At 37.9% G+C, this 72,089-nt stretch overlaps 1 protein-coding gene and 1 gene segment (V, D, J or C); both read right to left on the reverse strand.

The window, feature by feature from the left end:
- Positions 1 to 8,051: 8,051 nt before the first annotated feature.
- On the reverse strand, positions 8,052 to 30,905 carry LOC128509800 (class I histocompatibility antigen, F10 alpha chain-like). The gene is made up of 5 exons (XM_053481640.1): positions 30,649 to 30,905; positions 15,956 to 16,201; positions 13,431 to 13,694; positions 11,377 to 11,547; positions 8,052 to 9,801 (listed from the first exon to the last, which is right to left on the reverse strand). The coding sequence occupies exons 1-5, from the start codon at positions 30,716 to 30,718 to the stop codon at positions 9,752 to 9,754; spliced, it is 801 nt and encodes a 266-aa protein (XP_053337615.1). The 5' UTR covers positions 30,719 to 30,905; the 3' UTR covers positions 8,052 to 9,751.
- Positions 30,906 to 39,247: 8,342 nt separating this feature from the next.
- LOC128509839 (Ig kappa chain V region 120-like) lies at positions 39,248 to 40,446 on the reverse strand. The segment is given in 5 exon segments: positions 39,248 to 39,320; positions 39,582 to 39,693; positions 39,781 to 39,816; positions 39,922 to 40,263; positions 40,389 to 40,446. Coding segments are annotated over 5 exon segments (537 nt in total).
- Between the last annotated feature and the right edge of the window lie 31,643 nt (positions 40,447 to 72,089).

The following is a 72,089-nucleotide window of genomic DNA, read 5'->3' on the forward strand; positions in this document are numbered from 1 at the left end:
CTTCTTATTGGGTGTAAACAGCCTAAGTGGCTGGATACACCAGAAACATGTCACTTCTTTACTGAGAGTGAGAGAATAGTGATGTCTGTTCATGACAAGAACACGTCTCTCACCATCACTGCAGTAAATGTCTCTGATACAGGACTCTATTACTGCGGGTACGGTAGGGAAATGATCCTTAGCAACTTGACCTCTTTACAAGTGAGGAAAGGTAAATGTATAAAAATAAAGACTTTCAGTAAAAGTTGTTTAACATAAATGAGATTGTAAGGGCAATGTTTCATATTTTAGGTAAAAATCTGACCAATCCTGTGAACAGTGAAACAGGTAAATTGTTTTTGTACATTTTAAGTAAAATATGATGCAGGTTTAAAACTTTTTTTCTGAAAAAAATAATATAACTTTTTTTCTGAGGAGAATGCAACAGATCTCACACAGGCTTGTTTACATTAAAATATGACACAGATTTAATGATCTAAATTTTTTTTTTTAATGTTTCTCTCCAAGGTTTAGACTCTCCTGCTGTGTACTACACGCTGGCTGTGATTAGTAACCTATGTGTGATTTCTATCTTTGTCCTGATGATCTACCTCTGCTGCTACTACAACTAATCTGTGTCACATTTTTTTGCATTGTTCTAAGTATAAATTTTAAAACAGATTCACACTTACAGTATATATATTTTTTTGTTTAAAAAACATGAAGGGCAGCAGCTTTTTAATCCACAAATGCCTAATCAAACTCTGTTGGTGTGCATGTGTTAAAACAGCAAAAGGTTGCTCTTGTGTTTCATATAAAAAACACATTTAAAAAAAGAGGATTTTAATTCTAGTCATTTTTAAACAAACTATTCAATATTATACCAAAATATTTAATCATGAAACAATAAATCATGAAAACCACTAAGAAAAAAATGCAATTAGAAATTTAGATATAAAGTTTTCATGCAATTAATTTTTTAAACAGAATCAGTTATGTTAAGTTTCTCTAATATTTTTTTTATTTACCTATATTTGAAAAACAAGAGAACCAAGAGACATGATGAAAAGTTTGATCCACGTGATGTATATTCATCAATTTAAAAGAGTAATGTGTGTACATACTGTTATATATTATACATTGTTTACTGAATATGACTTAGTTGCCTTTGATTTTCTATGGCTGGAAGAGTTATATACTGTACCTTGTAACATTAAATCTTGTCTTCTGTCTGTGTGTAAAGTTTAAATATTTTCCATAAACAGACATCACTGTAGGTTAAAAGGCATTTTCAATACGATGTAATAAAATTTATTATAATGTAATACGACAGCTTTCGGATTCTCCACTTAAATTGTAGTTTGCTATTCATTATACTTAAATATTCATGTTTAAATAAACATGTGTCTTTTTGTTTGTTTCTAATAAAATAAATAATACAAACAGCTCTTTGTACTTAACAATATTGTTGTAATGTGTAAAAATGTAATATGCAACTTCCACAATCCTAAAAGATTTTGAAAAGACTGGAAGTTTACACTAACCATGTGACTTCCAGAAGTTTTGTTATGGATTTTAATAAACGGTGTATCATACACTTACTGCCTGGTCTCAATGAGCAATCATAGACTACATGACTTGTCATTCCTACTAAACCCAACTGAACTCTTAAGAACAAAAAGATGAACGGGGAACAGTACAGATTTTAATATGTGCCAGTTTTAATTTTAAGATTCCATTTATATATAATATTAATTATTAGTATACACTAATTCAAGTTTTAACATTTTATTCTATTTCCTGGTTCCTGCACATGTTCCTGCCTCCTCAGTGTTCGATGCCTATTGATGGTGCGCATTCCCCGGTCGAGTCAGTGAGCACCAAACACTACAGTATGTGACAAAGTTTAGAGAGTTGGCAGGAATACTCTGCAGCTCATGCCAGGAGTAGTCTGTTCTCAGTCTACACCCCTCCCACAAATTAGTTTGGGTTGTAATAAGCATAAAAATGTTTTTATGTAACATAGATGTGAATATAAATGTATTACTAAGAGTTTTCAAATCTTTATCACACCAAATTGATAGCAAATTTAAAAAAATGTCATGTATTTCTGATTTCTTTAATATACACATAATGAAAAGAGAAATACAAGGAAAACACCTCTTGCAATAAATGACAAAACAGCACTTTTAAAAATGGCACCATAAATGTCCTGGAGGAAGAAAACTTATGTCAAATCATACACAGTTTGTAATTTACATGGCTAGACTTTATTGTGTGTGTGTGTGTGTGTGTGTGTGTGTGTGTGTGTGTGTGTGTGTGTGTGTGTGTGCTCCAGGCCTGGTCATTACAATGCTTGGTGTCAATTTAATCTGTATTTGACTGTGGTTATATCAAAGGCTTTGGAGCAGTTTGTGAAATAATATTTACAGGAAATAGTGACTACCCAGCTGGGGGTCCATTCTGAATGCCCCTTCCATCTGATCCTCTGGTCATTATGTTTATTGTACAGTATATTTCTATTTTTATTTCTATTTTAATGTACAATATATTTCTATTTTTATTTCTATTTTTATCCTAGTTAAATTAAAATTTTCTATTATTTTTCTTTTATTCATATTTATTTCTTATTATAAGCTTTAATTCTCTTTTTGAGGTCGCTGGCGGCCATTTAAGCATTTTACTGCATATCGTACTGTGTATGACTGTGTATGTGACAAATAAAATTTGATTTTAATTTGAATTTATAGACCGTATAGCACAGAGCATGTAAAAATTAGTATAATACCTTAGTACTTGAATCACGCCCTGCCGTGCTAGAACCATGTCGTGCTATTCTAGAAGTGTTGTTATCCCTAAGCTAATTCATGTTAGCCATTTTAGCTGGGCTAAACCATGTCTGTCCAAAATCACACCCTCAAATCATACCGTGGTCTGCCTAGCATATACCATCTTCTGCCCAAAATATGCCCTGCCCTGTCTGAACCTTCCCCTGCTTCACACGCGCCTCGTCCTGCACTGTCTCGTCCAGGTACTTCACTGTCTCCACCAGCTGGGTGGTTTTGAGGCTTTTATGACAAGGACATCACTGGTCACGTAGGTCCTCGTACCGCACTATGATGTACTGTAGATGCATTTGGTGTTGGGTGCATGTTTCATATTCATTCTTTTGATCTCACAAACGCACTGTATACTAGAGATGAGCAAATCCGGACCCATTAGGATTAAATAACCCGATTCTTTATATGACTCATGATTCACGAATGCCTCTCTTCATTTACTTAGATTAGTCTTAAGTTAATTTGTCGCTAACAACAAGATATATAAATAAATACATATAAACTGAAAATTTTACAATTCATATGTTCTCAGACATTGTTAGCTAGTAACTGTAAGCTGACTGAGTTGTTTAAGAATCTGCCTGCAGGTCAGAAACATAAGAGACTTAAAATCTTGATTCATCTGATTGGTCTATACCGAGGGATTCAGAGGATCAGCCGGACTCGTAGCGTGGAGTGAAACAGTCGGATCCGAGGGACTCAGTGTGTGTTCATGATTCCAAGGATTCAGTGTATTCTGATGATTTGTTCAGCGCCCCTAGTCTAGGACCATAAAAAAAACAGGCAGAATCTGTATCACAATGTCACAACAAACTGCAGCTGTTTCACTTTTACAGGATTGTGTGATTAGATGTAGTGCTCTACTGTATAATATTTACACCAAACATATTTTTTACAAGTTGGTGTGATGTAGTGACAAACTGGGATAAAAAAAAAAAAACAGCTCTGGTATTTGTATGACATCAGCCCTAACCCTAGCCCAACAACACGACTCTACCAAAATGGGGCTGTTAAGCGTTTGAAGTTTTACAGTAGGTCAATGGTTATAACAGCTGTACTATATGCTTGAAAACTTAAGCTTAAAACCTGGCTTAGCCATCTGAGCTTTTTTTTTTATTTTTTATTTTTTTTATTACATGAAATTATACCCGATAGCCTGTTTTAATGCATAAAAATTAAAATTTCACATAGTTCTGATATATTTATTTTGTCATTTTATTTATTCTAAAAGGTTCGTTTAAAATGTTTAAAATCTTGAAACTGCTTGCTTTACCACTTTTTTATCTATATCTCATGAGTGAAAGAACATGTTTTGGTTGAAAATGCATGATTGCACAATTTCTGCAAATGCAATGTCACATGCTCGTCCTGTTACTGAACGTGACAAACACTGTAGTAACATGTACATACAACAAAGATCTCTATGGCATGCACCGTGATGATGTATACAGTATGCATACGCCGAATCTATATATCATACAGTAAAACCTCAGATTGCGAGTAACACGGTTTGCGAGTGTTCCGCAAAATGAGAAAGATTTTAAATAGATATTGACTTGAAAAACGAACAAGTCTTGGTTTATGAGTACCGAGTATTATGTATCACGCATGCGCTTTTTGTTTTGACGCCGATCGTCACATGATCACAACTGAGCCAATGGTTTTTCTCTCTCTCTTGTGGCGCGGAATTGTTGTTAATCGTCTCCCCTGCTGGGTCTTAGTGCTCGTCTCTTACTGGTATAATCAACATTCGTGCATGCGTGTACTGTTTACCATAACACTGTGACCACATGTGTGGGCGTAAAAAACATTTTATTTTGTGTCTGTATGTGTGTGTACAGCGTGCGTGTAAAGTAAAAGCAAGTCTTATTAGAGAGGTTAAAAATTCATTTTCTCTCTCTGCTCAAATAACCTGCTCTCTGTCTGTGTGCGCAAGCGTCATATTTTTTTCAATAAACAATGTTTCCATTACCGTGTGCGAGTGCATGTGTAAAAAGAATGAAGAAAGGGTAACTGTGTAAGACAAGGGGAGACAGAAGCTTACTTTAGATTCTCTCACACACACACACACACACACACACACACACACACACACACACACACACACACACACACACACACACAGAGGGATGAGGTCTAAAGATCTGTTTATTCTTATCAAAGTGCTTTATGACCCATGTGGTGTCCTGAACATCATTAACATGTCAGTCATAGAGAGAGAGAGACAGGTGAGAGGAAATACATTAGCATTCTCCTGGTTAAACAAAAGGGTTCTAGCGGACAAGAGCTGTTTGGACGTATATGTCTTTGAAGGATATAGAAGCACAGAGAGGGGGTTGTTCTCAGGGCACAGGAATATTTATATTAGATTATAATGCCTTATACTGTGTTTGCTTATTAATTATTATTTTGTAACACTTGTATCTATACAGGAGTGCAGGCCATGAAGTGAAGCAATGAATTCCTTTCAAAGGTAAAACCTACTCTCCCTGTTACCATCAGACTCCACAATCTCCATTGCTACCAGAAAAAAAATAACCAAATAATTACAGAATGATTGTTTTCACATTATTATTATTATTATTATTAAGTTTTTTTTTTACCCTTCAGTAAAGCATCAACTTATATTTATTTTTTATACAAATTTTCAATTTAAAGTTCAGAAAATATCTTGAACTGGATCAGCTGTCAAGTGGATGAAAGCAGCACATTTTCCCTTTGTGTGTCTCTTCAGTAGAGGAAAACAGTGGCAACAGCAAAAAGAAAATTCTAACCTATATTCAGTCTGAAAGTTTCTTTTTCTGGGGAAAACGGTATTGACACTGTCAGTGCTGTCAGTAAAGAATTTCTAACAGGTACAGCTATGTCACCGTAATTTTGAAAGCTGTCATTTTTGGTAGAGACATTTTTCAGTTTACTATATTTTTGTTATTGAGAAATGCTTGCTGAGACTGAAAAGAAACGTTTCCTGGGCAACACTGACAAGAAAGGGAAGAATCTACGGCTGTACTGCCTTAACAGCCTGGATCACAACTGCAGTACTACAAGTACATTATGTTGTCCACATCCGTTCCAAATCTAATTATATTGATTGCACTGTTATCTCAACAGAAATGCAACATTCTTTACTCTCCTGATATGCTGGACTGCAGGAGAAGTTATACAATAGCAGCGAATATTGCGCAAGTTGGACCTACCCAATTCCATGCCTTAATGACAGCATACATGTGTCGACCACCAATATCACAGATTTGGAATTGTCACTGCTTATTATAAAGGTAATTACTTTGCTGAAATCTGACTAAGCACTATACTGTTTACTTTAAAATGTACTTTCACATACATTAAACCTCCACAGGGATGATTGTTATTGCCTATTTATCTGTATAATATTGCATGAAACTATTGCAGGGAGAACAGGATCGCGCTAAATTGAATATCAGCCAACAACTGTGACTTTAACAGGAAACATGTTTAGCATGCTGGTAATGGATGGTGCAGTGTGATAGCAGCCAGCCTGTCCTTTAGGTTAACGGGTTGTGGCTCCACGGTTGTAATCACTACAGTACATTGTGTTTTCCACCAAAGGCAAAGTGGTATTGAAAGTGACCACTGATGACTGTATATCATGGCAGTTACTTTACTTAGTCACTGTACCTTCAGCTTACAGCTCTACCTTTTCCACCAATTGTTGTTAGAGATATCAGCTAAACATGGTGCTTATCAATGTCCACCATGCTCCGTGTTTCCACTTTACACACATCACGCCTTTCTCAATGTCATGGCTGGATTTACAGACACATTAAACCCGTCTCTGTTATTTCAGATCCCCACTGATGATGAGGTTTGTGAAGGATGTGTGTGAATGTTCAGAGAGGGTTTTTACTCAAAGCCCTAAACATTCTCACAAAAAGTTCTTAAAGCAAATAATCACTCACACTTTACTGCCCAGCATCTGCACCACTGTTACTCTATTGCCTTGAAAATGTACTCTACTCATGCTAAATGTGAAAGGAACAAAAAAAAAAAAACACCTCTTATTAGATGGCAAATTCTAGGAGATAAAAGGAGACTATAATATGTTAGGTAACAGGAATGTTAATCACATAATTAATAACGATTCATTTTTTGGTACATTATATATTCCCTGATGTTCCCTCCCGATGTTCTCTATAATACACCGTACTTTACTGTAGCTGTAACCACTACTATTTCAAGCTAAATTACTCAGGACGCTTTTCATAAATGGTTACAATTTTAAACTAATTGAACAGCCATGTAAATATAGTTTTGGTTGTAATAAGCATCAAAATGTTTTTATTTAACACAAGGTTGAATATAAATACATTATTAAGAGATTTCATATTTAAAAGTAAAAATGATGTATAGAGCACACACATTTACTGTACACACATATTTACAGACTCAGGCTTCTATTTTATATCTTTGGTGTCAAATTGTTCATTTTCCCTCTAAGGTTAGGTCTATTTTAAAGTGCTTCAGCAGGAACATGGCATTGTGGTATGGCATTGGTAAAATAGGTAGAACAATATTGTTAAAAATTTCATACATATTATATTGGCATTTCATGTAAACTTATATTTCAGATCAGGCCCTGGTCATTACAATCTTTGGTGTCGATTCAATCCGTATTTCACTTTGGTTACAGGCTTTTTACATTTAGGCATTTGGCAGACGCTCTTATCCAGAGCGACTTACATTTTTATCTCATTACACATCTGAGCAGTTGAGGGTTAAGGGCCTTGCTCAAGAGCCCAACAGTGGCAACTTGGTGGTTGTGGGGTTTGAACCTGGGATCCTTCGAACTGTAGTCCAATGCCCTAACCACTGAGCTACCCCTGGCATCAAAAGCACTGGAGCAGTTTGTGAAATGATATTTATAGGATATGGTGACTACTCAACTGGGGGTCCATCCTGGAATAAAATACATTTCCTGCCTCTTTCATCTGATCCTCTGGTCATTATAGACTTTAAGGAGATGCATAGAGTATAATTAAAGCATGCAGTACAGCACAAAGCATGTAAAAATGAGTATAATAAAAATCACGCCTCTGTGACTTTTTAGGTGATGTCACAATGATGTATTAATGTTGATGGCAAACACACTGTGTACACTATAGATATGTAGGACAGAGGGACAAACCACTTTTTATGCAAAAGAATCACAAAAGAAAACGGCAGACTTTATCAAAAACTATTTTTATTGCAAATGTTGTATTTATATAATATAGTGTATCAAAATTAAAATCCAATAAAAACTTTATTTTTCAGAATGTTGTAGTAATCAGGAAAGTCATCACCCCTGGTCCCAGCCCTTTGTAGTAGCCTGTGATAAACTGGGGTGTTATGAAGGTGTATCTGACCCACCCCACCCAGAAACTGCAGGTCCAAACCAGAGAAAGGTTTAAAACTCTTACTGAAGGTAAGTGAGAATATCAGCTACAGAAGGGACAAATGCAAGACAACTTTAAAAGGCAAATACAAACAGTGTCCTTATTTATAATCCACACAAATTCCCCAGCTCAGTAACAAAAGAAATAAAAAATCATGAGGACAGAACAAAAACAAGTGAATCAAATGAGTAAAAAGCAAATAAACCAAAAATCATAATTCATACAGAACTCACTACAGCGCTTACGGACTTATGGAATTACTACCTGATTTAATCCTTAAAATCCTGCCATAGGACAGTTCCAACAGAATATCTCAGTATTTTTACATGTTGTATTGACAGTTTTGGAGCATTTTCATGTCAAACATTAGTGTTATCCTTACATCCTAACAGTCAAGAATATATACGTAATAAATACCAAGTAACTAGATAAAGTGCAAAAAATGTACAAAAAAATTCTAAATAGAAAAGTGCCACAAACGTCAACCTTAAACTCATCGATATATACTGTATAAAGTTGCAGAAAAATACTTTAAAAAACATTTTCTTTGGTAAATCTGTGTTAATTAGTGTACAAGTCTATGTTAAGATATTCTTATAATAATGTTAATTAAAAGGCCTACACTAAGAGGAAAGCACAAATATACACAACACAAACACGGGTGATCTGGAGCAGATGAGCTGCTGGACAAATTATCACCCCGCTCAGCAGACAAAGTGTCTCAGGCCGTGTACTTTCTTTTTTAATACCGCTGTCTATGTGAAGATAGTTTTATTTTATCTATGCATGCAAAAGTAAAAGTGAGTTTGTGTGTGCATGTGGAAGGGGAGGGGGAAAGTGAGGAACAGAAAGAGAAGGAGTATTTTTTTATCAAAATTACTGCTACATTTCATCAGCCTAAAACGACCTCGGAAGATAGGAGAAAAAATTGTTTCTTTTTACAAATAACTTCATGCATGAAATATGCATGATGTGCATGAGAATGTATTACTTGTCATTATTTGAAGCAATAAACATTAGTCTGTTGCTGTGATCCAATTTATAATGTACTTTAAACAGTTATTCCCTGCTGCCTGTTATGGAAACTTCCTTTAAAACAAGGCCATATCCCATGCAAGCTCCACGTATGTTTTTATTATAGTCATCCCAGCCGGATTTATTTGCTATTCAGTCATCATTATTAGATAATGTTGGTAAAGCACAGCTTCTGAAAAGTCTTGTAATCACGTGGCTACAGGAGTTCATCTGGTTACCTTATAAAAAGGGTTAAATTTTGTCTCCTAAAAATTTTATTTGGCCCATAAATATTTGGGGTTTTAATAGTCACAGGCCACTAAAAATGTATTTTTGTCTGGAGCCCTGACAGTGAGTCCTGAACTCAGTCCATCATCTCACACCATCATCTGATCACAGTCCAGCTGCAGGATGAATCCACTGCTGAAGGAACGTTTTAGCTGTGAAGGTCTTACTTTATAAACTGGGGCAATAATGGCACAGTAATGGTGTACACTCTGCACCTCACTGCTTGGGATTCTGACGGGCTCCAATATATCCACTTCTTAAATGGGCTGTGCAAAAATAAGAAACAAACAAACAAACAAACAATGAAAAGTAACTGTAAAATGTAACTGAATCTAGATTTAAAAAAAAAAATGCTCATCCGTGCCGAGCCGTTTTTCATCCCAGTCATAATACACATCTACATCACACCAACATGTAACAAATATATTTGGTGTTACTAAAATCAGATTATAGAGCATTAAGTCCAATCACAATTTTATCGGTTTATGTCATTGTGATACGGATTCTGGCTGTTTGTGCCATGGGCCACCACTAGGGGCGCTCAACGAATTCTCGGAATCTACCAAGTCCTTGGACTCATGAACACACCCTCGGATCCGGCTGTTTCACTCCGTGTTGCGAGTCCGGCGGATCCGCCAAGTCCCACGGTTCAGATGAATCAGACGAATCAGTAGCCGCTATTCTGAGTCTCTTAAGTTTCTGACCGTGCAGGAAGTTTTCTAAACAACTCAGTCAGCCACTTGTTCCTACGGTAACTAGCTAAAAACCACTGAGAACAACTGAATTGTGTAATTACCAGTAATTACCAGTGTAATGTATGTTGTTGTTAGCAACAAGATAACTTAGGACTCAACTGATCCGAATAAATAAAGAGAAGGATTCGGATCCGTGAGTCATATAAAGGATCGGGTTATTTCCGGATGAATCCGGATTTGCTCATCTCAAAATGTGTTTACGGAAATTAAATTCCGTGTGTGTTTAAATTCCAAAATGTGTTTACGGATGCGGATTGTGATATCATGTGTGTAGTGATTTTTAAATTAATGTGCAATCGAAGCATAAATAACGAAGTGATAAGAAGCAGAATATTATTTAGTTTTTTAAGTCTTTAGTTTCTTTACATTTTGCCCTGAGGCTCTTCACTTTCCGCTGACACTGTATAAAAACCGCATGAAATGCGACATGGCCGTTCAGACTGAAGACGCATTGCAGAACATCGGATATGTATCTGATTTAGGACCACATATGAAAGTGGCCTGGGCCTGATTTAAAACAATCGGCTTTGGGCCATTTCAGCCTGCAGTGTGACTTAAGCCAATGAGACTTTTAGAGACAAAGTTTTTAGCCCATTTTAAAACATCTGTTCTTTTCTCAGATAGAAACTGTCCTGCATGAGCACACGACTGCTACTGATGTAATCAATGTTTTTTAATGATATAAAAAGCTTGTGCTTTTAGACACACTCAGTAACGAGTTTTAATACAGGGGTCAGGAGTAGCTCAGTGCTTAAGGCCTTGGACTACGGTTCAGAAGGTCCCAGGTTCAAACCCCACGACCGCCAAGTTGTCCCTGTTGAGCCCTTGAGTAAGCCCCAAAATCTATTCTATTCAAAACCTGTATTTTCAGCAGGGAACCACACACACACTGGGAGATTTATTGACTGTGTGAGTTGTCTGAGAGACAGATTCTGTTCTCTATAGAAGGTGTGTGAGTTGAGAGCACTGTCCATAACAGTGTCCTTAATTAAAGTATAAAAATATTACATGTAATATGATGAAAATTTCTACATTTAATACAACTTTTAGTGAAATTATTTTAGTTTTAAACTATTTGCTTCTTACCACAAAGCTTCTTCTTATAGATGACAAATCCAGCAGCAGCAGCAGCAACAAGAACAAGAACAACCACAACAGTGACGACCGTCTTCTCTGCATCTGATTGTCCATCTGATCCTCCTTCTGGTATATCTGATCTTCCCTCAGCTCCTCCCTCTGATCTTCCCTCAGCTCCTCCTGTTAAATTACAACAGAGTCTTTAACATCTGCTGCAGTAGGAAAATCAGCTTTCACTCTCTATGTTTATGGTTTATTAGAACCTTTTGCTACTTCTCACACTAAATACTCTTATAGTGTGTGTACTATGAGAGAGGGAGAGAGAGAGAGAGAGAGAGTGTCTGTGTGTCTGTAAAAAAGGAATGCATTGAAGAAAGTACAAACACACTAATAGTGTACAGTTATAAAGGAGTATGAACACTATATGTGTGTGTGTGTGTGTGTGTGTGTGTGTGTGTGTGTGTGTGTGTGTGTGTGTGTGTGTGTGTGCATGCTGTAATAAAGGACTGTGTAGACAATAGTAGATGCTGAGTGACACTGAGGGGAAAGGTGTCGAGAGGAAAGTGTGTGTGAAAGTACCGGGTAAAGCAGACGAAGAGTCTGACACAGAACACAGAAGAGGACAAGGAAGGCCAGGGAAGGAGGCGTGTGTGTGTGTGTGTGTGTGTGTGTGTGTGTGTGTGTGAGTGAGTGTGTGTGTACATGTGTGGGTTGTAATGAAGGAGTGTGTTGGAGTTTGTACACTATAAGTGTGTGTTGTAACAAACAAGTGTGTTGGAGTGTGTAGGGCCGTACAATTATCCAAAATTTTAATTCAGTTACATTTTTGGCTTCCAACTTTTATGTAAATAAGATAACTGAGATTAAAGGATTATTGTGTGACATTTCATTCTGCAGTCATTTTGCATTTTGTGTTATAAATCGTAAATGTTGCTCCCTCATTAAGAGCCAGTGATAACAGACTGTAGCTGATCTGTGATCAGTAGAGATCCCTCCCTGTGGTCAGAACTAACGGAACCACTGATTCATTTAGTTTAGTTATTACAGGGTGCCAAGTAGTGATGGAAAGTTTGGATTATTTTAGTGACTCGGTTTATCAAAATAAACGAATCTTTTTTTTTGGGTCATTTAGTTTATTTTGTTCTTTTGACCAGAAATAAAATAATTCAATAATCAGACCCCCAACACGTCTACATACATAATTTTGGCTATAGTTCCAGTAATGAAAATATTACAATGCAGCCAAGGGCAGATTATAATAAACAGAATGAGCAGCTCATCTCTCATATCTTCTGGTCCGAATTGTTCGTTCTTTTGTATTATGATTTTATGATTTTACAAATATCCTGGTTACATATTAACACTTTTGCAAAACTTGGTACAAAATGGGTTACATCTGAGGTCATGACCAGTGAAACTTAAAACCAGCCAATTCTGGTCTCTGGCCAATCCACCGGCTCGTCTCTATTATTAATGTAAAAAAAAAACTATTTGGATTCATGAGTTGCCAAACAAAAGAATTGCAATCCAAAACTAACAAAATTTTCCCCCATTACTACTAACCTCACTCTCAGTCTCCCTCTCTGATCTTTTAAGTTTAGTTTTTTATTACTTATATTTACATTGTAAGAAAATTCACTGTTTGAAACACAGTGAAATCAGACAAATGAGTAATAGTGTTAAAAATGATTGTGATCTTTATACTGTATTGACCAAAAAAAAAAACTTTTTTCCATAATCAAGCAGCCCTGGGAGTCTGTACACTATAAGTGTGTGTGTGTGTGTGTGTGTGTGCATGGAAGTATATTGGATTGTGTGTGTACACTATACAGTAGATGTATGTGTGCTGTAATAAAACAGTGTATATACTGTGTGTGTGTGTGTGTGTGTATACCGTGTGTGTGTGTGTGTGTGTGTGTGTATATACTGTGTGTGTATATACTGTGTGTGTGTGTGTGTGTATTGTGTGTGTGTGTGTGTGAGTGAGTGAGTGTGCAATAAAATGAGGCTTTGTGTAATAAATGTGTGTCATACAACTGTTTGTTACAGTTCACACACTTTACCTGAATCCTCCTTCTTTGTGCTATATTTCTTGTAGCTCTGTAAGCGATCAATACACATTATCTCCACAAAGTTCTTCCAGAAACCAGCCTTAGGATTCCACTCCTTTGCAAAATTCTGAGCTCGATCATCTACTGCAGTCCAGGTTCCAGTGTTCAGATCCAGACTGATGAAGTCTCTTCCATTGTATATGGACTTATCATATCCTCTAGTGACGTTCTTATCATCAATCTCACAGCCGTACACCCTCTGTAGTGTATTAACTTCTGTAGTAACACACACACACACACACACACACACACAAACACACACACCATTATAAAGACATCTGCAAGGTAATAAACACACTTGCAGCATTTCTGTGTCAGTTGAGATGACCAATGACCAATTTGAGCTAAAATAAATAAATAACCAGGAGAATAACAATGTTTAATTTCTATATAAATGTACTGTATATTCGTTAGAGTTTTATTACTGGATAATATCTGCAATATTCTCTCTTGGCCAGAAATTTAGTTTATGCTTATTTTATGATAATAATAATTAATGAAATAATGTAATAAACATAAAAATTTCAAAAATATTGTGGTGTAAAATATTGTTATTAACTTCATTTATACTGTGTTTTTGGAAGTATGTGAAATAAAGATGATGAATATTTTATGAGAATTATTTGGGAAGTGAAATCGTTTTTAAAATGTGATGGGTTTCAGGCACATGCAGGGAAATGATCTAAACCAGTGATTCACAGGCCTGCTTCTGGGCGACCGCCTCTCCTGCATATTTTGAAAAAATCTGTAACTAAAGATGCACTGACTGCAATTTTTTTGGTGGAGAAAGCCTCAGCCTCAGTTCTCTATGAGGGAAATTAAAACCTTGGATATGTTTATTTACTTAAGAGTAAAATACTTGCCCCCTTCCTGACTTTTCACACCTGGAACTATATGAAAAAGTAATTGCCCCTAAACCTAATAACTGGTCGTGCCACCCTTTGTGGCAACAACAGCAATCAGCCATTTGTGCTGGTTGACAATGTTTCTTTAATTTACAACACAGAATTTGGCAGACGCCCTTATCCCACACACCATTACACATCTTAGCAATTAAGAATTGAGGGCCTTGCTCAAGGGCCCAACAGTGGCAACTTGATGGTCGTGGGGTTTAAACCTGGAACCTTCCAACCCATAGTCACACCACTGTGAAGGAATTTTGTCCCACTCTCCTTTGCAGAATTGTATTAATTCAGTCACACTGGAGGGTTTACCCTGTTTAAGGTCATGTCACAGTATCTCTACTGGTTTCAAGTCCGGACTTTGACTACGCAAACCACAAATCTTAACGCCATTAAGAGGTGGCTCATTGTCCTGCTACATACAAGTGCACTTAAGCTTCAGCCCCATATCATCAAACTACCACCACCATGTTTGACTTTGGTATGATGTTCATTTTATGAAACACTGTGTTAGTTTTATGCCAGATGTAACAGAACGCATGCCTTCCTTGCCCAAATATGTGCCCAAAAGTCTTGGAGATAGTCCTTATGTTTTTTGACAAATTTGAGACAAGCCTTTGTATTCTTTTTGTCAGCAGTGGCATACATGCCACCTGCAGGTTAGCGAAGGAGCGGTGCCCAATTAGGCCCATCGGGTGAGCTATCTCCGTTAATGGATCCCAGGCTTCTCCCCACGCTATATAAAACACAGTCAGGAGTGTAACTCGGGTTTGTTGGGCTACTGGACATGTTGAGCGCAAGGCAAAACGTGGAACGGCATGTGAGCTGGGCAATGTAACAAGCCCCAGGGACTTCGAAGAGGCGAGTGGAGTGTGCCTTTGATCACTGCAGCATGGACAGCTGGGCGCTTCTTGCCGGAGCTCCCGCAGCTCTTCAACACTCACACGGAACCGGAGTTTCGTGCCCCTGCGCCGAGGAGGAAAAGTACACGTCGCGGACCCTGTTCCCAGCTGGGGAAAGCCGCCCAGCCGCCACAGAGAGAATCGCCAATGTCACAGAGGACTCTTGTCTGAGGCCGCGCCCACAGAGAGAGCTGCGAGGAGCAGGCCCGGACATCCACCGAGAGCGAACTGCGCAGGAGCTGCTCTTCACACAGGCCCACGCTGCAACTCTGCCCACCGCCAACGCTCACCAGCCTGTGCACACATGCCAGCGGGGAACTGGCCCCCAGCCCTGCACTTTCACATAATTCCTTATTTTCTTTCTATTCTCCCTCCTTTCACCCTTTCCGTCTCCATTTTCCTCAAATAAAGTACCTTTTTTCCTGTAAGACCTCGACTCGTGTCCGTGCTTTTTGGTGCCATCCGTGCAAAAGGGGTTGAACCCGTTACAATATGTGTATGAGATATTCTATAGATCTCAAGTGTGTCAAATATGCAGAAAAACTGTTCTGGTGGCACATCAGTCATACAGACTGCAACACAATAGTGTTCAATTTAGAATGCACAGCTAGTGTGTGTGTGTGTGTGTGTGTGTGTGTGTGTGTTAGTGATGAAAGCTCGGATTGTGTTTCACCTTTAATTTGTTTAGGGCTCAAAACATCAAGCTTGTCTTTGAGCCAATCCTTTTGAAACTTCACATCATTTGTCTCTTTCTGCCAGTAAGATGAATCAGTCTCATTATTGATCCACTCTGTCTTTGGGGTCATCCTTGCTGTATTGCTGTCGTAGTACATAAACTCCTCTCCATCCAACAGACCAACAGAAGTGAAATTGTTTCCTGGTGTGACCATAGTGTAACTGTACTCCAGAGTGTGTGTGACTGTAAAAGTAAAACATTGTTTATGAAATACAACTATTAATTATCATAAATGAAACAGAATTATAGAAAATACACCAACACCTAAGAACTGAATAAATAAATTCAACCAACACACGCACGTGCATGCACGCGCACACAAACACACACACAGATTAACTCGAAATCTTTTAAATGATTGCATTTGCAAAACAGGACAAGCTTTAATTGTTTGTTAACCATGTTAACAATGTTAAACCATGTTCACCATTTGGTTCAGTCAGTTTAGATTATTCCTCATGAATTGCTGATGAAATTAATCTAAGTGCATAAAATGTAGAAGCCGGAATCAGGTCAGAACCACAGCTGCATTTGTTTTCTTTACCTCTGAAACAGTGAACATTAACAGTTAGATTTATGCACTTCATGTCCAGTAGGTGGTGCTGTTACAGTGAATCAAATGGAACGGAGAGACAAAAAAAAGAAAAGATGAAACCCAATAAATGCATGCAGCAGACAGATGTTAGACAGATGCAAGGTCACCTGCAGTACCTCACGTTAGCCACATTGAACAGATTTAAGCCAAGTGCTGCTTGTATACACTCTAATAACCCCATTCTACTGAGGCGAATTTGCTACTGAATCTACAGTATACCCATGCAAATTTGTCACAAGCTTTGGAGAGCTCAGTAGATGCCAGTAACAGTTCATTTTGAGCCTCTTTTGGGCTAAGTGTGAATTCTGTCATGGTCGTTAGTGTCGTTAGTGTTGAGAGGAAAATCGGAGCATGTTTAAAAATTTTGGCTGGCCGGGGTCTCCCGAATATATTTTCCATTAACGCCTCTAACACCTCAGTATCGATTCTAAAGTGCCGTTATCGAGTCATCATCAAGCATTGGTAACCACCTCCTTACATGTTCGTCAGCATTCAGCAGGCAAAAATCATCATATTAAATGTAGATGAAAAAATGACAAAATTAACAAAAGTAATATTTTAAGGAAAATAGCAAAGATTTATTACGATAATATTACATGCTAAAGTCCGACACACAATAGACATGTTTTAATCTAAATGTCTGTGGTTTGATCATTTATAGTAATTTTATAATAAATTATAACAAATTTACCAACTAATTTTTATTGTCAATATTTAAACATTAAGTCACACTAGGGATAAAAACTACTCAAGAAGTAAAGCAAAACGCAAGTATAATAATAATAATAATAATAATAATAATAATAACCACATTACTACTACTACTACTAATAATAAGTCAAAGTCCAGGAAGAATCACTATTGATACAAATGAAGGGGAGAAGAAAAGAAAAGATTAAGATACTGAATATAAAAAGGGATTCTGCAGCATGTATGATTTTGACTCTCTCTCTCTCTCTCTCTCTCTCGTGTGCACCTGCAATTTTCTCCTAATCATATTTCTTAGTCTTTGAATGTTTTTATGAATATGAAAAGTGTTACATGAATAAACTTAGTGCAAATATTTTTATGTCACTGTAAATACCAACATGTATACCCCGCTTTGAATAACACTCTCACTGTCCTCACACACTCTTTAGTGCCCGACCTGGTGTGTAACTTTGCTGCAGTCTGTAAATGCATTTAAGTACAAATAAAAAGTAATACATAGGTAAATTATTAAATTGAGTAATAAATGAATGGGTAAATAAAAAAAATAAAAAAAAATAATTATAATAATTTCAGTTAGTAATTTGACATTATTTAGTACATAATAGTATAAATAATATGAATAATAAATTCTATATAATAGTATAATAAAAATTTCATTTTTTTACATTTCATTTTTTTTTCTTCAATCTCTATGAGCATTTATTTATTTTTTTTAATCAACTTGCACTTTAGTTTGGTAACACTTTTTTTTTATTTGAAGGTTTGTCACAGAGCTACACCTTAAGAAGCAAAAATAATTCTTATTTGCAGAATAGCTGAAGCGCAGTCAGATTGGATAAAGAGTGTCTGCGAACAGCAATTTTTTATTCTTATCACAGATTCTCAATTGGATGAATATACTTTGATCTAAATAATTCTATTGTACTGTATATTTGTAAAACAGCTGTGACATTGATATAAAGTATGTTTCTACATTAATCTGATTTAAAAAAAAATTATTTCCTATTGAAAGTCTTTATTTTTACTTTCCTTAAAAGCAAACAGCACATTCCCAGAACAGAAGGGTCGCTGCTGCAGACTTGCTGCATTACATCAGCGATTTTCTGATGTAATGCAGGCTTGGTTCTTTACATTTTAACACACTCTCCTTTAACATTCCTCCTAAGTAGGCATCAAGTGGTGTAAGATCTGGGTAATGGGACCGGCATGGGAAGGATATGTTCTGCTACTTTTTAAAACTTTTTTATGACCACTTCTGTAAGCGGAAATAATACTCAACTACGCATGAGTACTTTTTACTCTGTTAAGAGACAACAACAAATGCATAACACAACTTGCTTTTCACTACTGGGAATAAGTCTGGAACTGTGCTCCACTGACAAACACACATGCATGTCCGAGATGTGCGAGTTTACAGCACTGTATACAGGTGAAACTTGAAAAATTTGAATATTGTGCAAAAGTTCCTTTATTTCATCAATGCAACTTAAAAGGCAAAACTAATATATAAGATAGACTCATTACATGCAAAGCAAGATAGTTCAAGCCGTGATTTGTCATAATCGAGATGATCATTGCTTACAGCTATTGAAAACCCCAAATCCACAATGTTAGAAAAAATTTTTATTTTATTGTGAAAAGATTCAATATTTTAGGCTCAAAGTGTCCCACTCTAATCAGCTAATTAGGCCATAACACCTGCAAAGGGTTCCTGAGCCTTTAAATGGTCTCTCAGTCTGGTTTAGTAGAAGCACAATCATGAGAAAGATTGCTGACCTGACAGTTGTGCAGAAAACCATCATTGACATCCTCCATAAGGAGGGAAAGCCTCAAAAGGTTTCATCAAAAGAAGTTGGATGTTGCCGAAGTGCTGTATCAAAGTACATTAATAGAAAGTTATGTGGAAGGGTAAAGTGTGAAAGAAAAAGGTGCACAAGCAGTCTGGAGAAGATTGTCAGGAAAAGGCTATTCAAAAGTGTTGGGGACTTTCACAAGGAGTGGACTGAGACTGAAGTCAGTGCATCAAGAGCCACCACACACAGACAGATCCTGGACATCGGCTTCAAATGGTATATTGTGGACAGAGCGCACTGGCATGTTTGTTCACGTTTACAACTGTGTAAAGACATTAATCAAACGTAAAACCATGCTAAAACGGTGAGAGCAGTCACAGTATTATCCAAAAGGAAATACATGTCAGTACTTACAGTGACAATAAAATATTTACATTAAGATTATTCATATAGCACTTTTAATATTCATAATACACTCAAAGGCTAATAAACATGTTAAAGAGAAAAATCGCATGCCCATTCAATGATTAACAATCATTTAAGCAGCACAATCCCAGTTTATATTTGGGATCTTTAATTTTCATTTCTTTTCTTCTCTCCTTCGTTAGTATCAGTAGCGATTCTCCTTTGATTGCGCTTTCTCTATTCATTATTATTTGATTTACATTTACATTTGATTTTTGCTTTTCTTATTTTTATCTTTATGTTTGACTGCACAGTTAATTGTGTGTATGTATTATTAATCTGTTTATTTGTTTAGTTTGTGACTTGATTTTGAGCTTCGGCATTACATGTGTATGCAATCCTACATTACTCAGTCCTCATACATTACACATAATACTGCGTGTGTTTGAATCTGTGAATAAAAATTAGATGCTGATTATTGCTGGTTATTTGCATTGCAACTAAATATTCTTTTTTTTGGATGTGCTGCCATGGCAAAGAAGACTGACAAGTTTACGTATGTGTGAAATCAAGAAAGGTTGAGTTCTTAATGGGATTTTTGGGCTACAGCACCAAAACAAAGACTTTGGTGCAGTAGTAAATTTGATATCTATTGATGAGTCTGAGGATTTAACCAATGTTGAGGTCACAACAGTAAGAGAAGACTGCGGGCACACAAGGCTGATGCAATGGCTGCTATGGGTGGAAGCAGAGACAAATAGTTGCTTGAAAATTCACTGAGAAACAAAGCTCCAGACCTGATGGTCATTTTGAAAGAGGTCCAGCATTTATCTGTGAAGAGGGAACAGGTAGCACAGATGGACTCCAATCAAGTTGTAGAAACATCTTAAGGATAATTAATGGAAACTGGAAGCAGCTGAGCTCAATTTTAAGTGTTATGGCAAAGACTGTGAATACTCATTCACATTTCAAACAATTTTTTCTTTTCACAAAAATAATGAATTTAAACCATTTTGGAATAAGGCTGTAACTTAGCAAAATGTGGAAAAAGTGAAGCTGTAAATACTTTCCAGATGCACTGTGTGTGTGTGTGTGTGTGTGTGTGTGTGTGTGTGTGTGTGTACAGATGTGGCCATTAAGACTGCGCGTGTTTTCCCACGAGATTCCGCAATTTAGCGTGCGGCGTGCCGCAACTTGCAGCAAGCAGCATTCGGGAATTGGAATAAATGTGTTGTGTTTCACTGAATATCCGCCAGATGGCGCATGGAAGGACTTTATCTAAAAGCCGGACCAAGTACTGTAGAACGAATAATTGTATATAACTAGTTAGCCTAAAACAATATTGTTTCCAATGCTGAAGCAAACATAAATTTTATTTTGTTTTACAACAGATATTTCATGATGAATGTGTGTATATGTGCTTCATATTATTTTCACAATGATGAAATGAGATGCCCAAATTCATGCTTTAAAAGTTTCTTATATAGTTTTTGTAATGTCTTAACAGGAAAAAAAAAGGGAAAGACATGGCAATGCCTCGGTTTAAATGGTATTGACATTAATTTAATTTCCTGATAGTATAGTAGGCTATCTGATAGTGTTAGCTATGCAAATGTCCTGATTCGTGAATATGCCAACATGTCTTATTTAAAACGTAAAAATGTGTCGCCATCATTAGAAAGTAACAATATATATATATATATATATATAGTAATAATCAAGTTTTTAGCTGTTTGTGTCCAACATTAAAAAATTATTTCATCCATTATTTGACCACGGCTGGAAACAATAGCTGAAATGTGATTGTAAATTTATGACTAAAATAAAGGTGCTCGTCGCTGTGCAAAAACCCGTGGCTCGTACTTTCACTTTACAAAAAGGCAGCATTTTTATCAAAAGGCTGATAAACGTGTTGTACAGTATATACAACGGGACAGCGCACTTAGTTACTGTAATCCCTTTCTCACCTTTGATGTAGATGTGCAATTATCAAACCGGTTTCATGGATGGGGGATTTAGCAGAATTGAAAACTACAGTATTTAACAAAACCGAGCAGATGTCTCTGCCTAAAATGTATTAAACCTCGAGAGGATCTTTAGTTTTTTGTTTTAGTTTCCAGAATCCCGTCCGTTCTCACGTAGACGGTGGAGCTCTGTTTATTTTGTGTTTTCAGTTTTCTTTTGGTTTCCTTTTCAGTTTTTAAATTAATAATCCCACGCTATCTCCAAATGGAAATGTTTTCCCGTGTCTGTCATAAGCTCTCACAACAATTCCTATTTCACTGACCCCCTCTAAAGCCCATAATCAGTAAAACATCTCTTGGTGCGGATCTCCACACCGCACCCCCTAACAATATAATTAGGAGAAAAATGTAAATTAAGGATGTCTGGAAACATAATGCAGTAACTCTTTATTTACTGAACACTGTAAAGGTGTTAATGTTTCGTACATTCCTTTATTCATCCTTTCTCGCCCATCCGTGCTCGGTCTTGTTAAATCGTTTTAAACGCCCCATTTCTACGAATTCCCCCATCAGCGAAACCGGTTTGATAACATCACACCTATCATGAATGAAATACATTTGAGCACTCATTGAGCTTTTTCATTTTTTATACTACCATATTTGTGTCTAATACTGTTTTATTCATATTTTACAACATTACATGCCGTTTGTAATTTACTTGCGATTGTACTTTTAAAATGTAACTTTACTGTATTTCAGCAGTGAATAAGAAATTTGGTCGGTCTGGCTTTTAGATAGAGTTCTTAATTTATATAATTGTATTATTTAATTAATTATCTTATTATACATATGATTCTTATTCTCTATATTCTTGTCGAGTATAGTCCTTCAGAGCAAGCACTGTGTCAAAAGATTCTGCAGAATCTCTTCTCAACTTTATTCATGATAGGTCAAACTGTGTGCGCTGTTGGCAAATACTATAGGGGGATTTAGATGAATTAACAGGATGTCTCTGCCTAAAATAGATAAAAAACAAATAAATAAAAATGGCTAATGATAGCTATTGAATCAGACTTAATAGTTGAATATGACACTTTTCTTTTAATTTACTGTGTGGACAGTCGTATTATGCTTTCTCTGTTATTTATCTCTCTATATATTCTCTAATTAGGACTTGAATAAATCAGCTCGCATCGGTGTGTGCTGGCGTGTTGGAAAAGCCAGCGTTTATCTATCGAGTAGCCTATATGTTTGTGTTTGTTGTTTATCTGTCTGCATTTTTATTGATAATTCGCACGCGTTTATCATCCTTTGGATCAAAACGCTGCCTTCTGTTAAGTGAAAGTGCGAGCCGCGGGTTTATACACGCTGATAAATTAATTTAAGATCTATTTTAATGCATCTTTTTTGGGCCTAAATATTCATTTTTATTAATGGCCAGGTGTTTAGTTGTTATCTGCACTGAGAGATTGTGTGTGTTTTTGTGATTTTATATTCTCCGTCAAACATGCTTTTAGGGGCAGTGGTGGTTCAGAGGGCTAAGGCACTGAGTTATTGATCGGGAGATTGACGGTTCGATCCCCAGGTACACCAGGTTGCCACTTTTGGGCCCTTAAGCAAGGCCCTTAACCCAAACTGCTCCAGGGACACTGTATCTGACCTCAGTTACGCTGGGATATGTGAAGAAGGAATTTTACTGTGCTGTAATGTATATGTGACGCTTAACTTAACTTCCAACCAACCAACCCTGGCCTCCAAACTCGGAAGCTATGTGTCATAGCTGGTAACTGCCCCTTTGATCTGCTGGTTATGGCGGGGCGTCGATTGTTGATCAGTGTAAAGTAGCCTGTACAAGCCAAGCTCTTCCCCAAAAATAGTGTAAATGTCTGCAACAATCACTAACCATTAAAATGTTAAGAATTTAATTAAACACAAATATATAAATTAGATTTTCTTTAAACATAATATTTTACTTATAAATATATGCTCATGCTAATGTTTTTTTTTTCTACGCTGAAGTAACATTTAAAGCTATTTATTTATTTTTCTTTTATTTGCTTACTTACTTACTAACTAGCGAATGCTTTAGTAAAGAACTCTAAAATTACGGCAGTATGAATGACAATGGAATATTACAGATTGTGCAAGTTGACACCCATGGACCAATCACTAACCATTAAAATGTTGGGTTTGAATTAAAATGACACTTTATATATATATATATATATATATATATATATATATATACACTCAGCAAAAAAAAAAACGTCCTCTGACTTTCAACTGTTTTTACTTTCAGTAAACTTAATGTGTAAATATTTGTATGAACACTAAAAGAGTCAACACCATAAGACATAAACTAAAAATGTTTCCCAATGTGTCCCTGAATGAAGGGAGGCTCAAAATCAAAAGTACCAGTCAGTATCTGGTGTGGCCACCAGCTGCTTGAAGTACTGCAGTGCATCTCCTCCTCATGGACTGCCTATTGCGGACAGTCTGAGCACTGATGGAGAGATTGTGTGTTCCTGGTGTGACTCGGGCAGTTGTTGTGGCCATCCTGTACCTGTCACGCAGGTGTGATATTCGGATGTACCAATCCTGTGCAGGTGTTGTTACACGTGGTCTTCCACTGCGAGGATGATCAGCTGTCCTTCCTGTCTCCCTGTAGCGCCATCTTAGGCGTCTCACGGTGCGGACATGGCAGTTTATTGCCCTAGCCACATCAGCAGTCCTCATGCCTCCCTGCAGCATGCCTAATGCACGTTCACGCAGATGAGCAGGGACCCTGGGCATCTTTCTTTGGGTGTTTTTCACAGTCGGTAGACAAGTCTCTTTAGTGTCCTACGTTTTTAGAACTGTGACATTAAATGCCTACTTTCTGTAAGCTGTTAAGGTCTTAACGACCATTCCACAGGTGCATGTTAATTAATTGATTATGGTTAATTGAACATGCATGGAAAACATTGTTTAAACCCTTTACAATGAAGATCTGTAAAGTAATTTGGATTTTTACAACATTATTGTTGAAATACACACTCCTGAAAAAGGGACGTTTCTTTTTTTGCTGAGTATATATATATATTTTTTTTATATATTTAGTTTTTTTTTTTTTTTTTTGCAGTGAGTTTAATCATGCAGCACTTTTAGTAAGTGAATTATGGATCTGGAAATAATGCTGATTTTCATTGTAGACATAATCTGCAGACTCATAACAGAATTAATCTGACTTAATAAGGTCTGCACTTAGTCTATGAAATGTCAAAGTAGTAATAGCTATTTAAACCTTCTACATGTATCCTGATTTCAGGTCATCATTTAAAACACATCTAACAAAATATATAATTTAAGGCACAAGCATTAGCAAATGTCTGAAACTATATTTTTAAGTGACTATTAAAATTAATATGTAATTAAAATGGTAAACGATTCAATTTCCTTCCACTAAGTAGCAAATTATTTTACTGTTGTAGCTCTAGTAAGACAGCCATGTGATTTTCCATGTTTACTAGCATTTGTCAAGAATTTAATACTGAAATTAAATATCTTATACTTAGATTTTTTATCAGTAAATTTATTATATTGAAAACTAAAAAAATAATAATAATTGTAGCGGTGATGCAGTTTACAGTGCTGATTTTTGCAGTTTGTATTGAGTTCTAATGAAACTGGTCTATTTTATTTCTCTAGTCTTTCTGTAAATGTGGAAATGCAAAGTGTGTGGTACCTTATGTTCATGAAGATCTGAGTTTCTCAAACATTATAAGCTTGACACAGACATTACAGACACAGCAATTCCTATGCATGCATCTATTTGAACTGACCATGAAATCCTTCCAATGTCTCATCTTAAAGCTATAAAATAAAATCTTTTGCTCTGTCATTTTGTTGTTAAAAAAAAAGTATGCATTGTTTCAGAATTTGTCATGTTGCAGTTTATTGTGGTCTCCCCTCAACCCCGATATAGTTCATTGTTCTTTAAGGTCACCCTTTGTCTTAAAGTGTTAACTTTAGCAAAAAATATTTACATAAGCCAATTTGATTGACGCAATAACAGCATTTCCATTCAAGGTGACTAATATGGCAAACTGCCCCCATCCTGTGTTATGCTCCTGCATGAAAAGGAAAACAATTGGAGGAAAGTCATATAAGAACTAAAGTCAGTTGACATTTTTCTTCTCTTTTGATCGGATGCAGATTTCCTCCTAATGAACCAGTCAAATCCTAAATAAGCAGAAGAACATTGTTGAACTTCTTACACCTTATCACATTGCAGACTATATTGCTCATTATAACTTTAAGATATCTGAACACAGGAAAGTACACCAAAAAGCTTTCTTCCATGAATGGTTTTCCTGAAACATAATTACTTGAAAACTTTATCCACAGTTGATCTGTTGCACTGTGGACTATGAGAATTGACACAAAAAAAAGAGTAGTCTGTCACACAAACTGCTACAAAAGCGTGTTGTATTTATCAGCTTAGAGGAACCAATTTCAGACTGCACACAGCCTGCACTTTTGCAAAGCCGTTTTTTTGAAGTTACACATGCTTCAACCCATCTTAATGTTGTTAAACAGGATTTTGCACTGGCAGTGAACCAGAAGCACCCACATATTTGACATTTAGACATATCTCCCATCTGCACTTTCTCGCATACACAGGTATATTGTGCCCAAAGCGCACTGGCATGTTTGTTCATGTTTACAACTGTGTGAAGACATTAATCACATGTAAAACCTGCATGTTAAAACCTGCTGTAAAACAGTGAGAGCAGTCGCAGTATTATCCAAAAGAAAAAAAAAAGTCAGTATTTACAGTGAGAATAAACTATTTACATTGAGATTATTCATATAGCACTTTTAATATTCATAATACACTCAAAACTTAATAAACATGTTTAAGAGAAAATTCGCACACCCACGCGATGATTAACAATCATCTATGCGCACAATCCCAGTTTATATTTGGGATCTTTGTTTTTCTTTTTCTTTTCTTCTCTTCTTCGTTTGTATCAATAGCAATTCTCATTTGACTGCGATTTCTCTATTCATTATTATTATTACATTTGATTTTTGCTTTTCCTTTTTTTTATCTTTATGTTTGACTGCACAGTTAATTGTGTGTATGTATTTTTAATCTGTTTATTTGTTTAGTTTGTGACTTGATTTTGAGCTTTGGCATTACAAGTGTATGCAATCCTACTTTACTCATTCCTCATACACAATACACACATAATATTGCGCGTGTTTGAATCTGTGAATAAAAATTTGATGCTGATTATTGCTGGTTATTTGCATTGCAACTAAGAATTCTTTTTTCCCCTAGACCTATTTGGAACCGCGCCCACAAGGCAAAGAAGAAGTTAAGAAAGTGTGAGTTCTAAATGGGACTTTTGGGCCACAGCACCAATACAAAGACTTTGGTGCAGTAGTAAATTTGACATCTATTGCTGAGCTTGAGGATTTAACAAATGTTGAGGTCACAACAGTAACAGAAGACTGCGGGCAAACAAGGCTGATGCAATGGCTGCTATGGGTGAAAGCAGAGACAAATAGTTGCTTGCAAATTCACTGAGAAACAAAGCTCCAGACAAGAACCTGATGGTCATTTTAAAAGAGGTCCAGCATTTCTCTGTGGAGAGGAAAGAACCTTCCAGAAGAACAACCATCTTGTAGAATCATACGCAAAAAGACTTGAGGCTGTATTTGGTGCCAAAGGGGCTTCAACAAATAGTTGAAGTATACTGAGAGTCCCCTAGGTGTCTTTTGGCAAACTCCAGGCAGCTGTCATGTGCCATTTACTGAGAAGTGTCTTCTGTCTGGCCACTCTTCCATTGGTGGAGTGCTGCAGAGATGGTTGTTCTTCTAGAAGGTTCTTCTTTCTCCACAGAGAAACACTGGAGCTCTTTCAGACTGACCATCAGATTTTTGGTCACCTCCCTGAGTAAGGCTCTCATCCTCCAGCCACACACTTTGGCCAGACGGCCTGCTCAAGCAAGAGTCCTTGTGGTTATTAACTTATTAACTCAATTTATGGATTATGGAGGCCACTGTGCTCATCTGCACCTTCAATGTTGCAAAAAAAAAAATATTCTGTACCCTTCCCCAGATCTGTGCCTTGATCTATCTTGTCTCTGAGGTCTATAGACAATTCCTTTATGGCTTAGTTGTGCTCTGACATGTTCTAAAGCATCATAATTACCCTGTTTTATTGAAAACAGCTGTTTTAGTCAACTAAACGGAAAAAAACGAGAGCTCTCTGCTGTTGGTTTGTGGACAGTCATGGCTAAGACAAAGGAGCTCACTGTGGACCTGCGACTGTGCATTGTGGCTGCTCACAAGTCAGGAAAGAGCTATAAGACCATAGCTAAATGTTTTGAAGTTCCAGTGGGTACAGTGCAAAGTATTAATAAAAAATACAAGATATTCCGCACTGTTAAAAAACTCAGAGGAAGTGGTTGGAAGCCAAAAGTTACAACTGTGCTGGCCAGGAAGATAGGGAGGGAGGTAAAAAAGAATCCAAGGATCAACACCAAGGCCATTCTGATGAATCTGGGCTCTGCTAGTGGCAACATCTCAAGGCAGACAGTTCAACAGACACTGCACACCGCTGGGTTCCACGGACGCAGACCAAGGAGGACACCACTTCTCCAGATAAGGCACACAAAAGCCCACTTGGACTTCTGGTATTCTAAAGATTAGGGTAAAGGCAAGGAGCCCTCCAACCTGAAAGAGTTGGAGCTCATCGTTAAAGATTAATGAGCAAAAATACTGTACCAGTGGAGACCTACAAAAAGCTGGTCAGCAATTATAGGAAGCATTTGACTGCTGTAATAGCCAATAAAGGCTTTTAAAATCTATTGATTATTGAGAAGGGTATTAATTATTTTGGACATGCCACTTTTTGTTTACATGTAAATTAAAGAAAAGTAATAATTCTTTCCACAATGATGCAGACACAGGCATCTTCCAGAAGATAATATGACGATGCTCTAGTACATCGTCATATTAACTTCTGGGAAACGGATTCCTGGATTCTAATCAAGGTAAAACTTTCTGGTGTTACAAAATTTGGCAAAATCTTTATGCGTATATTACAGTGGAACCTCAGATTGCAAGTAACCCAGTTTGTGAGCGTTCCACAAGTACAAGTACACAAGTACACAAGTGGGGTCAGGGTTAGCTCAGTGGTTAAGGCATTGGACTACGGTTCGGAAGATCCCAGGTTCAAACCCCACAACCAACAAGTTGCCACTGTTGGGCCCTTGAGCAAGGCCCTTAACCCTCAACTGCTCAGATGTGTAATGAAATAAAAAAAATAAATAAAAAAAATGTAAGTCGCTCTGGATAAGAGCGTCTGCCAAATGCCTAAAATGTAAATGTGAGTACTTGAAACTTGATAAATGAGCGGGTCTTGATAAATGAGTACCAAGTATTATTTAGTATTATGTGGCTTGCATTTCTTGTTTTGATGCCGAGCGTCACGTGATCCAATTGTTCTTCTCTCTCGTGCTGCAGAATTGTGGGTAATCCTCTCCTTTGCCGATCTCAGTGTGCATCACTTGTATAGTCAACATCCGTGCGCGTGTGTTGTTTACCATAACACAGTGACCGTGTTGACTGAAAAACGAGAATGTCTTGGATTACAAGTACCATGTATCATGAAGAAGAAGAAGAAGGTGTCGCACAAATACACACACACACACACACACACACACACACACACACACACAGCGCATGCTTAGTTAACTTGTTTTATTTTTACTTTATATTTTAAATTTCATTATTTTTATGTATTTATTTTTTTGGGTTGTGAAACGAATAATATGAGTTTTCATTATTTGTTATGGGGGAAATTTGCTTTGATTTACGAATGTTTTAATATACAAGCACACTTCCGGATGCTTGCAATCCAAGGTTCCACTGTAAATTATAAATCTAGTAGCAACACTAGACTCGACTAGACTAATAGTAAGATTGGTTCTATGTATTCAATTCCCATAAACAAAACAAACAAAAAAAATTATATAAGTTTCATTACTTATAATTATAATAAAATTTAATTAAAAGCATTAACAAACAGAATATTTAAAAATCTAATGGTTGTAGTTAATAGCAATAAAAGACTGTATTATTGTTAAATTGGTTTCACATGTCACTCCCATAAGCAAATCCTATTGAAGTTTAATTATATGTAATTTTAATCAAAATAATAAAGTATTAAAGAATTTTAAAAATCAAATGGATGTGGTTAGTAGCAATAATACACTGGGTCTCAGTGCAACTGGGTTGATGTGTAACTCCTATAGCAAAATAGTTTCACATAATGTTTTTTTTTTCTAATGTCATATTTAGGAGCTCATAAAAGGCTTTATCAGAGTGCATTTGTCTACATACATATCTTTACAATTAAAAAACAGATAATCCATACTGTAGCCTAACACTGCAATATGTTTGATATGCTGCGAGGCTTCTTTTTCTAACATAAACGGTTGTCTATGTCGTGCACTTTTTAGACGGTCCCTTAAACGGTTGTCAAAGTGATGGTAAGCACACTTTCTGGAAGACTGTAACGGAAGAAGATATAAAAATATATTCAGTTGTACTCGGTTTTCTGTCCAATCCGGATAAAAAAAAAACCGCTTGTTGTCAGTATTTATACTCATTTCTTAAAAAACAGAAGAGATAATCTCGAATGTCAAGCGAACGTCTAATACAAAACCAACATTTACCCTCATACGCGCGCGAACGGTTCCCTATTTAGTTTAGGGTAAAGTTATTTAATAGAGTTAAAATAAGATATATGGTTTATATTTATGTACATTTATAGATTATATAAACAAAGCTGTAGGCGTGTAAAGGGCATTGGATGTGGTGATTGAAAACCGAAAGCTGTCCGTCTGTGTAAAAATCGCTATAATAATCATTCAGTGTATAAACCAACTTCACGGCGAACAAAACATTTTATCGATACCATCAGTAAGTGTTTCTGTAAACAGCGTGTAAATCTAGTGATAACAACACGGTTTAAATACCAAACTTCCGCATTTCACCGAGGTGTAAATTTAAGTTTTTTACTTAAAGAAATATTCTACTGTCAACACTTCCATGTAAATAACGAGGTTTTCTAATTGATATCACAGTTTCTGTTTCTGAACTCACCCGCTGATGACAGACGGAGAAAAAACGGGAGAAAAAGCAGAACTTTTACTACAGCGCTGCGGTAATCCATCTTCCAGTACAGACTTCAGATTAACAGAAATAAACTATTATTTGGGGCTTTGAGTTGTGACATCAAGATCTTAAAACTTCTGAAGAACTCGACACTGTGAGGCAATAAACTGGAGAGTAATCTGACACGCGTGTGAAGATTTGATCCGCCTTCTTTATCAAATGTTCCAGATGTTTTACTGTAAATCATACCCATGTCGACTAGAGTGGGCTACACACACACACACACACACACACACACACACACACTGTGGACAGGGTACAGAGTATATAATGTATATAGCGCCCTCCACAATTATTGGCACCCCTGGTGGTTATTATGTGTTTTTAGGCTTATAATATATATCTCTTAATTATTATTGCAGAAGTATAAGAGAAATAATCTCACACTAAAAATCGTAGAAAAACATAACCTTTACCTCAAGTGAAAAAAAAAATACAAAAAATAATAATTCATACCAAAATATACTGAACAAAAATATAAATGCAACACTTTTGTTTTTGCTCCCATTTTTAATGAGATGAACTCAAAAATCTGAAACGTTTTCTACATAAACAAAATAACCATATCTCTCAAATATTGTTCACAAATCTGTCAAAATCCGTTACGATGAAGAACTGGAGTCAAGTCGAGACGCCAATGAGGACGACGAGCATGCAGATAAGCTTCCCTGAGACTGTTTCTGACAGTTTGTGCAGAAATTCTTTGGTTATACACTCCGATTGTTTCAGCAGCTGTCCGAGTGGCTGGTCTCAGGCTATCATGGAGGTGAACCTGCTGGATGTGGAGGACCTGGGCTGGTGTGGTTACACGTCGTCTGCGGTTGTGAGGCCGGTTGGATGTACTGCCAAATCCTCTGAAACACCTTTGGAGACGGCTTATGGTAGAGAAATGAACATTCAATTAACGAGCAACAGATCTGGTGGACATTCCTGCTGTCAGCATGCCAAGTGCACGCTCCCTCAAAACTTGCGACATCTGTGGCATTGTGCTGTGTGATTCAACTGAACCTTTCAAAGTGGCCTTTTCTTGTGGCCAGTCTAAGGCACACCTGTGCAATAATCATGCTGTCTAATCAGCATCTTGATATGGCACACCTGTGAGGTGGGATGGATTATCTCGGCAAAGGAGAAGTGCTCACTATCACAGATTTTGACAGATTTGTGAACAATATTTGAAAAATATGGTTATTTTGTGTATGTAGAAAATGTTTCAGATCTTTGAGGTCATCTCATAAAAAATGGGAGCAAAAACAAAAGTGTTGCGTTTATATTTTTGTTCAGTATAGTTTCCCACTATTTTATGCTATTTACTTTAACACAATTATTGGCACCCCTAACAATTGCGATAAAATAAATGCTATTGAAGCATTTTTGTAATATTTATAAAGTTGATCAGAGTATCTAGAAACTTTGAATTTATAATTTATGACTTACTGTTTCCTTGTGGTATAAATGTGACACAGAGCCCTATTTCTCTTATCAACTCTTCAACATGGGAAAGGTAAGAGAACACCCCATTCAAGTAAGGCAGATGTGTGTCGACCTTCATCAGTCAGGCAATCGCTACAAGAAAATAGCCACTGTCATCTCTTAATTACATTTCTCACTGTAAACTGCAAGCCGACAATGCTTTGCTATCTTCTTGTAGCCTTCTCCTGCATTGTGGACATCAATAACTTTCATTTTCAGAGTCTTACACAGCTGCTTACAGTATCCCATGGTTGTTGAGTGTCCCCGTGTGCACAAGGGTTGAAGAGTCAAATATTTGTAAAAAAAAAAAAAAAAAGCTTTGATTCTAAAAGCATTTACTAATGACAGCTGTTGCCATGCAGCAGACCTAACGAGCTGTTTAAGGTGTTAAGTGCCCAAACTTTTGCACAGTGCTTTAAAAATGTTTTTTTTTTATTTTATTAATGGCATAATAAGTAACTATGTACCAATGTTTGCTGAAAATATTGTGCATTTTCTTCTATTTCAAAGATTGTGTTAACATCTTTTTAATTAAAAAATCACCAAAATCTGTTATTTATCAAGGAGTGACTAAACTTTTGCCTAAGACAGTCTTTTTTGCCTTTTGTACAGTCAGAGGAATCCTTAAAAAGTTTAAAACAACTGGAACAGTGACAAACAAGGCCGGATGAGGACCCGAGTTTACCTTGTCACCATGCACAGTGAGGAGGATGGTGAGAGAAGTAAAAAATTCTCCAAAGTTTACTGTTCGAGAACTGCATTAAAGAGAGAGGCATCTTGGGGTCACAACAACCATAACAACCATCAGATGCTATTAATATGCCAAAAAGCTGTTTTGGTATTAAAGGAAAAATTGTAGGAACTTTTCTTACCTACAATCACAAACATAAATGCTTGGAGTTTACTAGGACTTCAACTGGGACCGTGATGAGACTAAGATAGAGCTTTTTGGAATGAAAAAACAGTGGGTCTGGCGTTAACAAATGATGAGAATGTGGAAAAGCACCTCACGCCCACTGTGAAGTACGGTGGAGGATCTGTGATGCTGTGGGCCTATTGCTCTTCCAAAGACCCTCGGAACCTTGTTAGGGTGCATGGCATCATGAATTCTTAAATACCAGAACATTTTAAATCAAAACCTGATGGCCTCTGTCAGAAAGCTGAAGATGGGTTGTCATTGAGTCTTTCAGCAGGATAATGACCCAGAACATGTGGCGAAATCTACACAAAAATGGTTCAGCAGACACAAAATCAAGCTCCCTCAGTCCCCAGACCTCAATCCAATTGAAAACCTGTGGGGTGTAAAAAATATATTTCTTAATGTGGGATTTTCTCCACTGAATATATACATAAAACTAGGATTATTGTAAACAATTTATACACACCCTTCACTGGTGATAAGGGGCTTGATTAAATACCAGAATTTAATAATTAACAGGTTTGGACAAATACTTTTGTCCATATAGTGTGTGTGTGTGTGTGTGTGTGTGTGTGTGTGTGTGTGTGTGTACAGTATATATATATATATATATATATATATATATATATATATATATATATAGATAGATAGATAGATAGATAGACAAGAGCGTGCCTTTCCTAATGATGTCCAATGAAGTTAGTTAGATACAAGATACAAGTCGGTTACAGTCAAGTTGTAGAAGCATTTCAAGATTTCAAAGACCATTGATAATAGTAGATACACCAAAGCTCAGTTATAATTTTCATAACAAAGGGTCTTAATACTTATGTCCATCTCAGGTAAGACAGCCAGAGACAATATTGATGTAATGTATAGCTTCCTTAAGCCTTAAGTTGCATTTGGAAATGCAGTGGCAAATGGTGTTAATGGACAAAGGTTTACCAAAATGTTCCTGCGCACACATCATGATATCCAATATGGAAGCATGAGGATTTTTAATACAGTGATATTCTGATGGATCAAACGTATTCAGAAGTGGTTCTCAGCCCTGCCCTTTAAACATTGAAATTTATATTTCCTTAATTTCATGGTGATGTGTACTAACATTGGGGAATGTTATCCTGAATGTGTTGACAAATCAGCGAGCCTTGACCCATCCTTGCTCTAGAAGGACTAGGCCTTTCTTTAAACTCCTATAGGTTAAACTCCTATGTTTCTCATCACCTTTTAATTTCTAATTGTCTCATTGGTATTAGTCTTAAATTGGGCCTGTTGTGTTTTTTGGAGAATGTTGCAGCCACCAGATTTGAAATAAGTGCATATTTAAAACAAATGATTAAATTCACCTGCTAAATAATGTGCTGTTGTACAGTTTTCAATAGAGAGACTTTACAGATGACCTCATACTGTCCCGCACTTTTTTGATATTTGTGTGTGTGTGTGTGTGTGTGTGTGTGTTGTGGTGGAAATTCAGTAGAGTGTCTCAAAACAAGACAAGCAAGAATCTGAATGAGCAAAAGTATAATTACTGCCCTGGTATCACAATTACACACACACGCACAGCATCTGTACATTTACATTTAGGCATTTGGCAAATGCTCTTATCCAGAGCAACTTACAAAAAGTGCTTTAAAGTTTACATCATTAGATACATACTTAAACTGGGTTAACTAGGTTAATAACTAAGTGCCATTAGTCCAACACAACTGGGAAGAGGGGAGGGGACATCTAGAGGAAACAGGTACTTCCTGCTTTCTCCCTGCCTGTATTTATACACACTATCACACACAAATACATACCTACACATATTCTATGTTGGTATCGCAGCCCCCCACCCCTCAGTCTGGGTTCTTCCTCTTTGCTGGTGTCTTTGTCTATAAATCATACCAAATAAAAAGTAGTTACTGTAGTTTCAGTTAGAGGTCTGGTAATAACGGTCTTTATCAAAAACCTGCAGTTTAAGTTCAAGACACAGACAGCACTTCTTGAAGAGAAAGTTCATGTATAGAACACAAACTTCTGGGCATTTAGTATAAAGCTTCAAAATTTTCCATTACACTTGCCTCAGAGAAGACTCTGGTCAACTTAAAAGTTTATGGTCCACTCAGTGACTGCAACATGCCCAGGTCCTGTGACTGCAAAACCAAGCCAAAATCATCACCCTACCCTGTCTTGCCTTGTTTTATAACCTTTTTCAGATTGGTGTGCAGCAACAATTGCTTCTCGAAGATCGATCTGAAAAAGGTTATAAAACAAGGCACGACAGGGTAGGCATTGTATTAATCTGAATGCTTGAGACCAGCAAACTGCCAAAACGTTGGCTCTTATAGAGGTCTGCAGACCTGCCAATGATCAATTATTTAAAGGCAAGTCCAGTCGAAGCAGTAAGGGAACTACTTAGGGTTCTTTTTTGCTTCATTTTTGTTAAATAGTTGTCTGGTGGTGCATGTTATATGCTGTTGTTTGTTTACTAAGACCCTATATGATCAGATGATTTATTATGTTTTTACACAAAAAAAGCATACAGTATAATTAAAACAGGGGTACTAGCTTTTTAATGAAAAAAAATGTCTAATGTTAATAAATATTTTATGACATGCAGTACGACATTTGTGTAAGTCATATTTATTTACACCATTTTCATTAATAACAAGTATAATAAAATAAGGACTAAAATAAAACTGCCTTTCACGTTTTAGATTTTTTTTTCTAAGGCGGCAGAGTGGTGTAGTAGTTAGCACTGTTGCCTTGCACCTCCAGGGTCTGGGTTTGATTCCCATCTCTGTGTGCATGGAGTTTGCATGTTCTCCCCGTGCTTAGTACGTTTCCTTTGGGTACTCCATTTTCCTTTCAAGTAACTGCATGTTAGGCTAATTGGCGTTTCCCAAATTGCCCATAGTGTGTGTGTGTGTGTGTGTGCCCTGCGATGGATTGGCACCCTGTCCAGGGTGTACCCCGTCTCGTGCCTTAAGCCTCCTGGGATAGGCTCCAGGCCCTCCAGCCTAGGGATAATATATGTGGGGTCCAGTTTGTTAACAAACTTCCTAAACCACATGTTCACAACCATGTTCACTAGAGCCTCATCCAAATCTACTATAGCTTTCTTGATGTTACAACAAAACACAATGCAAACATTTGACCTCAACCCATTTGCTTCTAGGGCCAAACTCTGAAAGACATCAGTTAGTTAAACAGCTAAATAAAATATTTTGGACTTACCATGAGAAGAGCTTGCTTGGCTAATGTCTAATGCCACAACATGGACAAGGTACAGTATAAACCAGTTCTGGTTTAAACAACAAACAAATAATAATAAATAAATTAACTAAAATGTGGATTAATTTTTGGGAGAAAAGAAATCAAAATATTGTGAAAATTAGGAAACACACTGTGATTGCACAGTGCTTCAAATCCTTACTAAAAATCTGTTCTCCTACACTACAAACCTATAAGTGTCAGGTGAATCTGTTTTGACTTCCTGACTGAAGCTTCACACATTATGAGTAATGCTCTTATCTCACTTTGATATAAACATCAGCATGGGGTTTCACTGCAAAGTGACATCAGTAATTGAGATGTGCTTCCAAGTCTCAGGATCAATTGTAACATCACTTATAGCTCAGCTCCTTGTAGGGGTCATCATGGCTATCTCCATAGCCCAGCTTTCTGGTAAGGTCAACTAATGACCTCTGCAGCCCTTCTCTCTATGAAGGTTAATTAACAAACCTCAGTAGACCCGTTGCCAAGATCATTGTTCTGGATTGATTGTTTACTAACTGTTTTTCTTTTGCAGTTGCACTTCTCTCCCTTGTCAGTTGGTTAGTATCACCTGTCACCATTTCTAATCAACTCCACTTGTCTACAATTAACCTGCCCCTCTGCTCTTATTTCACAAACAATCTTTCATTCACTCTTTTCCATTTTTGTCTTTTCACGGCTTGTGTGAGCCTTCTAGCTTTCATAATATTCCTGAATTTGCTTGTAAATCTCACTCTGCCTGTTTTGGACCGGCTTCTAGCCAGCTGCTTGTTGTTAAATCTGCAATCTGCAAATCCTGTGACTTTTGTCCCTTCGCACTCACTCTTATCAAGACCTGTCTTTTTCAAAGTGCTTCAAAAGACTGATCCTTACCCACCTTAAAGCCTGTGTACCATCTACTCTGGACCCAAACTATCACAAAGAAGTAAATAGAGGATACCATTTTCACAATGCTCCATTCTGCACTGTCTCACCTGGGCAACCCTGACACATCCTGAAACCCAGAATGTTGTTCATAAAATTTTAGATCAGGTTTCACTACAATTATCCCTTACAACTCCCTAACTGGACCCGGGACTTCCTACACACAGACCACTGTTTAACTAAACATCAGCTTCTCCAGTCTCAACATATTTCCTTTTAGACTGAAAAATGCAAGGACAAAGCAGCAAAGCAGTTCTGCCAGAAAAAAAAATCCTCTTGATTCCTAGTACAACCAGTTCCACTACCACTACTAAGGGTTCATTTACCATTTCCACTACCATTTTGAATGTTGAATGAGTGTGTTCAATAAGCACATAAAAGATCGGAATTATTTTGTGCAATTATTTTAGGCACATTATATTTGCCAGTACTCTTGACTTAGATGAAGATCACATTTTATGCAAAATTTATGCAAAAAAAAAAAAACATGAAATTCCGAAAGGTTCTCACACCTTTTTTTGCCACTGTATAAATTCTCTAAAAATTGTTTGCTCTATGGACTTGGACTCTTTTGTGGGTTGTGTGGTGGGATCTCCATTTGTCCGGTAGATCCAATAGATCTGGATAGTTTGGAGGCCAGATCAGCCGCCTTGGACTCTTTGCCTGTTGGGCCACATGTGGGGTTGGCTGTGGTGCACTAGTTGTTTTGTTGCCTTTTTATCTGATTATTTGACTGGTGATTTGTGTGCATTGGCTTTTCTATGCGATCAGGCCAGACAGGCTGACCTTTGCTTCAGACAGGCATGCCTAGAGTATGAGTCTATTACCAGTTTACAGGTATTTATGATCCTTAAAATTTGTGGATCAAAAGCAAATTTAACTGATAATGATATTTGTAGCCGGAAAAGTGCTGACAAAACAAATTAAAACTTGTGCTATAAATTATTGAAGTTATCTTCCATTAAAGATGTACAGTATGTGGTACAATTATTCTGCCTAGTAAAAGACCAGTTTAAAGAAATAATTAAAAGATCAATATTGTCATGATATTCATGTGCCTAACAACTTCTCACCACAACTGTGTGTGACTGGTCTTCACCTTATAAACGTTTACCTTATAAGCATGGAGTCAAGAGGTTTTGTCCACATATGCAAAAGTTTAGCAAGTAAAACAAGAGGAGAATTAATAAGATGTATTTATTCCTCACAAAAAAGCTACTGATTACATCACAATCAAAGGTGTTAGAACAAAATATGTGTTCTAAATCAATTTGACAAAAATATATATAATGTTATGCAGAAAAATGTAACCTGAAAAACATGTGCTTTTATTACAGTCATGTATATAAGTTAGTTCCCTCCTATTTAATTCTATGTTTCTTTGTTTAAAAACATAATATTAATAAAATATTAATATTAGGCAAATACAAGTGATGTAGTACTAAATCAAATTAAAAATAACTCACTCATCTATTATACCACTTCATTCTGTATAAAGGGTTGCGGAGGGCCTTATCAAATAATTTTCAAACAATTTGGAGTTCAACATTCTACACTGAGAAAGATTATTGTGGCGAGTATTTAAGACAACTGCCAATCTTACCGAAAGTGGAAGGAAGTGGACGTCCCAGCACATTCACCCCAAAGTCAGACTGTCCAATACTCAGAGAAATACAAACTACCCAAGAGCTACATCTCAGACCCTACGGGCCTCATTGAGCATGTTAAATGTAACAGTCCATAACAGCACAATCACAAGAAAACTGAACAAGTATGGTTTGTTTGAAAGGGTTGCCAGGAGAAACATTTTCCCTCTAAAAAGAAAAGTAAGCATAAGTGAGGTTCACAAACTGCATTTTAGAAAGTCACAATACTTATAAAACAATGTCCTATAAACAGACATCCTGTATACTTGGGTAAAGTTCTAATGTTGTGTGTGTGTGTGTGTGTGTGTGTGTGTGTGTGTGTGTGTGTGTGTGTGTTTCAATTAATATCAGACTTACCTGACTATCTTCTGGTTCATCACCTAATGTAACACATTAATATTACATATTATTATTATTATTATTATTATTATTAATAATAATAATAATAATAATAATAATAATAATAATAATAATATAATTAATAATAATAATAATAATAAATTTATAATAATAATAATAATAATAATAATAATAATTATTATTATTATTATTATTTATTTATTTATTTATTCATTTATTTATTTATTACTACTACTACTATTATTATTATTATTATCATCATTATAGGATTACCAATTGACCTGTGTGAGTTTTTTCTTTGCTTCAATAGACAGATCAGGACACCGAGAAGAATCACAGTCAGTGCACCCAACCCCACATTCAGCATGAAGAACAAAGCAGGAGATTCTGAAACTTGGAGAGAAACATTAAAGAAAACATTGATCCTGCATCATAATTGAATCATGCACAGAAGTGTTTGGAAGAACAAAAAAAAATTACCGGTTTCTTTCTTCTTAACAATGTTTATATTTTTGCCTGAAAAAAATTTTACTACTATTACTTTTTTTTTAAAAGATTTTACTACCTCATTTATCTCAAACAGTGTTTACTGAAACTATGTAACTTTCACATGTAATTTACCTTCCACATGCAAAAATGTTGAGGTGCTAAAGTTTGTTTCCTCACTGTATCTGCAGTAATAGAGTCCTGTATCAGAGACATTTACTGCAGTGATGGTGAGAGACGTGTTCTTGCCATAAACAGACATCACTATTCTCTCACTTTCTGTAAAGAAGTAACACGTTTCTGCTGGAGAATTTTTAAAAAACTGTCTACATGCAAGACGAAGTGGAACTGAATCACTCGTGTGTTTAAACCAGGAGATGTACTTTGCAGCATTCGGATTAATTTCACACCAAATAGTTACTTTATCTCCAGCTTGTGCTTTTAAACTTAAAGAGCACAGAGTCTCTGAGAGAAAACCTGTAACACAGAAACACACCACACATCATTTATAATTTTTTTTTTTTATAATTATATTATAACACACCATACATCACATAACATAACATGAATCTTTTAAAATCATTAAGATCACTAAGGTTTACCCATGACACAGAGAAACAAAGGCAGAGCTTCAACCCAGACCATTGTGTATCAGCCGAGAGACAAAGAGGAAATGATCAAATGGGTAAAACTAATGCTGTTCTGTTTCTGTGTGAAGGGGTGTGACTATAATATACTATATATATTATATAAAGTCTACCGCAAAAAGAAATAACTAAACAAACTAACTAAAACAAATATGATGAGATTTGTATTTTTCAGGTTTATCTCCAGACACAAAAGCCGGAATAATCTCTCTCTATCTCTTGCATCCAACACACACACACACACACATGATCCAGACAAAGTCTTTACTTGAGATGAATAAACAAGTGGTTCATATATCCAGTAAGCAACACAGCTTTTACATTTCTAACTTTATCAAAGACTTTTGTTCAGATTATTCCTTTAGTCTGCAGTGCTCTTACCCTAATGTGTTACAGGGGAAAGACTTTTACTTAGTGTTTATTGCAGTATCTTTCACAGTATTTTACTCTTTTTATTAAACTAATCAAACAAACGTAACTAATAAACTCATGATTAGCAAAATCTAAATGTGTTATAATTTTTGTATCTGTGTATATGATTATCAATCATGTGAACTGCTTTAGAAGTGTTGAACAACAATTAACATTCACACGCCATTTTAACAGAATAACTAGGAACAGGATATGTCAAGATTCTTATCTTGCACATTAAACAGTCATAAAAGAGTGTATGAGCTCAGGCAGTGGTCAGAAGCAGATGAACCACAGATGAGTGTTTTCACAGTTTAAATGAAGAAAAAGCCATGTTTGCAAATATATCAAGTGTGAGATCTGTGGGTGTAAAATAGTTAAACTATTTAAAAAAATCAACAGTGTGTGAACTGCAACAATGAAAAAAATATGTTTGTTTGTTTTCAGATTTCTTGTAATTCCAAAACAAAAAAATCTCTTAAACAAGTCTAATTATCCAGACCTTTGATTCAGAAAAGTGCTTCTCATTATATGATTGTAGAATCATAATGAGAAGCACTTAGTGCTTTTGCAGCTTTTGATCAGCTTTTTTGGGCCAATCAAGGACATTTAGAGACTTCAGAGAGCTCCAACGTCAGTCCAGCATTGTTTTGGCTCTGTATGTTTCAGAACAGTGTGATGCTGAAAGGTGAACCATAACCCAGTCTAGGGTTGTGTGTACTTCATGGACCGAACTGTATTTGTCTGCATATATCATCTACCTCAATTCTAATCATATTTTCCATACCTTATTTTGAGAAACACACCTTTTGCATAAAGTTGTATAGCATGTGTTGCTTGCAGTCAGCCTGAAAGAGGTTTCTCGCATAAGTTTATTTACATCAGGTCTGATGTCACATGCAAAAGCACAGTTCTGGTATAATTATAAAAGTTGTGAATGACATCACTAACCTGGGCAAAGATGTGGCAGGCTACAGACATGAGGACAGAATGTTATCAGAGCTTAACACCATTAAGCTCTGCCTTAAACTCAAAGAGATGATCATTGAGATGATCACGACCTACATGAGGCTCCATGAGGATGGCTTTACTAACTTTTAACAACCAAGGTCATCTGTGGATAGATTCAGGAGCATCAAGTTCCACATGACCTGACCTTGTCCCTACATACTAAGACAGTGGTGAAATCCATTGATCAGTGATCCTAATTCCTGTGGAGGCTCAGGAAATTTGGTCTCCTCTCTGAAGTCCTGACTAACTCTTACAGTTGCAGCACAGAGAGCAATATGACTGGGTGCACATGTGTCTGGTTTGGACTCATTCCTGTTAACAACCTCCCAGCCTGACAGGATATCCTTGATACGTGATGCCTGAGGAAGCCTCACAAAATCACCATAGATTTTAATCATGCAGCAGACAGACTGCTATGCAAACTGATATCAGACAGACGTGCTACAGCACTCAACCACAACCACCAGGCTCTTACTATTCTGATTGTTTTTTTGGTCTTATTGGTATAGATAAACTTAAACATTTCAGACTCTTACTAATTCGAATAGTTTTGCACTACAGCTTTTTATGCCAGCAATTACCCCAAACAGTATTTCACTCAAGTCTTTATCAGTGAACAATTTAAGTCCTCATCAAGGTTTTTTTTTTACCACCTTTATACATTTATAAATATAATATTTTTTTATCCAGAATACATATATTTCTACAAAGCTTCTTTGTGCCAATGCCCATTATTGAAGCTACATAAAAATACAATTTAATTCAATGCAATTCACCTGAAATCTTTGACACTATCCATCATGAAATGTTTCTTGCATTAAAGCTCGGAGACCAGTGTGTCAACACTTTATTGCGAACATTGTATGGATTACAATATTGCTATTTATTTAGCTGTGTACACTTATTGAGTAAATACCATTGTCTGGCCTACATTTTATGTAAATAGATGAAGTGAAAATGTGTTTCATTTCGGTAGATTCAACCCAGCATCACAACCATCAAAACTAAATAATAAAGCTCTCACACATTGCTGTGTTTTCCTGAGGTCTGAAGACAGAATCATACAGGTAATCTGCCCCGCTACACACACACACACTGTTTAGTTTATGCCTATTCATGTAGTTTTATGTATAAAGTTGTGTTCAAAGTAATAGCAGTTCAACACCAGTAACCAGATCAATAATTGTTTTTGTGAAAAATTTTATTTCTTCATGGTAAATATTTTACCTGTAGGTGTAGTGGAGTAATAGAAAACCAACAGACCCAACAGTTATGACTTGCATGCACCTGATTCTGTGTAATTGAATCATTAATTGAAATAGGATGTACTCAAAAAAATAGCAGTGTGGAGTTTAATTAGAGAGGTAAATTATTCTGTGAAAAACAGATGTCAAACAAGTTCCCCTTATTTAAAGGTAAATGCAGAAAAGGTTTCGTGTGCATTTCTGAAAATCAGAGTAAAACGGGTCGTCCAGACATTGTTCAGAAGAAGAGTGCACTTTGATTCAAAAATTGATTAGAGATGGAAAAAGATACAAAGAAATGATAGGCTGCTCTGCTAAAATGATACCAAATCATTTTTAAGCTTTAAAATGGAGACCAAAACCAGACGTGGAGAAAAATTGAAAAATACCATTCGAATGGATCAAAGATAACAAAATTGATTCTGAGTCAGTAGGATCAAAGAACAGCTAAAGTTACCTGTTAGTACTGTTACTATTATAAGACGGCTATGTGAAGTGAAGCTATCAGCAAAAAGTTCCCACGAAATCCCATTGTTGGAAAAAAGACATGTGCTGAAGAGGGTACAGTTTGCTAAAAAACACATTGACTGGCCTAAAGAGAAATGGAGCAATATTTTGTGGACTGATGATGCAAGATTGTCCTTTTTGGGTCTAGAGGCTGCAGGCAGTTTGTCAGGCCCCCAAACACTGAATTAAAGCCACAGTACACTGTGAAGACAGTGAAGCATGGAGGGACAAGCATCATGATATGGGGATGCTTCTCGTACTATGGTGTTGGGCCTACTGTATTTATCACATTTCAGGGATCATGGATCAATTTGAGTACATACAAATATTTAAAGCGGAAATGCCCTTGAAATGGGTGTTTTAACAAGACAACGACCCCAAACACACCAGCAAGCGAGCAGCATCTTGGTTCCAGACCAACATAAACAATAATAATTAAATAATTTAATTGAATACTATTGTAGTTTTGTATGACAACCTACCAGTATCGCGCACACACACACACACACACACACACACACACACAAATCATCAAATCACTATTATGGCATTTAAAAATCTATTTTTGACCCTTTTGTACCCAAGCATGTACAGTAGGTGAAGTCACAAAGTCTGATAAAAACCCCTTCTTTAAATTTAGAATGAAATTACACAAATTGGGTAAAGAAAATATTAGAAAAATCTCATGTTAAATTGAATCCTTTGTTTTCATCGTGTATCCACTGAGAGGATTTGTGCATATGTAATGTACCTCTCTCTTTTTAAAATATGTCAACAGCTGTGCTTAACCCTGTAAGACCCAAATATAGAAAAACATGAGCAAATTTTTTTTGACCTCTCAGATATTGTTTAAGGAGGCCTCTGATTTTGGAAACTAAAGATTTTTCACATTTTTTACATTTTAGTAAGTTTTTAGGGAAATGTTGTAATATGGCATCGTTGGGCCTAGTTGTGAGCAGAATTTTTGTATTTGTTCTCACTTTGTCTGAACAGGTATACAGAACCTTTAGGCATTCATTTGCAGGGTTGTTCACTTACGTAGTCCCATAGCAGTATACATCATAAGTAATAATTACACAACAATCATATTTTTTTATGAATAAGCATTTATTCAGCAGCACGTCTCGTTTGTAACCTTCCCAAGTTCTCCCACACCACCCCACTTCTCCGCTCCCTGCACTGGCTTTCTTTAGCTGCCCGCATCAAATTCAAAATGCTGATGTTTGCCTATAAAGCTAAAAATGGCCCAGCAACCACTTACCTCTCTGCTCTAATATCACCACGCACTGCACCACGTTCCCTCCGATCCTCTCAGGGATCGAGGGCGGCATTCATCCAGGCTCTTTTCTGTTCTGTGCCGGCAGGGCCATGTAGGTTTGGATTTTCTTTCTCCCTAAATAATAAAAACCATCATTTAAAAACTGCATTTTTTGTTCAATTATGTTATCTTTGACTAATAGTTAAATATGTTTGATGATCAGAAACATTATAGGATAGGAATTCTTATTATAGTGATTATGGTGATTGGATGACACAAGAAAAGTCTTTATTTGTTCAGATTCAGTAGCAGCATTGTCTCAATGAAGGGAGAAATCAAAAGCTTAACCTGACTTTTCTGTCAGAATTAAAGGCGAAGTAAAATTATGCTGGGTAACTGTAACAATCAGATTTGTTATGAACCTAGTTACACTAAATCAGGGTCTTAAATCTAACTTCCGGTGCGGTATAGGTCTAGCGTTAACTAAAACTCAAAGTGTATTAAGTGACAAAAAAAGGCGCACCAAAAAATAGATATACACTCAGCAAAAAAAAGGAACGTCCTCTGACTTTCAACTGTTTTTACTTTCAGTAAACTTAATGTGTAAATATTTGTATGAACACTAAAAGAGTCAACACCATAAGACATAAACTAAAAATGTTTCCCAATGTGTCCCTGAATGAAGGGAGGCTCAAAATCAAAAGTACCAGTCAGTATCTGGTGTGGCCACCAGCTGCTTGAAGTACTGCAGTGCATCTCCTCCTCATGGACTGCCTATTGCGGACAGTCTGAGCACTGATGGAGGGATTGTGTGTTCCTGGTGTGACTCGGGCAGTTGTTGTGGCCATCCTGTACCTGTCACGCAGGTGTGATATTCGGATGTACCGATCCTGTGCAGGTGTTGTTACACGTGGTCTTCCACTGCGAGGATGATCAGCTGTCCTTCCTGTCTCCCTGTAGGCGTCTCACAGTGCGGACATGCCAATTTATTGCCCTAGCCACATCAGCAGTCCTCATGCCTCCCTGCAGCATGCCTAATGCACGTTCACGCAGATGAGCAGGGACCCTGGGCATCTTTCTTTGGGTGTTTTTCACAGTCGTTAGACAAGTCTCTTTAGTGTCCTGCGTTTTTAGAACTGTGACATTAAATGCCTACTTTCTGTAAGCTGTTAAGGTCTTAACGACCATTCCACAGGTGCATGTTAATTAATTGATTATGGTTAATTGAACATGCATGAAAAACATTGTTTAAACCCTTTACAATGAAGATCTGTAAAGTTATTTGAATTTTTACAACATTATTGTTGAAATACACAGTCCTGAAAAAGGGGCGTTTCTTTTTTTGCTGAGTATATTTACAAAATACATACAAATACAAAAAATAAATAAAAAAGGGATGAGTGTGTGTGGGTGGGACGAATTGTCCAGAGTCCAGGTTATTTATTAAGGTGTTTGTGAGTGTGTGTAGCGAGAGAGACGGCTCTGGGCTTATTCGGTATTACTGAATCAGTCCGGGACCACGAAAACGGAGCAACTACGGTGTAGTTAATGAGTCCGGCAATGATTAATACAGAAATGGTATAATCCAACTCGTCACTGTCTTCACTCTCTCGTTCGAAAATACAGCGCTGTCTCCTCATCATCTCTCTCCTCCCTTGCTTCTTCGTTGCAGCGCTTTAAACTAGTGATGGGTCGTTCATGAACGAGTCTTTAACATGACTCATTTCCTACTGGGCGCGCATGCGCAAAGCATCACAAAAGCTCCGTATGTTATGTACAGGAAACAAAAATTAGTAGTTACCTTTAAGTCTTTGGTCCGAGTTGTTCTTTCCTTTGTCACGTGACTCCCACAGACAATATGCAGTGCAGTACACAGGAAACAGAATTGAACGGTTCACGAGTCTTTTAGTCCCGAGTTGTTCGGTCTTTTGTCACATGACTTCCATAGATGCTATAAAGTGCAGTACACAGAAAAAGCCCTTTATGTGGCTGCACTACAACTATACATGACGTGAGGAGAGCCTTCAAGAGAGTGAACACCAGGAAAGCAGCAGGACCAGACGGCATCTCAGGCCGTATTCTCAAAGCCTGCGCAGACCAGCTAGCACCTGTGTTCACTGAGATATTCAACATCTCTTTATCTCAGTCAGTGATCCCCACATGCTTCAAAGAGTCCATCATTGTTCCTGTCCCAAAGAAACCACATCCTGCTTCTCTCAATGACTATCGCCCTGTAGCCCTCACTTCAGTAGTGATAAAGTGCTTTGAATGCCTGGTCAGAGACTTCATCATCTCTTCACTACCAGACACACTGGACCCACTACTGTTTGCATTCCGCCGACTTTTTGTTCGAAGTTTGCTGACGACACTGTCGTGGTGGGCCTGATCACCAACAATGATGAGTCGGCCTACCTGGAGGAGATTGTAAATCTGGAGAACTGGTGCCAGAGGAACAATCTCCTCCTGAACGTCAGCAAGACAAAGGAGCTGATAGTGGACTTTAGTACAAAGCAGGAGAGGAACTACCAGACCCCCATCATCAATGAAAACCCAGTGGAGAGAGTGGACAGCTTCCGATACCTCGGTGTTCACATCACGCAGGACCTGTCATGGTCCTGTCACATCAACACCATGGTAAAAAAGGCCCGGCAGCATCTCTACCACCTCAGACGCTTGAGAGACTTTAGACTGCCCTCTAAGGTGCTCAGGAATTTCTACTCCTGTACCATAGAGAGCATCCTGACGGGGACCATTTCGACCTGGTTTGGAAACAACACCATGCAGGACAGCAAGCTCTACAGAGGGTGGTGCGTTCAGCTGAGCGCATCATCCGCACCGAGCTCCATGACCTGCACTTGATCTACAGCAAGCGGTGCTGGACCAAGGCCAGGAAGATTGTGAAGGACCTCAGCCATCCCAACAATGGACTGTTTTCTCTGTTGCGGTCTGGAAAGCGATTCCGCTCCCTGAAGGCCAACACAGAGAGACTGAGGAGGAGCTTCTTTCCGCAGGCGATAAGGTCTCTCAATCACATCACACCACACAGGAGTAATATCTTTTAAACATTGACAATGACTGGACAATAATGGACACATTCATGCAATACATATTTACATATCTGAAGCCATTGCACATGTCACTTTATACAATACATGTTTACCTGCCATTGCACATGACACTTTGCCACTCTGACACTTTAAGACATTTCAATGCCACTTTAAAACATTTAAAAAAATGTTATATATATATTTTCACCCCATATTCCTATATTCTATTTTTGTGATATTTTTACATGCCCTTATTTGTACAGTTGTTAATTTTACTAGTTACATTTATTTTCCTTTGTATTTTATTTCTTTATTAATATTTATTCCTTATATATAGTTTTTTATAGTTTGGTCGTATAAGCATTTCACTGCATATCGTACTGTGTATGACTGTGTATGTGACAAATAAAATTTGAATTTGAATTTGATTTGAACTGAGGGAAATGAAATGGCAAACAGCAATAAACAAAATAGCATGCAGAGCAACATGCAATCTCCACACACACAGACCAGAGGTGTGAATCTAACTTGTTAACCACCTACTGATAGCAAAAGCGCAGTACAGTTAGACAGTACATGCATGATCCTATATGCCAAAAAAATATATAATAATAATAAAACGAGACAGAACTAGCTACCTCTTCTGAGTAGGGAAGTAATACACCGGCAACCACTGTCTAATGTTTTGTCAGCTTAAAACAGGGATATTAGTTTGCTTGGAAAACTCAGATATCTTTACAACAACAACAGGCAGGTTATTCTCATGGAATAAATATAATATCTTAGATCTCTGTGTTTTAATGTGTGTAAAGTGTGGGTGTTGTGTTTTTAATGACTCCAGCTATTAATCTGAAACTTTGCCTGCAGTTCTGATCTTTTCTCTCACAGATATAGTATATGCTTTTTGCCATTTTTCTTTGGAAGTTATGAATATTTTGCCAAATACTACAATACACTTCCAGAGAGTGCATTACAAGAAATATAAATAGCACAGTAGAAATTTTTTTATCAGAGCTTATAATGTTTGCATAATCAGGGGTCAGTTATAATTGCAAAGCTAGGAATGTGCATATGTGCAAGAAAGAACAAGATGTACAGGGAGTAAAAGCCTTGATCTATGTACATTGACAGAGACTTGGTGTCAGCAGAGTACCGGGACAGCTGGGGGAGCACATTAGACTGACAGTGAATGCAGCCACTCTTCTGGTGCGCACTTTTATCAGGATTTTGGAGAAATCCGCCCTTGATCTAACAAGCTCATTGTAAATCCGCAGAGGGAACTCTTCAGAGGGAAAAGCAGGTTAAATATAATCTATGTGAAGCTGATGCTGTTTTAGGAAATTGTTGAGAAAAAGGGGGGCTTAACACAACAAGACTAGACGTGAAGAGCAAAGATTAGCAGAACTGCTCTCATACATAAATGTGAAATATATGCAGACTAACTATGGTTCAGTCTCTTTAAGTCTGTTTTAGCAGTATGTAATGTGGGTGGATCGGTATGGCTTCCCTGAGAAAGGAAGTTTTAGTTTACAGCTAGATGCATTGAAAGGTAATCTACAAAATTAAAAAGAGCACATACACTGGTCAGCTTATTAGAACATGAAAATAGAAGCTAAAAACAAAGAGATGCATTGGGATCAGAGTGAAGCGCTCTCAAACTAAGCATAAAAATGTTCAGAAACCTGCACTTAACGCAGTGCAGTGCCACAAGTCTGTTTTAGATCTTGACCTGGATGGACTCCCACCTCTGCACCTTCCTCCCACACTGATGGCACCACTACCTCCACCCCCAACCAGGACAGCCAGAAGGGACCCTAAATGTTAAATGGCGGACCTGCTGGCTCACAGTGATAAGGGAGTTGTTTTACAGTGGAACACTGTAACACTGGATTTTAACCTACAAGGATAAATTGCAATAAAGAATGACAGGAAAAAGGAAATAGTGTAGGAGTAGCCACAATTAGAGGGCAAAGGACACAGTTTGGGGTGATCAATTGTGGGAAAGAATATGCATCCATAACAGTAAGAATATGGACAGAAAAAAGCTAAACAATAATATATCATGATCATATATCACAATTATATAATTACATAATTATATAACCCTTGTAAAAACAAAATAAATAAAATAGTGGTATGCTATGCAGGGGAAAATGCATAGGGAAATTAGGATGGTGCACGGGATTTAATACACATAATGTTGAAGACTGGATAAACAAATGGGGTTTGAAAGTGTCTATAGCAAAACCCCAAGTTATATGACATAATGAGACACACTCAACAAAGACCACCCTGCATGAATGTTGGAAACACAATACAGTAAGTCAAGTTTCTATAGCTTTGGATGAATAGAAGCAGCAAAGCAAACAGCATAGATCTACACAAACTAAATGTCAGTCCTGCAGTCCCAATATCCGCAGTACCACCCTGACAGTTCAAGATGAAAACAAAATTAGGTAACTCAACCTAAATAACCTTATAACAAGTATAATTGTAAAAAAAACACATAAAAGCAAAAGGCAGGGGAAAAAAAGTAATACTGTATTCACAGAGGGCTAAAAAGTCTGGAACAGCATGTGGTACACCTTGTTTCATCCCACACAAATTACCAGTTAAAAAGAGAACAACAGACCAGCAGTCAGTGTAGTACAGTTCTCCTTTCTTTGGGTATTCCTGATAGTCTAAATAATATGGCACACGTTTAGGCAAACCATGAAACAGAAAATGATTTGGGCACAACATGGCATGGAGCAGGGCATGACTGACAAAGCAAACGACAAATGTCCAGCCATTGCAGATTACAGGTTACAGACAGATTAAATCAGTACCTGGTAGAGAATGGAGAAAATTAGACAGTTAAATTATAACTTTACCCAGAAAATTGGTTCACCTCATTTTTTTTTGTTCAGGCCACATCTGAATTTTTCACACATATAACTCTGAGCCACCTGACAATAGATTATGATTCCTAAAATACAACAGCAACTAACATAATCAGGTAATTATAATAAGTAGCTACAAGAAAATGAGTATGTAAGTTGTATTTAAGATGGGAGGTGTGGAATCAATGGGCTCACACTGACACACAATAGATGTACATATATAATTATTTAAAATAATTAACCACTTATGTAGGCCTTTATCTCCTGAAAGGGGCTACAGGAGGTAAGACCAGATAAGCTTCGTCCTGGGATGCTTTCAGTAATACTATGCCCACTATTCTGAAGTAACACTGTGAGGGCTGGTGTTGTTGCTGGGGTTGATGGTGCTGCTGGTGATGGTGGAGATGGGCCCTATCTGTTTTGGACACCAAGTTTGGAGAATTGTATGTATAAAGGCATTTGGATATTTTTCAAAGATATTAAACAATGGCTGTGTTTGGGGTCTGATGTCATCTAAACATCATTATAAATGCTTGGACCATAAAATATTTTGTGCTATCTAGAGTTGGTGGAAAGTTAGTTTTGTGGCTGTATAGTGCTTAGTGGGTTACCTCCAGGTACTCCAGTTTCCTCCCACAGTCCAAAGACATGCAGATTAGGCTAATTGGCATTCCCAAATTGATATCAATAACATTTTATGTAACAAATATGTGATAAAATATAAAAGTGATTTAAAAAAATTAACTGAATCAAATCATGTGATTGTGAATTCAAAAACTTTTGCCATCAAAGTTTTCAAGTACACTAAGTTACTAAGCTCATTATAGTAAGGTTAAAGGTGCACAAAAATGAAATTTAAAAATGTACTGAAGTGCATCGCTGCTTGTTGCAGGGAGGGTTTTCCTTAAGGGTTCACCTGTTTATCTCTAGTGTTAAATGTATGCACAAAAAAAAAAAAAAAAAAAAGTTATGCACCTGGAACTGTCCTGCGTGAGCACACGGCTGCTACTGATGTAATAAATGGTTTTAAATGATATAAAAAGCTTCTACTTTTAGACACACACAGTAATGGTTTTGATACACACTGAAAATCTGTATTTTCAGCAGGAAACTGAGGGATTTACTGAATAACACCAGACTTAGACTGAAGACTAGAATGTGTGTGTGATGTCTGAGAGACAGATTCAGTTTTCTATAGAAGTTCTGTGAGTGGAGAGCACTGTCCTTAATTAAACTCTCAAGATATTACATGTAATAAAAATGTGGAAAATTCTACATTGTCAGTTTTTTTTTTATTTTTTATTGCTTACACACTAAAATTAAAAATAACACACAGTTACTAAAACCTTACTCTCAAGGATAAAAACCTCAGGCCAGATCTACACAACTATAAGCCCATTCTCAGCCTTACACTTTTTGCAAAACACTAAATACAATTCTAATAGACACAGTTAGACACAGAAAATTTGCCATATTAAGACACTGCTTTCCAATTACCACCTCTAAAAGCCAATTAATCAAACATGGCCGTCACATCTGCAGGCATTAACTGTAGGTGCATAACTACATACTTAATCAGATAAGCACTATACTGTAAATAAGCAACAGGTGAGTATACCTTTTATTTTCAACAAAAATGGAAGGCAATCTCTCAGTAAAAGAAAAAGTTAGGATGACAGGGGCAGTCTAGCAGTCCATGAAGAAATGGGGGGGGGGGGGGGGGTAGAGAGAGGAAGAGGGAGAGAAGGAGGTAGACCTGGAGGACATGGACAAAGAAGGCGGGGACCAAATTTAACAGATGCAATTTGAGCAGCCTTGGTTGACCATGCTGTAAACTATGGGTTGAGAGAGTTCAGCCCAACCTCGGCAGATATACTGTTGCTTCAGTAATTCTGAAATTTTGACAAGAGCACAGGTAAGTAAAAGTAAAAACAACTTTTCTCTGCTGTCAGTATACATGACGTCCATCAGTACTATTTGGTACCATTCACTGTGTTCCATGTTTGAGACAATGTCTTGTGTGCTGTCTTGTGACATTTACTGTAACATGTATTTTGATTGATCTACATAGGATTAAGGGTCGAAAACATAGAGAAGTAAGGGGCCCCATATTTACAGAGGAACAAGCGAGAGCTATTATAAACATGGTTGTGGCTAAGAATGCGATATGTCTTAGAGAAATTCAGACAAATATCCTAAATGACCACACAGTTTTTAATGTCCATCAGGTCTTTCTAACAGCACTGGTGCAAATCCTTAAAGAACATCACATCCAGATGAAATAACTGTACAGCGTGCCATTTGAAAGAAATTGTAAAGGAGTAAAAAACCTACGGCATGAATCTGTTTAGGTAAGTAATGTCCACTTCAGTATTGTCCGCTGCACACAAAACCTTTTTAAATTTTCTCTATTTTTTTCAGAGAGTTCTGCTAATTCCATGGTTCTCAAAGTGTGGGGTGCGCCCTACTAGTGGGGAATACAGACATGACAGGTGGGGCGCAATGAACGGGAGGGAATTAGTGGAAAATTAAAACGTCGGCATGTTAATTGCAGAGGAAAAATATATAAGTAAACATTCGGTATTATATATGTAATTTCATTTATTTATTTATTTTACGCAGCTATTGAATTTGGAGATGCGAATATAAAACTAACTTTACTGCGGACACAAACCGGGTCAGTAGCGTACCGTATGTAGTGAGCGTAATAACGTCAATGGATACATTTGTTACATGGACCACAAAAAAGCAGGTGATTCAGCACTATCAGCCTAATCAACCAAAAAGCCAGCCGAAAGGAAAACATAATGGAGCCTATGTTGCGCTTGGATTCATGGTGGGGATGGTGGGGGCAGAGGAGAGACCTGTGTGTGTTTTGTGTCTTAAACAGCTGGCAGCAGACAGCATGAGACCCAACAAAGTAGGAAGACACTTAGAGACAACACACCCCAGTCACGTTAATAAGCCACTCGACTTCTTTAAAAGATAGCTCCAGATAAGTGACAAAGTAAGCCTGTTATAACAAATGCACGTGTATTTGATCTGTTTTAAACTTGGTGTTGTTTGATCTTATTGGTTTAGAAATTGATATTTCAATAAAGAGTAAACTTGGTCGATTTCGTTATCATTTTGTTGACAAGTGGGGCTTGAAAATTCGCCCACCACCTTAAGTGGGGAATGACAGAAAATGTTTAAGAACCACTGTGCTAACTGATGGTGATCCAATCTCACATTAATTTATTTTCATAGGGTTCAACCTGACTAAAGTAAGAAGAAGAGGGAGAAACATCATTGGCCATAGAACTATTCTGAATGTCCCAGGCCAACATGCAGGCAACATTACAATGTGTGAGGAATCCCACATAACGGGAACCTACACCGCCATGTCAAGTTAGATCCTTACAACACAGCCTACATTATCACATTTTTAGACAGACTTCACAACATTGTCAAAGCAGAACAACAAATGGATGCCAAGCAGTCGAGATACATTTTCATCTGGGACAATGTATCTTTCCACCAATCTGCTCTTGTCCAAAACTGGTTTCTTAATCATCCAACATTTTCACTTCAAAACCTCCCACCATTCTCTCCCTTCCTCAACCCCATTGAAGAGTTTTTTCGTCATGGTGGTGGAAGGTTTACGATCTCCAGCTCTACTGTATGTCAGGAGGCCTGTGACCTAATCGATGCAGGGTCTGTGCAAGCATGTACTCGCCATTGAAGAAGATTCTTCCCTCGCTATCTTGCAAGAGAGGACATCGCCTATGATAAGGTGCTATTTTTTCCTTTCTTATATTTCTTTTTTGAACTTTATACTTATGCTTTTGTTTTGTTTCCACATGTTTTGGTTAGTGTACTATATTGGATTTCGAATATGTTCTGATTTGAAATGCAACTTTTGGAAAAGCATGAATGTATTGAATAGCTTTACAATGTGGTGAGATAAACATTTTCGTCTATGTACAGTATTAGTGTCATGTTTTTTTTTCATTATTCATGAATTTTACACTAACAAAAAAATCTAACCCAGATTATGTAATTTGAAAAATCTAACAGTTACAAGTGTTTAAGTCTGAGCACAGTGGTGTGTAAATGAATCTAAGAGAATCAGAATGTATGAAACACGTGTGTTCCAAGTTGGGTTTTGTTAAATGAATGTAAAGTTTTGAATAAAGTGAATTTTGCAAAATAACTGAGGTGTTCTGCTATTTGTGGGTGTGGATCTGTGAATTTTGTACAGTGTTTTGACAAAATGAGCCTTGTTTTTAAAATTGTGCTTAAGCAAAAAAAAAAAAAAAACTTTAAAACAACTTTAAGTGAAATATTTTTGCTTGGAATCATTTATTTCTTACCACAGAGCTTCTTCGTATAGAAGACAAATCCAACAGCAGCAGCAAGAACAGCAACCATCACCACCACAACAGTGATGGCAGTCTTTCCTCCATCTGATCCTACTGTTAAATTAGTCTTTATTATCCGCCACAGCAAGAAATTAGCTTTCTCTCTATACTTTTTAAAGCATTTTGGTACTTCTCACATTAAATGTTTTTCAGCTGCTTGTACACAGTCTGTGCGCTGTAAAGGAAAAGTATGTTGGAGTGTGTACACTAGGAGTGTGTGTGTGTGTGTTTGCATGCTTGTGTGCACTGTAATAAAAAACAAATGTGTTGGAGAATGTATACTATAAGAGTATGTGTACTGTCATAAAGGAGTATGTACAGATGTGGCCATTAAGACTGCGCGTGTTTTCCCGCGAGATGAAACTACTTTGAAAAACTTAGTGATAAAGTGCTTTAAGCGTCTGGTCAGAGACTCCATCATTTCTTCACTACCCGACACACTGGACCCATTACAGTTGGCATACCACCCAAACCACTTCACAGACGATGCAATTTCTCATCTCCTCCACATATCACTCACTCACCTGGACACTTGGCCTGCACTTAATCTACAGCAAGCAGTGCTAGAACCAAAATCGTGAAACTTCACTTTAATAAGACACTTTTTATGCATATTTGCACACCCACAGTCTTTTTTTTTACACCAAATGTCTAAATGTTTACAAATTAATATTTTTTCTCTTTATTTTTTATATTTTGCTATATTGTGAATGTTCTTATTTGTACAGTATATTTCTATTTTTATCCTAGTTTAATTTTTTTTTCTATCGTATTCCTTTTTATTCATATTTATTTTTTTATCCATAAGCTTTAATTTTTTTTTATAAGGTCACTGGTGGTCATGTAAGCATTTCACTGCATATCGTAGTGTGTATAACTGTGTTTGTGACAAATAAAATTTGAATTTGGATTTCAGTCAGGTTTCAGGCCCCATCATAGTACAGAAAGTGACAGCTAACTGATACGGAAAATTCTGTTGCTCTATAAACAAGCCAGCAGTCAATAGCATGCAAGAAAAAAAAGTTTTATTTTCCCACCAAGGATGGTTTATTCGTTCAACACAGTGGGTGAAAGAGAAGAAAAAATAGCAGTTTTGCATGTGGATGTTGATTCAAATCCTCCCACAACCAATGTTTAACTACACACAATGTTCTTCTCCTCAAGGCCAAGGTTATAAAACTCTCAAAGCATAACACACAAGGAAACTTCTAGACTCAAACACACCTGTCTTTTCAGCCTTTTTTTTTTACCTCAACAAGCATCCATGGGGCACCTTAAAATATTTAGAATGTTTGTAAGCATGTATCTTCTGCATGTAAAATATGCTAAAATATGTGCTGCATACATCATATTAATGTTCATGTTGTATATTTACTGTCATTTAATTAATGGTCAATAATTATTGATTCATTAATTAAAAGTGCAATAAACTAAAACTACTGGATGTATAGAAAAGTAAAAAATTGAAGAGTGTCACAATCGCCAACTTCAGACTTGTTAATGTATAAAGTTGCAGAAAATACTTTAAAACACCACAAAATTTATTTCGACCATCTACGTCAATTAGTTTGCATTCGGTCACCAATAAATGATAAAACAAACAGCAGGAATAAAAAAAAAAAAAAAAAACTAGATCACGGTGGCATGCACATCTCGGATCTACAGACCGTGAGTAAAAGAACACACAACGCATTTTACTGTTTTAGTTGGAAACACATGGTTGCACAAATTGCACACAAGCAATGTCACATGCTCGTGATGTCACTGCACGAGACAAACATGGAAGTAACATGTAAATAATAATGCATGATAATGCATGAAAGGATGCTCAATGCTTTTATGTGTATTTGTTGGAAATCCATATTCATTCCATTGTTTCACATTCTTTGCGGGGAAAACAATGTCACACAAACATGTTGAAGGTTTTGCTATCAATGCGGAAAGTCTTTAATGTTTTATTGTGCTGAGTGTTTTGTTTATGATTCTGTTGGCACTTAAATCAAGATATGCAAATGAGAATCCCGGCGCTCCCAAACAAGCTGATATATTACAGATAATAGAAAATTTGGAGCAGGGATTGTCCAGTGGTTAATAACTTGGATTACTGATCAGAAGGTCGCAGGTTCAAATGTTCCTCACCTCATCAATACTGCTGTATCCTGTACAGGGGGCCTGGAGCCTATCCCAGGAGACTTAGAGGAAATGGGATGGGGTGCCAATCCATCGCAGGGCAAACACACATGTACACACTCACATGCTCACTCACACACTATGGGCAATTTGGGAACAACAATTAGTCTAGTCTGCATGTTTTTGGATTGAAATTTAGATTTAATTTTGGCTTCAGGAACTACAGACCACTAAAGATTTATGTTTGTCTCGATCCCTGACAGTGAATCCTAGACTCAGGTTATAATTTCACACTATCATCTGGTCACTGTCCAGCTGCAGAAATAATCTATTAAGAAAGGAGAGCTTTAGCTTTGAAGGTCTTACTTCACAAACTGGAGCAACACCAGCACAGTAATGGTGTCTGCATCTTACTGCTCAGGATTCCAAAATATTGTATCAACATGAGCTGTGTTAAAAAAAAAAACAGAAAAAAAAAGAAACAAACAAAAACATTATTTTGAATTAATTTCAATAAAATATCATGCACTTTAAAACATGGACAATACCACTGCTGCTGTCACACACTCATCATTTAATTTTACACTCCTTGGCCACCCATACTGCTGCTCCCAGAAAAATTTATATAATTTATACAGTCCATACTTATACCCCTCTTTTATACACACATTTTATACTTAATTTTTTGTAATTATGTTGTAAATTTTATATTTTATATTCTTTATCTCATCTATCCTTATTTCACTGCATACCATATTGTGTATGGTTCTGGACAGTATGTGACAAATACAAATTTAATTTATATTGAAAATTTAATTGATAAAAATAAAAGTATTTTATAAATGTTAATATATATATATATATATATATATATATATATATATATATATATATATAGATATATATATATATAGATATATATATATATAGATATATATAATATATATTTTAAAATGAATAATCACTCACTCTTTACTGCCCAGCATCTGCACTACTGTGATTATATTGCTCTGAAAATGTATACTACTTATCCTCCCACCAAAACAACAACAAAAACAACAACAATAATAATAATAATACTAATAATAATAATAATATATTATTATTATTATTATTATTTAATGCCAAATGTTGGCTAAGGAGATTAAAATATGTAACAGGTACGGTAATCAAATAATTAATAAGAATACATTTTTGGATGAATGATGTAGTTTGTATATTGTACAGTATGTGCCTTGATTCTTCCCCTTAATAAAGCTGACTTTATTTAACTTTGTATCTGTTCATGTGATTACTCCCATTTTATGCCATATTTCAGAGGATCCTTTTTATGAATTGTCCCCATTTTAAACTAATTGAGCAGCCCTGATGTAAATATTTTTTTGTTTGTAATAAGCTTGAAAATCTTCTTATGTAACATCTTTTTCATGTAAGTGTGAATACACACTTTTTTAGAGTAAATGTATTACTGTGAGATTTCAAAGTGTCACATTAGACAGCAAATTTACAATGTTAAAGTGAAAATGTCTGGTATTTTTTTAAGTGACTTCTGCTCTTAGCACTTTTTTAAAAGTGCCTCAGTAGAAACATGGCATTGGTGTATGGCAACATAAAATAGCCCCAAAAATACTGTTGGTAAAAATGACACACATTATTGATTATGTACAGTAAACATATATATATATATATATATATATATATATATATATATATATATATATACATATATTGCTTACCACAAGAGAGAAACAGAGGAAACACCACTTGCAATAAATGAGAAAATACAATTTTTAAGAAATGGCGCCATGAATGTCCTGAAGGAAGGAAACTCACGTCCAATGACACAGTTTCTAATTCACATGGCTAGATCTGATTGTGTGTGTGTGTGTGTGTGTGTGTCTTTGTCACAGTTGACGATATAAATGACAGTTGATGATGCAAATTCAATTGACATACTACCTACTGCTTTTAGGTTACAAAACATTATTTCTGTGTTTTTTGACAGATACTGTATGAGTGCTAGGCTTTCTTTAAAATAAAGCCAGGACACTGTGTGACTTATTGGGAACAAGCGTAAGTTGATGGGAAAAGAGTTTGTAGAAATAGTAAACAGAGTAAAGCTAAAAATAAGCTGACAGGCTTTAATGTAATTAGAGACATTATTATGTCAGGTTGAAGCCCTGGCATGCTGCTCACGTATCTCCGTATGGCCAATGTTGACATGGCAGCCAATTTAACCCATATTTCCCTATGATTACATTGAAAGCATTGGAGCAATTTGTGAAATAATATTTACAGGATATGGTGACTACTGGCAGTCCCTCCTGGAATAAAATAAATTTCCTGCCTCTCTGACCTGATCCTCTGGTCATTATAGACTTTAAGGAGCTGCATGGAGTATATGTAGAGCATGCAGTATAGCACAGAGCATGTACAAATTTTTATAATACCTTAATACTTGAATAACACCCTGCCGAACTAGAACCATGTCGTCCTAGTCTAGAAGCAAGTTGTAAGCTGAGTCTTGCTATCCCTGAGCTAATCCATGTTAGCCATTTTTGCTGCCGTAATCAGACACAGCCGGTTTCCTATTCCCACTCACCATCTGGGAGAGAGCAATAGGAGCTACAGTATCAAAGGAGGCCAGGAAGCCAGCCTGGTGAGTCAATTGTTAAGAAAAATAAACGTCACTTCTCTCCAGTATCTGCAGACCCCAAAAGGTCAGGCGAACGGAAACCGAACGGAGGACTTGCTGCCGCAGCTCACACCTTCCTTCCCGGCCTCGTTCTTTCGCCTCCAGCAGCCCGGCTTCCTCGTCCAGCTGGGGTTATCGCTGCTGCGGTGCTTCTTCAGAGGATGAGCAGGCTAAAACTCTTCCTCACTGAAGGACTTCTCCCTGCGTTATTCACTGTGGGTGTGTGTGTGTGTGGGTGTGTGTGTGTGTGTGTGCACAAGTCTTCTAAATAAAACACCTCAGTTTGATTACCGCTGCAACCTGCTGTCTGCGCCTCTGTGTCTGTGTTGCTGCCCCGACGCTACATAGCTTTACACATGTTATTACAGAACCACGCACTGCCTGAACCTTCCCCTGCTTCACATCTGCCTCGTCCTGCACTGTCTCCACCAGCTGGGCAGTGGGCTTCATTTTCTTCCTGCTTGTGGATATCTTCACAGAGTGGGGCTGGCAATAATAATAATAATAATAACAAAACACACCACAACCTTATAAGCTCTCAAAGACTGAATTATACAAATGAAAGGTCATAACTTAAAGTGATTTCTTACTGAGTTAGTATTTGTAAGTGTAACGCTGAATTCAGTGATATTGTTGTGTTTTTGTAATGAAATGTAAGAAAAAAAAACTTTGTCTTAATTATCTTGTATTAATGTATTACATGGAGTAATCTTACAGATTTCACCATTCCGCGTACCCAGCAGACAAAGTTTAAGTTTACAGCCACTGACAAGGCACAGGAAAAGGGGGCGGGACGCCATAATTGGACACAGCCGGTTTCCTATTCCCACCGTCTGGGAGAGAGCGATAGGACTATAAAAGGAGGCCAGGAAGCCAGCCAGCCTGGATTATATAATAATGTAGAATGTGAAGTAAAATGGGTAGATCAACAGTTCATCCACATGTACTTTTATCATCTTAAAATGCTTTAAAGGCTGAGGAATACATATTCATGTGAAAAGTTTTATTAAATTTCTATTCTAGAAATAGTTTCTACTAGAAACAGTTTTTGTGATAATCTATAAAATACTACCGCTGACTAAATATAGAACTTTGCTAATTTTTTAATAAATATTACATGCAATCTGTCAGTTACAAATCCCAATGATGTGAACTTTGACTTTTTATCCTATTAATGTTGATGTTACAAACACACTGTATACACTATAGATATGTAGGGCAGAGGCACGAACCACTTTTAACGGATAGGGATCTGATCACAAAAGAAAACAGCAGACTGTTCAACAGAATCTTGTTTTATTACAAATATCATAGTTATATAATAAAGTGTATTAAACTTAAGCAATACAGAGATTACAGACTCAAGTTACAAACTGCTTTAATCCTTAAAGACCTGCCAGAGGAGAGCTTCGCCAGAGTGTATTCAATTCAATTCAATTTTATTTATATAGCGCTTTTAACAATGGTCATTGTCCCAAAGCAGCTTCACAAGAAAAAAAAAATGAAAGTTTTTTTTTTTTTTTTTTCTTAAGAAAGAAAAGAAAAGAAAATATTTGGAAGTGTGTATGTGTAAGAAAAATGTGTCTAGATAATAATTAAATGAATGAATGATGAATGAAATGTCTCTGATGAGCAAGCCAAGGGTGACGGCGACAGTGGCAAGGAAAAACTCCCTGAGATGGCAATAGGAAGAAACCTTGAGAGGAACCAGACTCAACAGGGAACCCATCCTCATCTGGGTGATAACAGATAGAAATAACATTAAGTGTGTTGTGCAGGTGAAAGTTCAATATATCAGAAGTTGTGTAGATTCAGTTCAGCAGTAGGTGCAGAGGGCAGATGGGGTCAGGATCACTTGAAGCACAGGAGCAGGATGTGTAGCTCCAGCCATAATAAGGCAGATTTCAGCTGGAGCTGGTCCTTCTCTGGATGCCTCAAGAACCTCGCAGGGTTGGCCTTTGTCTACTAAAGCTGGCACAATCTCCAGATGTCTCAGGATGGGTAGAAAAGTACAGAAAAGATGGAGAGAATTAGCGTAGTTGCCATTCAGGATAAGTGTAATGGAGTATGAGGTTATGGGTTGAGTTACGCGTATGCCAGATTAAAGAGATGCGTCTTGAGCCTACTTTTGAATTGGGAAACCGTGTCTGCTCCCCAAACAGTGTCTGGAAGGCTATTCCAAAGCTTTGGAGCCAAATATGAAAATGCCCTGCCCCCTTTTGTAGATTTTAAAATTCTGGGAATTACCAGAAGTCCGGAGTTTTGTGATCTTAAGGGACGTGGTGGATTATAGCGTATCAAAAGACTGGTTAGGTATGAGGGAGCTAAACCATTTAAAGCCTTGTATGTAAGTAGTACTATTTTGTAATTAATTCTAAATTGAACAGGTAGCCAGTGCAGGGATGATAATATAGGTGTTATATGATCATATTTTCTGGATCTAGTGAGAACCCTGGCGGCTGCATTTTGGACTAACTGTAGCTTGTTTATTAAGGATGCAGGACAACCACCTAGTAATGCATTACAATAGTCCAGTCTGGAGGTCATGAATGCATGAACTAGCTTTTCTGCATCAGATACGGATAGGATACTCCTAAGTTTGGCAATATTTCTAAGATGGAAAAAGGCTGTTTTAGTGATATTGGAAATATGATTTTCAAAAGACAAGTTGCTGTCTAATATCACGCCCAGGTCTTTTACTGTTGAGCTAGTAGTAACAGTACATCCTTCTAAACGCAGGCTGAATTGTGAAAGCTGTTGTGTGCTGGTTTTTGGGCCGATGAGCAATATCTCTGTCTTATCTGAATTTAGTAAAAGAAAGTTATTGGTCATCCAATCTTTTATGTCCTGGACACACTCTGTTAATCTAGACAACTTGGGTATTTCATCTGGTTTTGTTGAGATGTATAATTGGGTATCATCAGCATAACAATGGAAACTAATCCCATGCCTTCTAATGATGTTTCCCAGGGGAAGCATGTAAATTGAGAACAGGAGAGGTCCTAAAACTGACCCTTGTGGGACACCATATTTCACTGGCATTACATCAGACGGTACTCCATTTAGATCTACAAAATGGTATCGATCAGACAGGTATGATCTAAACCATTTTAATGCTTGCCCCTGAATACCTATATGATTTTGTAGGCGGTCTATGAGAATATTATGATCTATGGTGTCGAATGCAGCACTTAGATCAAGTAAGACTAGTGTACAGTATATCGGTATTTTTACGTGCTTTAGTGACAATAACATCAATTTAATCCTTATATCCCGACATTCAAGAACAGATATATACTGTAAAAAAAAAAAGAAAAAAAAAAAAACGTTTTTATATTCCTACATATTTTTCTAAATGTAAAATCTTAAGCCTGTCAATGTATAAAGTTGTAGAAAAAGGCCACAAAATGTCTTTGGTATATCTACGTCAATCAGTGTACATTAGGTCACCAATAAATAAACAAACAGCAAGCAAAGAAGTGGTAAAATGAAAAAAACGTCCATGTTAGGATATTTTTATAGAAACGTTCATTATGTTCGAAGTTTATGAACTAAGAGGAAGCCACAAATATACACAACATATAAACATGGACAATCTGGAGCAGATGAGCAGCTGGACTAACCATCCGCCTGCTCAGTGAATGTTACTGACAAAGTGTTTCGGGCCGTGTACTTTCTTTTTTAAGCAGCATGTGAGGATAGTTTAATTTTATTTATGCATGCAAAGTATAATTGAGAGAAGTATAAGTGTGTGTTTGTCTGTGTGTAAAGTAAGAGAGAGAGAGACTGCAGTGATAAAAAAGAGCAAAGAATAAAATGCTATGGATTAGTAGCTAATGTAGAACCAGAGAATGAATAAGAAGACAAATCTTGCATGGTATTGACATCACCAAACACACACACCTATAGATTATGTGTGAAATGCTTTTTGTGTACTTGCATATACTCTACTGTATATGTATATATAACTATGTGAACCTTTTGGAATTCCTGGTTTTCTGCATTAATTTGTCATAAAATGTCATAAATGAGCTGATCTTCATCTAAGTCAAGAGTATTGACAAATATAATGTGCCTAAAATAATAACAGGAAAAAACTATAATCTTTTATGTTAATGAACACACTCATTCAACATTCCAAATGGTAGTGGAAAAAGTAAGTGAGCCCTTGAGAAATTATAAGCCCATTATTCCTGGCAGAACTGCTTTAACTCTGTCATATCACACACTACAACATTAAGCACAAGTTCAATCTCAGTTTCATCAGTACACAGAACATTTTGCCAATACTGCTGTGGAGTGTCAATGTGCTCTTTCGCAACCTTCAGGCATGCAGTTGTGTTCTTTATAATCGGCAGCAGCTTCATTTGTGCTCTGATGATAGCGTCAAGTCTTTGCCTATCACTCAGGGTTGTTTCTTTACTTCACTGATGAGTCTTTGTTGTGCTTTTCGGGTCATTTTGACTGGACGCCCACTTTTTGATAGATACTGTAACCACAGTCTCAAAGAGTCTCCATTTGCCTAACTGTAGGCTGGTGAATTTCTAAATTCTTCTTTCCAGCTTTATGTAAATCAACAATTCTTGATCATAGATCTTCTGAAAGCTATGGTTGGTGAGACATGGTTCACCTTAACATATTCTTCTTGTGTGGAGCAAACTCAAAATGCTTATGTGATTTTTTTTATTTTTTAGCTCTCAAAGTAGCTCCACACCTCTAAACTCATTTGCTTAACAAGACTCCAGGTACGGCAACGCCTGACACCAATTAGCTTTTTTGAAGTCATTAAATCAGGATTCACATACTTTTTCCACTAGCACTATGTGATGTATCCAAAGAATTATGTCCATCGCTTTGTCCAGAAAATTATGTTATTTTTCACTGATTTGTGTCAGGGTACAATTGGCTGATGAGATTAACCAATCCAAAATACCATTACATTTCATTAGCCTAAAACAACATTGAAAAATAAGAGAATTTGGCAGCTGTACTTTAGTTTTTGGAATGCATCGCAGAGGACACACATGAATTTGTGAAGAAAAAAAAAACATTTTAATTTATGTGTGTCTTATGGCAAAGTAATTAACATTAGTGAGTTTCTGCATTCCCTTTCACACTGTACTTTAAACAGTTATTCCCTGCTTCCTGTTATCTGCTAGGGGAACTTCCTTTTGCCAGGTCTCCTATGAGCTCCATGTATATATAGACTGTTTATATATAGACTGTTTCTGACAGTTTGTGCAGAAATTCTTTGGTTATGCACTCCGATTGTTTCAGCAGCTGTCCGAGTGGCTGGTCTCAGACGATCATGGAGGTGAACATGCTGAATGTGGAGGTCCTGGGCTGGTGTGGTTACACGTCGTTTTCGGTTGTGAGGCTGGTTGGATGTACTGCCAAATCCTCTGAAACACCTTTGGAGACGGCTTATGGTAGATAAATGAACATTCAATTCACAAGCAACAGCTCTGGTGGACATTTCTGCTGTCAGCATGCCAATTGCACGCTCCCTCAAAACTTGCGACATCTGTGGCATTGTGCTGTGTGATTCAACTGAACCTTTCAAAGTGGCCTTTTACAGGTGGCCAGTCTAAGGCACACCTGTGCAATAATCATGCTGTCTAATCAGCATCTTGATATGGCACCCATGTGAGGTGGGATGGATTATCTCGGCAAAGGAGAAGTGCTCACTATCACAGATTTTGACAGATTTGTAAACAATATTTGAAAGATATGGTTATTTTGTGTATGTAGAAAATGTTTCAGATCTTTGAGTTCATCTCATAAAAAATGGGAGCAAAAACAAAAGTTGTTGCGTTTATATTTTTGTTCAGTATATATAAATATATATATATATATATATATATATATATATAGTTGTTGCAGCCATATTTATTAGCAATTCAATCATCTGTATCAGATAATATTAGCAAAGCACTGCTTCATGTTATAAAAAAGGGTTCAGTTTTGCCTCCTAAAAATTTGATTTGGTTCATAAATATTTTGGGTTTAGGAGCCACAGACCACTTAAGATTATCTGTTACCACCCAAATGAGGTTGCGTTCCCCGCTGAGTCTGGTTTCTCTCAAGGTCTCTTCCTAATGCTAGCTCAGGCAGTTTTCCTTGCCATCGTTGCTCTCGGCTTGCTCATCAAGAACAGTCTGATCATTCTGATTCATACATATTACACACATTTTATACACATTTCCATAATTTTCTTTTGATTGTGTAAAGTTGGTCTGTGACACTGACCTTTGTTAAAAGCGCTATACAAATAAAATTTAATTGAATTAAAGATTTATGTTTGTCTGGAGCCTCGACAGTGAATCCTGAACTCAGGCCATAATCTGGTCACAGTACAGCTGCAGGATGAATCCATTGCTGAAGGAAGGCTTTTAGCAGCACAGTACTGGGGTACACTCTGCATCTCACTGCTCAGGGTTCTGACAAGCTCCAACATATTCACTTCTTAAATGAGCTGTGCAAAAAATAAAAATAAAAGTAAAATCATCTTGAAAAATAACATTTCCTGCTAAACATACAGATTTCAGTGTTTATCAAAACTCGTTGCTAAGACTAGACTAAAGACTAGACTGTGTGTGATGTCTGAGAGACAGATTCTGTTCTCCATAGAAGGTCTGTGAGTTAAAAAAGTCAATGTTGAGGACAATATCAAATAATCAAAGTAAGAGGGAAAAGGGTAGAGAAATGCAAAAAAAAACAATTGCAACAGAAGTGGGATAATGAGAAAAAGCAACATTTGCATTTAATACAGAACATAGCAGATGTGATAAGAAGGGGAAAAGTTATATAAATTAAATAGCAGACTAAGAATTAGGCACAGCAACCTTAATAGGACTCTATTTATAGATAAACACCAAACGTGAAATGTGAGGAATGGCAGGAGAGAGAGACTGTCGAGCATGTTCTGCTCTCTTGCAGTAAATCTATGCAGGACAGACTGCTGTAGATACTGTATGATGTCACAGCCACAAGAACATCTCGGGTTACTTTGTTGTAAACCTGTTCCCTGAAAAGGCGGGAACGAGATGCTGCGTGAAAACGCTATGGGAATATCTTTTCGTGTTGCCGGTTGTGAAGCATGTGTGTACCAAACACGCCAAATTTTGGCTTATATAACCTCGGTCAGGTGACGTCATCTGATTAGATGCACCTGCAGGTTATAAATAGGAGTGAGCCGGCAACATTCCTCAGATTGATTGTCTGAACGGACGTCCGGTCACGTGGGCAGTGCGGCATTGGGACGCAGCATCTCGTTCCCGCCTTTTCAGGGAACAGGGTTACAACAAAGTAACCCGAGACGTTCCCTTTCAAAGGCTACACTCGATGCTGCGTGAAAACGCTATGGGAACGAGAGTACCAACGTCGCCGCACTGCGAGTGTCTGGACCCCGCATTGTGTAGCGTGTGCGCACAAGGCTGAGAGGTCTCAGGACTATGTCTGGGAAGCTGACTCGAGGACTCGTGAGCCCGGAGTGACAGGAACATCCAGACTATAAAATCTAATAAATGTGTGCGGAGAGGACCAGCCCGCCGCGTCACACACTTGTTGCAGGGGAATACCTCTTGCTAGTGCAATAGATAAAGCAATCCCCCTGGTTAAATGAGCTCTGATTCCTAGAGGCGAAGTGAGCCCACGCACCTCATAGGAGAGAGCAATAGCATCTCTCACCCAATGTGACATGGTCTGCGTAGTAGCGGCCGCCCCCCGGTTGCGGCCTCCATAGCAAATAAAGAGCTGCTCTGATCTACGCCACTGGCAGGTGCGGTGGACGTAAATCCGAAGAGCACGTACTGGACATAATAGGTGAAGTCTCTCCTGCTCCGAAGCTGTAAAAGGCGGAGGACAGAAGGCTTCAAGAACAACAGGGTGCATGTTTAAAAAATGGAACTTTCGGAAGATAGTTCGGGTGAGGATGCAGAATGGCCTTGACTAGCCCAGGGGCAAAGTCCAGGCAGGATGGGGAGACTGACAAGGCGCGCAGATCCCCAATCCTCTTGAGAGAGGTAATGGCCATAAGAAAAACCATCTTAAGAGTCAGAAGCCTGTCAGGCGCTGACTCTAGCGGTTCGAAAGGAGTGTCAATTAGACCTTCGAGCACGATAGATAAATCCCATGAAGGGGTCGTGGCTCTAGTGGGTGGCCTCAACCATTTAGCTCCACGAATAAAACGGGCAACTAAAGGGTGTTTTCCCAAAGTAATCCCCTCGGTTGGAACGTGGCAGGCTGAGATAGCGGCCACGTACGTCCTAAGGGTACTAGGGCACAAGCCCGAGGACAACTTATCTTGCAGGAACTTCAGCACTGAAACAATTTGGCAGTGGACTGGGTCTACCTGCTTCGTCATGCACCAACTTTCAAAAACATTCCATTTGAGGGCATAAGCTTTTCTAGTGGAGGGAGCTCTAGCGGCTAGAATAGTGTCAATAACGCTGGCTGGGAGACCAGCTTGACTTAGTTGGTCCCGTTCAGGGGCCAAACGTGAAGGTTCCAAAGCTCGGGTCGGGGATGAAATATTGTCCCCTGCGCCTGAGACAGAAGGTACCTCCTCACTGGAATCATCCAAGGTAAGCCTTCGAGGAGAGATATTAGATCCGAGAACCATACTCTGGCCGGCCAACGGGGCGCTATCAGTAAGAGGCGCAAACCGTGTTGACGGACCCTCGCCAGGACTCCCGGGAGCAGAGATATTGGTGGAAACGCATAAAGGCGTAAATTGGGCCAATATGGGCCATCGCGTCCAGACCCAGGGGAGCTGGATGAGTCAGAGAGTAGTAGAGAGGACATTGTGCTGTCTCTTGGGAGGCAAAGAGGTCCACCTCTGCTGTAAAGAATCTTTCCCAGATTTGGCTGACTATGTCGGGGTGGAGTTTCCATTCCCCGTTTGTCACAGCTTGTCTGGACAGTAAATCTGCTCCCACATTCATGTGCCCTGAAATGTAAATCGCCCTAATGGACAGGAACTTGTCCTGTGCCCAGTGCAGAACCTGATGCGCTAGCTCGTTCAAGCGGCGCGAGTGCAGTCCACCCTGGCGATTTATGTAGGAGACTACCGATGTATTGTCCACCCGCACTAGAACACCTCTCCGCGGAGATCCAAAATCGGATGCAGCCCCCCGCCTTTCTTGGGAACCAGAAAGTAGCGACTGTAGTAGCCTGACTCCCTGTCTGGAGGAGGAACCTGTTCTATGGCTCCCTTCTCCAGCAACGCCTGGAGTTCGGAGTTTAGCAGATGCGCTCTCTCCGGTATCACGGAAGTGTGCCCAGTGCAGAACCTAATGCGCTAGCTCGTTCAAGCGGCGCGAGTGCAGTCCACCCTGGCGATTTATGTAGGAGACTACCGATGTATTGTCCACCCGCACTAGAACATGGTAGCCTCTCAGCTGCTGGAGGAAGTGCTGTAGGGCCAAAAATAGAGCCATCATTTCGAGGCAATTGATGTCTCATGCGAGAAGATGACCTCTCCAGCGCCCTTGAGCTGGACAGCCATCCAAGACCGCACCCCAGCCAGTAAGGGAAGCGTCTGTCGTTAGCATTTTGCGACAACAAGACGGACCTAGAGTGGGACCCAAGGTGAGAAACTGGGGTCTGAACCACATAGAAAGGGTACGACGTCTTTCGAGCGTAACCCTTATTCGCCTTCGGGGATTGGCCCTTGTATGAAATCCCCTGGCTCTAAGCCACAACTGAAAAGCTCTCATGTGCAGAAGGCCCAAAGGTATCACCGTGGATGCAGCTGCCATGAGGCCTAAACATTTTTGAAAGTGATAGTCACTTCCTGGTCTAGTCTGATTTCCTTGAGAGCGCTGAGGATGGATTCGACACGAGCGGGAGACAATTGTGCCCGCATAGTGATCGAATCCCATCTGACACCCAAGTATGTTGTCCTCTGAGCCGGAACGAGAACGCTTTTGGTAGTGTTAAATCTCAATCCCAGCGAATGGAGATGAGCTAGGACGACATTGCGATGTCAGAGCGCTAGCTGCTGAGACTGGGCCAGGATTAGCCAGTCGTCTATGTAATTGAGAATACGGATGCCCTGAAGTCGCAAGGGAGCCAGGACAGCATCCATACATTTTGTATATGTGCGGGGTGACAGAGCTAGACCGAATGGAAGGACCTGATACTGGTAAGCTTCTCCCCCGAAAGCGAACCTCAGGAACTTCCTGTGTTGTGGCAAAACTTTTATGTGGAAGTATGCGTCCTTTAAATCTATCGTCACGAACCAATCTTCTGGTTGGATTTGTGAGACAATCATATTGATGGTTAACATCTTGAATCTGTACTTTTTGAGATAGCAGTTCAACCCGCGAAGATCCAAAATCGGATGCAGCCCCCCGCCTTTCTTGGGAACCAAAAAGTAGCGACTGTAGTAGCCTGACTCCCTGTCTGGAGGAGGAACCTGTTCTATGGCTCCCTTCTCCAGCAACGCCTGGAGTTCGGAGTTTAGCAGATGCGCTCTCTCCGGTATCACGGAAGTGTAGACCACGCCGTTGAAACGCGGAGGGCGATGAGCAAACTGAATCCTGTAGCCTTTCTCTACAGTCTTTAGCACCCAGGGAGATATGCCTGGCAGTAGCTTCCACGCTGCCAGTTTCTCCGAAAGGGGTACAAGTTTTAATGTGCGGGGGGGGTGTTAGTGGTTCGGCATCCTGGAATATAGCAGGATAAAACCGAGGCACTAACATATCTCTGGAGGTCGGTGAGGTCCGAAACACCAGAGGCGGCGGAAACTGAACACCGACCCCCTGGGGGTGTCCGGGGGGGCATGCTCTTATAGGAAAGAGCGTTGAGTGCCGTTCCCCGGGGGGGGATCACCCCCACAGTCCTGGGCACGTAGGCTTCAGGACTTAGTCTTTGAAAAGAAGACAGTGCGGCGATCTGATCTTTTGGAGGCAGCCTGTTGGGGGCGACGAGCTGTACCCCAGTTCTTACGGGGGGGTGCCCGGCTGCTGACGCTCTCTTTCTGTGCCTCTCGCCTGGTAAGATTCAGATCTGGCCGAGGCTGGGTGGCTGAGGGCCTCGACTCTTGAGCACGGCGTGGGAGAAATTTCCCAAAAGCCTGTTCATACAATTTAGCTTCTCGGAACCTAGTGGTGACGGAATTCACAGCGTCGCCAAATAGGCCGGAAGGTGAGACAGGGGCATCAAGGAGGAATCTTTTATCCTTGTCCTTGATGCCTGTCAGGTTCAACCACAGGTGCCTTTCAGCAGTCACCAAGGAGGCCATGGAACGGCCGATTGCATGGGCTGTCTGTTTAGTCGCACGCAGGGATAAATCAGTAGCCCGGCGTAATTCATTGAATGCGTCATGATTCAGTGTGCCGCTCGTGCTTAAATCTTTCAGCAGATCAGCCTGATACGCCTGCAAAACCGCCATGGTGTGCAAGGAAGCGCCGGCCTGACCTGCTGCTTGGAACGCTTTCCCTACCAGGGTAGAAGAAGTTCTACACGGCTTGGAGGGAAGTGTTGGTTTCTTTAATGAGGATGATGTTCCAGGAGAGAGATAGCCCGCAAGCGTCTCTTCTATTTGGGGCATCACCACATAACCTCGTGCTTTTGCATCAATGATGTTCGAATAAAACAAGTCGATGGTACAAAAATACGGGAAGAAAAAGGATTTCTCCAAGAACGAGATAACTCGTTGTGGAGGTCGTCAAAAAATGGGAGAGAGCGGTGTTTTGGCTCCATCTCCTGGCCACCCGACAGAAATCTGTCATCTAATTTGGATTGTTTTGGGTGAGCCTGCTCCTGTGGCCAGTCAATATGCAGTTGTTCGACTGCACACGTTATAACTTCAAGCAATTCCTCATATTCTCTCTCATCTTTTGAGGAGCATTCTGAGGAAGCAACTTCCATTTCCACAGAAGCAGGAGAACGAGTCTCTTCAACACACCCGCGAGAAGCACCGGAGTGCGCTCGTGAAGTGGAAGGAGAGACATCGGGATCGGGGGAGAGGGCGAGAGAAAGGAGGGACTCCGTCTCTCGCTCCTTGGCCAGATCTGCTTGTGATCCCCATGAGTGCAGCGCGGCTCGTGGTTCCCTAAAGA

Source organism: Clarias gariepinus, chromosome 21 (genome assembly GCF_024256425.1).
Source record: "Clarias gariepinus isolate MV-2021 ecotype Netherlands chromosome 21, CGAR_prim_01v2, whole genome shotgun sequence".
Classification (NCBI taxonomy): Eukaryota; Metazoa; Chordata; class Actinopteri; order Siluriformes; family Clariidae; genus Clarias; species Clarias gariepinus.

Excerpts from the sequence above, each read along its gene's own strand:
- LOC128509800 (XM_053481640.1), bottom strand. The coding sequence starts at position 30,718 with ATGGATTACCGCAGCGCTGTAGTAAAAGTTCTGCTTTTTCTCCCGTTT. Across the intron at positions 11,548-13,430 it reads CACAAAGAAGGAGGATTCAG|GAGGAGCTGAGGGAAGATCA; the intron begins GTAAAGTGTGTG and ends GTAATTTAACAG. Across the intron at positions 9,802-11,376 it reads CTATAAGAAGAAGCTTTGTG|CCCATTTAAGAAGTGGATAT; the intron begins GTAAGAAGCAAA and ends ATTTTTGCACAG.